This window comes from Medicago truncatula, chromosome 3 (genome assembly GCF_003473485.1).
Source record: "Medicago truncatula cultivar Jemalong A17 chromosome 3, MtrunA17r5.0-ANR, whole genome shotgun sequence".
NCBI classification, from domain to species: domain Eukaryota; kingdom Viridiplantae; phylum Streptophyta; class Magnoliopsida; order Fabales; family Fabaceae; genus Medicago; species Medicago truncatula.
In genome coordinates this window covers 11,585,387-11,636,610 of record NC_053044.1, presented here as the reverse complement: position 1 = coordinate 11,636,610, position 51,224 = coordinate 11,585,387, and the positions used below count along the sequence as shown (strand labels likewise).

General features: G+C 34.3%; 3 protein-coding genes and 2 pseudogenes across 5 annotated transcripts; 3 read left to right on the top strand and 2 right to left on the bottom strand.

Annotated features, from left to right (window-relative positions):
- The first annotated feature begins 9,198 nt into the window (after positions 1-9,198).
- LOC11411848 (F-box/kelch-repeat protein At3g23880) lies at positions 9,199-11,491 on the top strand. Of its 2 annotated transcripts, XM_039832262.1 has the most exons (3): positions 9,199-9,561; positions 9,960-10,196; positions 10,407-11,491. In XM_039832262.1, the coding sequence occupies exons 2-3, from the start codon at positions 10,090-10,092 to the stop codon at positions 11,215-11,217; spliced, it is 918 nt and encodes a 305-aa protein (XP_039688196.1). In that variant the 5' UTR covers positions 9,199-9,561; positions 9,960-10,089; the 3' UTR covers positions 11,218-11,491. The 2 variants fall into 2 exon arrangements, with proteins under 2 accessions (XP_039688196.1, XP_024635943.1); XM_024780175.2 differs by having other exon boundaries at positions 9,200-9,561; positions 9,960-11,491.
- A 6,961-nt stretch (positions 11,492-18,452) lies between these two features.
- LOC11406845 (F-box/kelch-repeat protein At3g06240) lies at positions 18,453-20,467 on the top strand. 2 transcript variants are annotated; one of them, XM_024780167.2, is made up of 3 exons: positions 18,453-18,782; positions 18,967-19,197; positions 19,303-20,467. In XM_024780167.2, the coding sequence occupies exons 2-3, from the start codon at positions 19,101-19,103 to the stop codon at positions 20,226-20,228; spliced, it is 1,023 nt and encodes a 340-aa protein (XP_024635935.1). In that variant the 5' UTR covers positions 18,453-18,782; positions 18,967-19,100; the 3' UTR covers positions 20,229-20,467. The 2 variants fall into 2 exon arrangements, with proteins under 2 accessions (XP_024635935.1, XP_003599498.1); XM_003599450.4 differs by having other exon boundaries at positions 18,967-20,467.
- A 7,989-nt stretch (positions 20,468-28,456) lies between these two features.
- LOC11406844 (F-box/kelch-repeat protein At3g23880-like) lies at positions 28,457-30,090 on the top strand (annotated as a pseudogene).
- A 3,611-nt stretch (positions 30,091-33,701) lies between these two features.
- On the bottom strand, positions 33,702-34,796 carry LOC11405716 (serine/threonine-protein kinase STY13). The gene has a single exon (XM_003599445.3). The coding sequence runs from the start codon at positions 34,794-34,796 to the stop codon at positions 33,705-33,707; it is 1,092 nt and encodes a 363-aa protein (XP_003599493.2). The 3' UTR covers positions 33,702-33,704.
- Positions 34,797-39,308: 4,512 nt separating this feature from the next.
- LOC25488791 (ran-binding protein 1 homolog b-like) lies at positions 39,309-40,218 on the bottom strand (annotated as a pseudogene).
- Positions 40,219-51,224: the final 11,006 nt, after the last annotated feature.

The following is a 51,224-nucleotide window of genomic DNA, read 5'->3' as shown; positions in this document are numbered from 1 at the left end:
TTACACTAAGTTAGTGTTTATTTAATTGTGAAGGTGTAAATGTAGTGGAACAAAGACCTTTGGGTGGAAACTTTAAGAGTTACTATTGAGAAGGTAAGGGCATCACTTCACGCGTTTCCGTACATGTATATGTGTATATAATTGTGTTGTGATAATTATCATAATGATGTTGTTTTGAAATGAATGATTATGTGTTATATATTGGTGTTGTGATAATTATCTTGGTGATTTGCTTTGGTATGAATATTATTTGTTATTATTTGTGTGTTGTTGTTTTAACATAAATACTCTTTGTTTATGGATGCATAACCTTACGTAACTAAATGGTGATTCTAAACTATATCCAACGGTGGGATACTAAACTTAGATTTAAGGAGTTATTACCTAATGATGGGGCATTTACAGAGACATTCATGTATTAGATGACTCAGACAAATGCCCAACGGTGGGGTACTGAACATCGAGTTTTAGGAGTTATTACCCAATGGTGGGGTAGTGACAATTCATATGCATTAAATGATTCAGAATAATGCCCAATGGTGGGGTACTGAACATCGAATTTTTAGGAGTTATTACCCAATGGTGGGACAATTGGCTCCGTTTAGAGGTGAAATACGAATCATGAGCACGCACATATAGATTGACCATTAGGGACTAACGCATTTTAGTCAGAGTGTAACTTTGTGCTAGGGGTGATGATTATGAAACTTGAGTAATGTGTCATGTATGTTTCATTTATTTTTATTTTCATGAAATCTACGTTGCATGCCTATTTGTACCATGTTTGTTAGTTGGAGATGACCCTTACTTTTGGACAGATGACCGTTGATCCGTGTTTCCTCCTTGGCGGTGACGTCAGGGAGGCAAAGTGATACAGTAGAAGAAGACGCTAGTGGTGCATATTTGGAGGCTTGATATATTCCGACACTGGTATTAGCCTTGTTGAGAAACTTTTCACAAGTATCCAGAACTTTGACCAGTTAGGTGTAGTCTTGGGTAGGAAAAAGGCCAAGTGTCTAGTTAGATTGTAATTCATTGCAAGTACTCAGGGGCGTAGCCCTTCATATGGGAGGGGTAGCCTTGGCTATCCGAAAAAAAATATTATTTTTGATGTGGTCGGTATGTATTTATATCCGGTTACCTCAAATAATAAACATTGAGCTACCCCAAACAAATATAGTTGCAAAAATTAGTATCTATAACTATTAATCTATAATCTATAACTATTAATAAAGGCAATACTTGGTTTTAGTGTAGCCTATTTTCTTTCGAGTAAATAGTCAATTACCCCCTTGAAATTGTAACTTTCGTCAAAAAATCCCCTGAATTTTGTAAAATGTCAAAAAAACCCCTGAAATTGTCAAGCGTCTGTCAATTACCCCCCTCCGTTAATTTCCTCCATCCAACTTGCTGATGTGGCCGTTAACTGCCACGTGGCACTGACACATGGTCAAAAAAGTCATGTCACGTCATAGGGGGTAATTGACTATATATTTTTTTTTTTTTTTGAAAAAAATCTGATTTTTTATTTTATTTTAAAAATCTGATTTTTTTTTTCTTTTCATAATTAACATTTGTGCCATCCACTGAACATGCAAATACCCCCCTGAAATTAAACATTTATGTGCAAATACCACCCTCAAATTTAAAATTTATGTAGTAAATATCCCCTCAAATTTATAACTTATATGCAAACATCTTTTCCAAATGTAAAACTTATATGCAAATTACACCTTGAATCATAAAACTTTAATGGTTAAGTAAAACTTATTCTTAATCTATAATTTACTATATCTCTAATAACAATAAAAAAGAAAAAAAATCACATCTTTAAAATAAAACAAAGGGGGAGAGGTTATTGGTGCATGAATGGATGGTTGTGTGTAGGCTCACGTAGAATTGTTTTTTGGCCAAGAGCTTGGGAATATTTCTAGCTATGCTCCTTCAGGAGTTCCCACGGAACACACCACTAGTTCTCTATCTGTTAAGGCCTAAGGGTGTTGCTCGAAATGATGACAAATTATTGTCATTACACTTTTGCTGTTGGAGAAAATTTAACTTCCCGCTGTAATTACACTTTGCCATAACTACCAAATTTACCTTCATATATTATATATATGTCTTGGTCAAATCCTTGTTAATTTTTTTTTTCCTGTAGGATCTGCAATTATTTGCTCTCAAAACACAACATTTTGATGCATATGCATCTCTGTTTTCATGTTATTTTAAAGATGTGATTTTTTTTCTTTTTTATTGTTATTAGAGATATAGTAAATTATAGATTAAGAATAAGTTTTACTTAACCATTAAAGTTTTATGATTGAAGGTGTAATTGACATATAAGTTTAACATTTGGAGATGATGTTTGCATATAAGTTATAAATTTAAGGGGATATTTGCTACATAAATTTTAAATTTGAGGGTGGTATTTGCACATAAATGTTTAATTTCAGGGGGGGTATTTGCATGTTCAGTGGGTGGCACAAATGTTAATTATGAAAAGAAAAAAAAATCAGATTTTTTTCAAAAAAAAAAAAAATATAGTCAATTACCCCCCTATGACGTGGCATGACTTTTTTGACCATGTGTCAGTGCCACGTGGCTGTTAACGGCCACATCAGCATGTTGGATGGAGGAAATTAACGGAGGGGGGTAATTGACAGACGCTTGACAATTTCAGGGGGGTTTTTGACATTTTACAAAATTCAGGGGGGTTTTTGACGAAAGTTAAAATTTCAGGGGGGTAATTGACTATTTACTCATTTTCTTTTCTATTTTAGCCTTCAAGAATTGCAAATATTTCAAAAAAACACAGATAGGAAACTGCAAAATAACTGTAGGCTTTTCTCAATTCAAATCCTCAATGAAAACATGTGTATGGGAAAGGGAGAGAGAATACGAGGAAAGGGATGGAGTGAAAGATCTCATAAATTTGAAATGAAAGACGGACAAAGAGAAGAAGAAACAAGAGGATATAAAAATGGATAGAGAAGGATGCCACACAATATCAAGGTTTAGTAGTTTGATTTCTTCTCTCCACTACCGTTGATTAACAAGGAATCGCTATTTGTTTGTTATTTTAATTTTTTTGGTACAAATCACAAAACCATAGAGGGAAAGAACTATTATTTCTTTACTTATAGGAAGCCATCTCCATTTTTATACAAACAATTGTAGAAACAATATCAAGGTACAAATCTATGAGATCTTTACTTATAGTTATAAAAAAAATATAACTATAAGTAAAGATCCAATATCATCAATTAGACCCTTCATATTATGAAACTATATGAATATCACCAAATCACAAAACTAAATAATATGAAACTAGGGGGTGTTTGTTTCCAGGTTATAAAATTTATTTCTAGGAATATGAGGATGGGAATGCACTTTCCCATGTTTGGTAGAAGGTAAAAGAAAAATATACCTGGGAACAAATTATACCCAGGAAAATTTTTAACCCATGATCTCCCTATTTTTATTCCCATGAAAAAGGAGTTGGAATGTTTTATTCCTAGGAATGACATTTGCCTTGCTACATGAAAACCCCACTACCACCATGTTTTTTCAACTGCCAATTAATTTCTATTTTTTTCTTTTACATGCTCTACATCAAGACATTGTTATAATGTATGTTATTATATGTAATTCATCTATTATTTCTTTATGTTCTTTTTGGTTTGTGCAAAAAAATATTTATGTGTCTATTAAAGTTTTCAACAATATTGTTCTATTATATCAATCAACTATATTTTATCAATCAACTATATGAAAACATAATTTTATTTCATGGTGTATTTTCAAATGCTTCAAGTTATAATGAAAATAAAATGTAGTAAAATAAATTCAAATTGATTTAGAAACAAGGTAGAGGTATTTTTGTAACTGTATCATGTTTTTTCTAGGAATATATATTCTAAACTAAACAACAATTAGCTATTTATGGGAACATTTTTTGAAAATATTCCTGAAAAATTAAAATACTAACCAAACACTTTTTTTTAAAATACCCAGGAATAAACTTCCCACTACTTTATTCCCAGGTAAGTTATTCCTGGGATTAATTTATGAATCCCTGAAACAAACGTCTCCTAAGTAAAGATATCCAATTTGGGGTAGTTCAAGGTTTTCATATTAAGGCTACTTTTTTGAACATTTTAAATAACTCTATATAAAACAGGATTCCTATTTAGAATAAGTAACTCTATGGTATGACAACACTGATGTTGTGGATAATGAATATGAACCTATTTAGAATGTTTGTATAAAAACATGAAACTATAAGTGATGGGGTATCAACACTACTATATTCCATATCCACCATAAGTTGTGGCTATTCAACTCTATTGTTATGCCAAATTGCACACTTTTATGATTGTTAATTAGACTGCATTGCTTCTTCATTATGTTATTCCATGATTGTTGAACTTGCTTTAGCAGTAATTATTTTCACGATTATCACTTAAGGAAACTCACAATGTTATGATTGTAATAGCCAAGGACGAAACTGCTCATGTCATTTCTTTTTCTTCTCATGCTTTATCTGAATTAACTCTCTTTCATGAAATTGCTCCAATTTTATGTACGTAATTTTTTGTTCTTTTTTAGTCTTCTTTATCATTACATATTGAGGTATTGCTTGGTTTTTGGTTAATTTTGATTTTCTTTCCCTTTCCCTTTCCTTTTTCTTGTCGGCTTTTTGTTTACCATATATTCCGGTTCTCATAGTGCCTTCAAATTTTCTCTTTGCATTATATTATTTATGCTACTATTTAATAATTAACATTTTATTTTTGCCTGATAGCATGAGAGTATTGAAGATCTATAAAGCAAAGATGCTAATTGTATTTGGTGCATTCCGGTGTTAGACACGTGTCGATGTCTGACATCTGTACAATATGTGTCGGAAAATTCATACATGTATATTTCGGTGTCGATGTCCAATGTTGTTGACACTAGCTGTGTCGATGTTTCTTTGTCATTTTCGTTGCCCGCGTTAGAATTTGTGGTTAACTATTGAAACTTTTATGACCTAACTTCATTTTATTGGATTTCATGAGATCATTTTTGCTTTACTATTTCTTCTTTCATTCTATACAGTAGATTACAATGTAATTCTATTTTTTCTTATTCCTTATGCTGAAGTGAATTACATTTTATTTTCATATTGTCGTCTGGTTCTGTTATTTTTTTTCCGTTCAGATTTTTAACTTTTTGTGTTGTTACATACATTCTATTTTGCAGTTTGGCTAATGTCAACCAATTTTTGAGACAATTTTAAGGGAGTTTGTAGCAGAATTATATTTCCGCCTTGAGTGTAAGTCATGTATTTGTCATCATTTTTTTTTTTTTTGGTAGATAGACGAAATGGCAAAGCCATTATAAACTCACACACACAAGTGGAGGTACCGGGGTTCGAACCCTGGTCATGGCATCCAGCCTAACAATTTCGACATTTTTGCCAGTTGAGCTAGGACTTCTGGATGTATTTGTCATCATTTAAGTTACAAATTAAGTGGTGTGATTGTTGGTCTACATAACTGTCTAATTAACATGTTGTTTCAAGGATTCGGCTGTGTGTTTCTTTTTTGGTTACTTTGGCTGTGTGTTTCCTTATGTGATGAATTTTTTCTCATTTTTTAATTAATTTATGTTGTTGCTCTTTTCATAAATGGTCCTGTTTCTATTTTCCCCTATCTTTTTGCGTTGTTTTTATAGTGATTTTCCATTTCTGATTCTTATCCTTTTATCGTAATTCAATGTACTTTAAATTTGATGTATATGGCTTATTTCTATGTTTTAATAAATGATAGGATTTCATCAAATATTTTCCCAACTCCCACATCTCTTAAAATATTACTGCTTCACTGTTTCTATAGGGGGATCGCAACAGTGGCTGTATCACAAACAAGACGGTACTAGAATGATTGTCCTATGTTTCTTCAACTCTTTCTACTGTACTATGTTTCTTCAATTGCAACTATATATATATGTGTGTGTACTGTAAGGATTAAAAATATCTTGTCACATATTATCAAATTAATAATGCAACACATTAAGGGAAAACTAATGAATTTTGTGCTTTTCGCGATTTATAGTTATGTTTATGGAAGGAATTTTGTGCTTTTCGCATCGGTTCAATGTGAGATGGAAGACAAGAGTAGAGGAAGACAAGAGACACACTAATAATTAAGGAGAATAGGGAGTCATCGAGGTAACCCTTTCACCGTGGCCTAAATGCAAATCCTCATAGCACTCGCACATAATGACATAATGATAAAGGAAGGGGGCATAAGGTTTTCAGAGAGAAAGATGATTGTTTACAAATTTTAGTTAAAATATTTTCTTATTATGTTTCTACAATTAATTTTATTCTCTTAATTTTCTTATGGTGTACCTATAAATAAAGACCCAATTTTTTGTGCTTTGTACCACTCGACTTATTTGATATTTGCTTTGTGTTACTCAAGTAAACTTTACCCAAGTTCAACCCCTAAACTCATTCCAACCTCAACCATAGAGTGGAGAATAAGAACCATAAGGAGTGAGAGAAAGTGTTCAAAAGGTAAATTTATATACATGTTCTGAAATACATTTTAATTAAGTGATTATGTAACAAACTTTATTTTAAAAGAAAACAAGCAAAGTGCTAGAGAAATTATTTTTTGAATGGCAAAGGGCTAAAGAGATTAATTGTGCATTTGGAATCACAATGTAAGGTTTTAGATAACAGGATGATATTATAATTTTCTTAAGTATCATTTATATTTCTATTTTATTGTGTGCATCTTAGATAGTATGAAGTGTGTTAAATGAGAGATATGCCAATTTGGTCACAAAAAAAAAAAGAGATATGCCAATTATGTTATGTTTACAACTATTTGAATTAATAAATAACAATTATAGTGTGTTCTATTCTCTCTTATTCTCTTATCGTCTATTTTTATCCCTTTATTCATAAAATAGCTACTATTCAAAAGTAACATTTTCTTTTTCAACCTATTGTGTAGATACATGCGTTAGCGCAGTAGAAAAAGCGGACAGACGGGCACGGGAGTGCCGTCTGGACGCTAGTAAATAATAAAGTAAAAAAATTATTACAAGATTGATAGATTTATTTGTATTGGTTTGATACTTCCAGTCTCAATAACAACAATAAAGAAACCTTTTTCAAAAACAAAAATTCTCAAGACAATAGTCATGGACAAATTAAATGTACAATGAGTTTCTTGCAAAACATTATTAATCTATTATTAAACAGACAATTATTGATGAAATTGAGTTCTTCAAATGTATTTTGCCCAACGTTTTTAAATAACAATTTTTATGTTAAGTTCTTAAGATTTTTGTTAACTTGAGTCCTTAATTTTTTTGTTAGAGATTAAATTGAAGACTAAAAACTTTTTTTTTTGTAAAATTTTAAAAAACCGAGACAAAAATTAATTTTTTTTAAAACTTAAAAAATTATAATTTGTGGAGCTAAAAATATATTTTATCCTTAAATTTAATGTGTTTGTTTTAAAAAAAAAATTCTTTTTTATAGTTGGCCTATGCATAAATTTTTTGCGAGCTTCGTCGCTGCAAGTACTTATGGGATTATAAACTCCAATGTGTCTCATGCTTCAACCATGTCAGAAATCCTAAATCACAATTGTCCCATCTATTTATCGAGTCTTGTTAAGGAACAAAGTGATGTTGGAGAAGTTGCATTGTATTTTACCGTCACATTATCTACTGATCACAACGAGGGACATGACACATGTGAACCAGATAAAATGGATTGATTATTTTTAAAATGGATTGATCACAATTTTTCATATTAACTTTGAATGATTTTATCATTTTCAATATCAATAAAAATATCTTACACTATATAAATAACTAAATAATTATTTAAGCAGTCATCTCTCATTCGATTTCACATTCGATTCTTGATAATATTCATATTATGAAGAAAAAAGTTGAGATATATAGTACGATTATAAATATAGACAAGGAGAGAAATAGTTTGTAATAAATGTGAGTCATGTTGTCAATATGTCAACTATTGATACGTTATATTACTAAAAAAAAATTAAAAAATTGTGTGGGGACAAGCCCACACATGTGTTAACATGCCTCTGTCCCTGAGGTTATAGGTGGCTGAAAGACGACTATAGCTTAGTTTATACCAAACATGACCTAGTTCAAATTTATTGACTATATAATTTAAGCTAAAATGTGATTTTCGTCGCTGTAAATATGGTTGTCTCTATAAATTTTTGTTTTTTAAAATAGCTCAAGTGTCTACTTTTTTTTTTGATTTGAAGGTGTTGATTGTGCAAAGTTGGTCATATGGCGCGCACCTTCCATTTATTTAAACATTTATAAATTATTTTAATAAAAATAAAATTAGTTTTCAAGATTTTATTTTTGGCTTAAATATGCTTTTCATCCCTGTAATTATAGGCCGTTTGATTTTTCATCCCTGAACTTACCAATCCTTCCATTTTGCCCCTGTAATTACTAATCATTTGAAAGTTCGTCCCTCTTCTCGAAAAATCACTGCCACGTCATCAAATTAGCAAAATGGCATGGGAATTGACAAAAATACCCCTGACTTATTTTTAAAAATAAAAAAATTCTAAAAATATTTTGAAAATAACTTTTTCGAAAAAAAATGAAATAATTTTTCACATAATTTTAAAAAATATATAATCAGATTTTTTCGAAATTAATATTCTGATTTTTAAAAAAATCTTTTAAAAAAATCAGATTTTTTAATAATTTTCGAAATTATATATTCTGATTTTAAAAAAATATATAATTTTCCATTTTTTTTTCATATTTCAAAAAATATATTTTTTAAAATTATATAATCGTAAATTTTTTCGAAATTATTATTATGATTTTTAAAAAATCAGATTTTTTAATAATTTTCGAAATTATATATTCAGATTTTAAAAAATTATATAATTTTATATTTTTTAAAATTTTTTTTATTTTTTAAAATTATTTTCAGATTTTTAAATTTTTAAAAATAAGCCAGGGGTATTTTTGTCAATTTCCATGCGATTTTGCTAATTTGATGACATGGCAGTGATTAACCGGGAAGAGGGACGAACTTTCAAATGATTAGTAATTATAGAGGCAAAATGGAAGGATTAGTAAGTTCAGGGATGAAAAATCAAACGGCTTATAATTACAGTCTTTATTTTTTAATGACCAAACCCTTTTCTTCATCCTTCCAGCACCATCATTCCTCCATCTTCTTCTTCAGTTTGATTTCAACCCAATTCCCCCTTTCTCCTCATCTCCCCCACCTTCTCCCACCTTTTATCTCCCCTCGACAGCTACCTCATCAACACCAGCTCCACCACCCATATCCCCTTTTCATCAATAACCAAAACTCACTTTCCAGTTTACCCTCAATCCACAACACTGTAGGGTTTTCACCAAATCAACCAAATACTCTTTCCCCGTTAAAATCAAAGGAACCCATTTGTTTCATTTTCACTTTCACGCCTTTAATTCCTCAAATCTCAATCTGAGTCGTGCTAAATTTCAAATCTTTATTATTGGGTATGTTGTTTTAAGCAATTTTACATGTTTTGCTGCTAATAGTTAAAGAAACCAAGTTGCTTGGGCTCCAGTGGTAAGGAGCCCTTCCAAGGACGTATCTGGGGAATACCAGGTTCGATTCCGAGGGGGACAACACTTGGCCAGTGCTTACGCAGGAGCCGGATTAGTCGTCCATCTTTAGTGGGTCAACCAGTGTGAAAGCAAAAAAAAAAAAATTTTTTTTTTTTTGACAAAAAAAACCATAGGTTGTTGAATATCCTATTTACTTACATTTAATTATTTTTAATTTATTTGTTTAGATGATTTTAAAATTGACATGTTGGTTTGGCTTTCACGCAAGGTTTACTGCTTTTCCATTGCAATATATAATGTTCTTTGACTCATCGCATTCCATGTAGGAAGAGTATTGAACAATGAACTTGTGAAGAGTACCAAAGAAGGATTAATACTTTATATATCACCATACGGATTAAATTAGTAATCCAAAACGAATAGAAACAAAACAACAATTGCATAGGAGGAAGACAGATGGAGAAGAAGACCGACCTGTATTTGCCTCATGAATTGATCATACAAATCATGTTGAGGTTACCGGTGAAGTCTCTCATACGTTTCAAATGCGTTTGTAAGTCATGGTTAGCTCTTATCTCTGATCATAACTTTGCAAAATCGCATTTTGAACTTTCCCCTGCAACACACACTAATAGAATTGTGTTCATGTCAACTCTAGCTCTGGAAACTCGATCCATAGATTTTGAAGCATCGCTTAACGATGATTCTGCTTCTACTTCACTTAACCTTAATTTTATGCTTCCCGAATCTTATTCTAATCTTGAAATTAAAAGTTCTTGTAGAGGATTTATAGTTTTGACTTGTTCTTCCAACATTTATCTATGGAATCCATCGACCAGACATCACAAGAAAATACCATTTCCTCCTTCCAATTTAGATGCCAAATATTCATGTTGTCTATATGGTTTTGGGTATGACCATTCAAGAGATGATTACTTGGTGGTATCAGTGTCCTATGATAAGAGTATAGACCTAATTGAAGAAAATATTTCATCACATTTGAAGTTTTTCTCTTTGAGAGCTAATACATGGAACGAAATTGAGTGTCTTGGATTGGTGAAGTATAAGCACTTCCCTTATTATATGAATGTAAATGATGATCCCACAGTAGGGACACTCTTTAATGGGAATATTCATTGGTTCTCTTTTCGCAATGATTTATCAATGGATGTTATTATTGCCTTTGATTTAGTGGAAAGGGAACTTTTGGAGATGCCTTTTCCAGATGGTTTTGATCATGAACCTATGGATTGTGATTTGTGGATATTTGGAGAATTTCTCAGTCTATGGGCTATGGGGGGTGTAACAATTGAAATATGGGTTATGAAAGAATACAAAGTGCATTCGTCTTGGACTAAGACTCTTGTCCTATCTATTGATTACATTTACATTCAGTATGATCCCCCAATATGCTCTACAAAATGTGGTCATATTATTGGAACAAATGGTACTGGATTGGTGAAGTATGATGGCAATGGTCAGCTGCTAGAAAATCGCTCATACTATAACGATCCATGTGGACGCCTAGTAGCTATGTATACAGAGTCCCTGCTTTCACTCCCCGGTGACAGTGAACAAATCTAAGAAGATGACACACAGAAGAAGAATGAAGTTGTGAAACATTTTTCTTCAACTTTTTCTTAATATTTATAATTATAGTGTATTATAAACTCTTGGGTAGCTGCACTTGCCGGGTAATATGTGTTTGATTGTGTTTGTAATATGATCCAGTATGCCACATGAGCTAATGTACTATGTTTATTGGTCAAATATCTGTAATGTTCAATGAAAATGTTGACAATTTCATTTGTGTGATTCACAGTTAATTATGCATGTTAACTTATTGAGTTTTAATATATATGCTGTGTTACTTGTTTGCAATATTCTTATGAAGTGTCATGTTGAAAAATATTGAAAAATTATTTATGTCTTCACTTAATAGCTTAAACTTTTGGCATAGTTTGTTGATGAAATGGTATCACAGCTTTTGGCATAGTTCGTTGATGAAATGGTATCACAGTCGATTCTTCAAGAGCTGTAGTTTCAGGGGGTTATGTTAAAGATATGATATAAAAACTATTCATGTACTTTCCACCTAAAATAGCTAAAGCTTTTGGAATTGATGATTCACAACAAAGTTCATCTGAGCTGAGTTTGCTTTAACATCTAAAAAAATTCACAATTCAACCAAAGGTGGTGAACTTGAGAGTGTGGGAAATTGATCAACGAAGGAAGCATCAGTCAATCTATATTTTGCGACTAACATGTATAAAACGCTGACCCGAATTAACAATTTCAGATGACGGTACTATTAACAATTACTAAGCCAGCTTCTGTCGGTTGTACAAATTTCAGGACCAAGCACAAGACGTGCCCCGGATGAGAGCAAAACGTACAAAGCACCGCACTAGCATGTAGGAACAAACCAGAACACAAACGAATAATACAACTCCACACAACAACAAAAACAAGCAACACTACACAAATGGAACCTAAAGAAAGAGAACATGAAATGAGGAACAAAGCTGAGGCTAAAGCCAAAGAGATTCTAGGCATCCAAATCCAAATTCTGTGGCGCAACATCATTCAACCAAGATAGAAAAATCAGACAGAGGCGAAACAAGCATCCAATATCCAAACAATTTGCAAAATAGACCAAAGATCACAGGTCCAAACCGCGCATGATGGATCAAAAACCAGAAAAGAGAACACAATTCCAGGAAATAGACTATAAAAACTGTGACTTGCAAAGTGAAACAAAGGTTTTCAGTTACCGTTCTTTATAAGAAAATGTATCAAGTTTATATGAACCAAATTGAGCTGAATTGAACTACTTCTTCTATGAACCAAAACCAACTATTTTTTTTTTTTTGTTTTTTTTTTGTTTTTTTTTGTGTTGAATTGATTTTGAACAGTTCAAAATCTGAATGTTTGGGTTTTAAGTACTTAAAAAATTGGCTTTAAAAGTTCATAACAGGATTTTAACAATTCAAAAATTGAAGTCCCACACAACAAGAACAAGAAAGAAATCAAGTATTCTGAAACTATATATAATCTATTTGACATATGGAAAATATTGTCAAAAGCGAAACCTGTAGTTTGAAATGTTTATTAAACTTGTTCTGAACTATTATGTAGCCGAATTCACATGTTTGATATAATAACAAATCACTTAAAATTATAAATATCATAGAAACTACATTTAATGCCTTGTTTGATGTTTATACTAGGCCAGCCTCCAATGCAAGAATGAATGCCACAGGTATTCTATTATATTTTCTGCAAAATTGAATAAGTGAAATTTAATAAACCATAAATTGAATTCATTTAGCAACTTTTGAGGGGAAAAAAATGTAAGTTTCAGGGATCGTAAATTCAAAGATATAAGGATGAAACTTTAAGAATACTTCCAGAAGGAAACTTTTGCCAATCTTTTTGAAACATATATCTGCTACATTTTGGAGTGATATTTATCTTTTAGAGAATCCTCTATGTTTAACTTTAGACATTCAAGAAACAACTCTTCAAGAGCAGTGAGTGTGTCCATCCGAACATTGACTTTAAGTGATTCAATTGAGTCATGGGATATGATTTTAAGTGATCGGAGGCTTGACTGATTACGTAGAGGATTCTCTTTAATAAAAACCGAATCTAGACTCCTACAATCACAAATGGTTAGGCTTTGTTGCACATGGTGTTAAGAATGGAAGAAGATGGAAGATTACTTGAGGAGCAAGTAACCTGACATAGCTCTAACAAACTTGCCACGCAAGCTTGCTTTCTGCTATGACAGTTAGAGTTAGTTTAGATAGGATGGAGTTAGTGTATGATTGTTAAGCTGTACCTATGTTAGTCTATAAATAAGTGCTTAACCTTTATTCACTTCATTTCACTCTCTTTTTAGCTTTCTTAATATGGTATCAGAAGTCTTCTCTTGAGAGAAGGTTGTTACGATTCAGTTACGCTTCTCTTCCGCCATGGATGCGTACATCTCAAGCTTCGTTTTCTTCTTTATTTTCTTTTGAAGATTTTATATCTTCTTCACTTTTCTTCCTTCGTTGATTCCTGAAACTTCATCTATTTTTTTCCTTGTTTTTTTACAACAATGGTGCGTAACAATGGAAATGCCAACAATAATGGAGTTCAAGATCCAACACAGGATTTGTCTTGACCCTGTTCATCCTAGTGATGGACCTCATTCTGTGACAACCAAGCCTCCATTGAACACGTCCAATTATCAAGCTTGGGCACGTGCTATGCGTAGAGATGCAATAATGTCATCCATACTTGGATCATGAATTATGTTTCTGATTCAACTGCACATAGTATTCTATACATTGATATTGTTTCTGATGTATGGAGAGAATTGAAGGAGCGTTTAAGTAAAACTGATCGCATTCGTGTTTGGAAACTCAAAACTAAGATCAACAACCTGAAGCAAGGTACAAATTCTGTTAATGATTACTATGCTGAATTGAGGTCTTTGTGGGAAGTTTTTCTAAATTTGCTAATAGTTGGTTGCCTATGTATACCACAATTCAATCCAGTTAGACACTTTACGGATATTGCTGATTTTCTCTCTCTTTTTCTAAATTTGCTAATAGTTGGTTTTATGCATGTGTTAAGACACAGTCGACTCATGTTGTCTTCTTTTTGAATGGAATGGACATTTTTTTGTGTGAACTAAAATATTCTATGCGAGCAACTGTAGAGATTAGTTTAATGAGCAGTAAAACCACAATGAACGGTAAAACCACAATATCTGGTTAGATCATAGTTCATTGCAAGTACTTCTGGATTATAAACTGTAATCTGTCTCATGCCTCAACTACGGCAGCAATCCAAAATCACAATTGTCCAACTATTTATCCAGTCTTGTTAAGGAACAAAGTGATGTTGGAGAAGTTGCATTATCTCTTACCGTCACATTATCTATTGATCACAACGAGGGACATGACACATGTGAACTAGATAAAATAGATTGATTATAAATCTTTAGTTGATGTGAGAAAAGGTCACGTCACGGGTAGATGAAAGGACCCACTTTTTTTGTTTTGTTGATTTGTCGCATTTTTACCTATGTTGGTAGATGCTGACTGTGCAAAGTTGTCTATGTGGCACACACTTGACATTTAACTCAAATGAAATGAAAGTGGACAAATATGACACTTTTGGAGGGGGAGACATCAGCTTTACTCGATGCTATTTACTTTGCTGATGGGAACAAATGGAACTGGGTTGTCTTCGAGTCTGACTTAACTACTCCAGTGTAAGGTCTATCGTCTCCGGGCCATGGTGATTCAGAATTCTGTGCTATTGTTTCTAGTATTATTTATCAATTATCTTTACATTTCAACCTCGATGTGAAGTTTGTTTGGAGACAAGCGAACATGGTTAATCATATTTTAGCTAGGACAACCTATCCTTGGGCTAGTCACTGTATTTTTTATTCTTATCTTCTTGTATTGAACATTAATTGATTAATGATAATACTCCTTCCGTTTCAAAATAAGTGTCCTTTTAAACAAAAAATTTGTTTTAAAATTAATGTCACTTTCATTTTTCAATGCAATAATAATTTTTTCTTTTCAATCGTACCTTTCAATTAATACTATATGTACATTACTTCCAAACAAACCAATTTTATTTAGGGGGCTTCTATGGTGTAGTCAAAAAAATGATTTTTTTGAAAAAGTCATTTTATTTAGCCAATAGCATGATTGTTATGTAATGTTAGCTAGTGTCTTTGTGATGGACCACTCTAAGACTAAATTTTATCTTATTACAAATCAGTCCTCGTATAAAATATTAATTACTTTTGATTTATTAACTTATTTAATTTAAAATAAATTCATTTTTGTTCTTCATCTGTTCATTTTGTTCGTCTGTTCTTCTTCATCTGCAAATTATTCATTTTTCTTCATCTTGGTCGTTTCTTCTTCATCTGCAGAAGGAGATTTTATGCTCAAATTAAATCATTTTTAATCATCCTCTTTCTTCTTCATTTGTGTAAGGGGATTTTGCTAACCTAAATTATACATTTTGCTAACCCAAGTTAGGGATTTAATCATAGAATTCTAGCAAATCACCTAATTTCATTATCAAAGCAATAACCTGTAAAGAGAAAGGGATTCAAATTTGATAGCAGTTATCATAGAGTCCAAAGAGTCCAACCGAGAAACTAAGAAGAAAACACATTAAACTGTTTCGATTAAACATACGAATTTTGAAGCATGAACTTTATATGAAAAACTACAAGCTAACCGTAAAAAAACATGACAATTATTGAGAAAGAAAATCTGAAGTACCTTCGGGCATAGTTTTAAAACCCGGCTCGGACCGGCCGGTTCAATCGGTTGAATCGGGAACCGGACACCTGACCGGTTCGAGCCAAGTATTGGATCGGGTATGCTATTAAACCGGTGTGAACCGGAAAGAACCGGTCAAACTCGGTAAAAACCGATGACTCGGTGGTTTTTGAAAACCGGCAGGGTCAGTGAACCGCGCTTCTGAAATTTGTGTAGTATGAAATGTGCATATAAAGTGATTAATTTTGATGATTTTGACAATTGGTAGGTTTTATGATTTTTTTTATTTTTATTTTTGAGATTGAGTGATTAGTTTAATATGATCCATCTCAGTTTAATACAAGTACACATTTTTCATATAGACCGAGTTATACATCTGAGTTATCCGGTTTAATCCGGTTCAGTTATGCGGTTCGACCAATGACTCACTGGTTTGATTATTGATCCAGTGACCCAGTACCCCACCGAGTCGATGACCGAGCCGAGTTTTAAAACTATGCTTCGTGTGGAATGGAGAATTGCAAAAGCAGGGAGGTAGCGTGCAATGATAAAAAAAAAATAGAGAGTGATTGTTGGCAAAAAAAAGTAATAATAATATTAAAATTTAATTTTGATTTAATTAGGGATACAATTGCAATAAGTAAAAATATTTTTTCTTGCCAAAAAAAGAGTAAAAATATTTTTGTTAAAACAACAAGTAAAAATATAGTGGCACACCGTATGAGCAAATGTACAGTACACAATATAATTGGACGTGATATGTATTAAATACATAAATGTAAAATGATTGGTCATTCTAATGACCATGGGCGGTTTCACCGTCCGGCGACTCCGGGCGGTCGCCCAGGCTCGATCGATAATTTTTGCACATTAGACTCAACCCAAAAGCCAATTAACACACTTACAAAAAGAAAAATTTGGGCAATCTGAAAATTCTCACACGCAAATAGGTCTCAGAATTTTATTTAGCACACAATTGACGGGTTCATCTCTCTTATTTTAACGGGTTAATTGTTCAAATTGACTCTGTAATATACTTTATGTCTGAAAAATGACCCTTAAAAATACAAAACATATATATTCTAGCATTGTAACTTGAATTTCTTCTTATTTTTAACCACCCTGTAATATACATGTAGTCTAAAAATGTGACCTACATGTTGAATTTTTTCATACATGATTAGCACGTTAAAATATAGCTTTACATAAAAAATTAAATTTCTTCGACCAGAGATAAATTAATTATTAATTTGTATCTCGTTTAAAGACTACAAAATTTCACTGTGAAGGTTCTTATCATGCTCTAGTCATGCCTACAAAATTAGGGAACTAAATTTGACTTGTAAGTATACGCTTACGCGGAACAAAATTTCAATTTTGCACGTTTTGGTTAAAAAATCATAATAAATTTAAACGACTTCGAAATGCTATGAAACTTTACATATCCTTTTTATATAAAATTATAGATGTCTCTACGAATAATGAGCTCAAAATTTGATTTATAGGTCGAGATTTCCATTGTTTTGTTTTTTGAGCTTTTGACACTTTAAAAATTCATAATTAATTTGTCGTTTGTCGAAAATTTCTAAATTTTTTTGCAAAGCCGTATTTTAACGTTCTTAACTCGCCTTTAACAAATCATGAAAAAATTCAATCTCTCGAATTCTTTTTTGGACTTCACGTATATTATAGGGTTATAAATAATAAAAATTTCGAATTACATGGTCAAAATACATGTTATTTAATTACAGGGCCAATTTTCAGACTTCACATATATTACATGGTCGATTTTAATTAATAATCCTATTTTAAATTGTACTTTTATTGACAAATTGATAAACCTCTTTTATTTCGATTTTTTTAATTATTAAAATAAAAAAATTGATTTATGACTATTGATATAATTTGGGATAAATTTTTCGCCCGGGCTCCGTAAATTTCCTGGCTCCGCCACTGCTAATGACTTCACCAAAAAAGTCATTCTAATAAATTTCATCATGGAATTTTTCTTTTATTAATCATGGTTAATCATACTTTAGCTAGGACGGTCTTTTATTGGGTTGCACACTGTTTTTTTATTCTTATCTTCTTGAACATTAATTAATTAATGATAAAATAACATATTTTTCTTTTAATTAATGCATTTATTAATATGTATAGAAAAAACATTAAAAGACATTCATTTTAAAATGGAGGGAGTGGGTAATTAACCGGTAAAAATAGACAAATCTTAATTTTTAAGAGAATTGCTGTTGACACATTGCATAAGACTGTGTCACACTAGTAATTTACCGAAATGCCCTTCAACAGTTAACTGCCGAATTATGGAACCGGCTGCAGTTAACTACCGAGGAAAACTGAAAACTTCGGCAATTAACTACCGAAGTTTTCAGTTTTCCTCAGTAGTTTACTGCCGAAGTTTTTCTCTGGAGTTAACTGCCGAGGAACATTTTGGTAAATTACAAGTGTGACACACCAATGCATATTTGTCCTAACAATTCTCAATTTTTAATTACAAAATCCTTTTCTTCATTCAGCACCATCATTCCTCCATCATCTTCTTCTTCAGTTCGATTTCAACTCAATTCCCCCTTTCTCCACACTACCCACTTTTTCTCTCCCCTCTACAACTACCTCATCAACACCGACTCCACCACTCCTATCTCCTTTTTCATCAATAACCAAAACTCACTTTCCAGTTTACTCTCAATCTACCACACTACTAGGGTTTTCACCAAATCAACCAATTAAAAGGACCCATTTGGTTCGTTTACACTTTCACGCCTTTAATTCCTCAAATCTCAATCTGGGTCGTGCTAAATTTCAAATCTTTATTAATGGGTATGTTGTTTAAAGCAATTTTACACGTTTTGTTGTTGATAGTTAAAGAAACCATAGGGATAGGGTTGTTGAATATCTTATTTACGTGTATTTTAATTTATTTGTTTGGTTTATTTTAAAATTGACATGTTGGGCTTGGGCATAGCAATACATAATGTTCTTTGATTCATCGCATTCCATGTAGGAAAGAGTATTCAACAATGAACTTGTGAAGAGTACCAAAGAAGGATCATCACTTTATATATCACCATCACACAAATTAAATTAGTAATCCAAGACGAAGAGAAACAAAACATCGATTGCAGAGGAGGAAGACAGATGGAGAAGAAGACCGGCCTGTATCTGCCTCATGAATTGATAATACAAATCATGTTGAGGTTACCGGTGAAGTCTCTCATACGTTTCAAATGCGTTTGTAAGTCATTGTTAGCTCTTATCTCTGATCATAACTTTGCAAAATCGCATTTTGAACTTTCCACTGCAACACACACTAATAGAATTGTGTTCATGTCAACTCTAGCTCTTGAAACTCGATCCATTGATTTTGAAGCGTCGCTTAACGATGATTCTGCTTCTACTTCACTGAACCTTAATTTTATGCCTCCAGAATCTTATTCTAGTCTTGAAATTAAAAGTTCATGTAGAGGATTTATAGTTTTGACTTGTTCTTCAAACATCTACCTATGGAATCCATCAACTGGACATCACAAACAAATACCTTTTCCTGCTTCCAATTTAGATGCCAAATATTCATGTTGTCTGTATGGTTTTGGGTATGACCATTTAAGAGATGATTACTTGGTGGTATCAGTGTCCTATAATACAAGTATAGACCCAGTAGACGATAATATTTCTTCACATTTGAAGTTTTTCTCATTGAGAGCTAATACATGGAACGAAATTGAGTGTCCTGGATTTGTAAAGTATAATCACTTCCCTTATTATATGAATGCAAATGATGATCCCAAAGTAGGGATGCTCTTTAATGGGACTATTCATTGGTTCTCTTTTCGCCATGATTTATCAATGGATGTTATTGTTGGCTTTGATTTAGTGGAAAGGAAACTTTTGGAGATGCATTTTCCAGATGGTTTTGACTATGAACCTATAGATTGTGATTTGTGGATATTTGGAGAATTTCTAAGTCTATGGGCTATGGAGGATGGAACAGTTGAAATATGGGTTATGAAAGAATACAAAGTGCATTCGTCTTGGGTTAAAACTCTTGTCCTATCTATTGATGACATTTCCATTGAGTATTATCCCCCAATATGCTCTACAAAAAGTGGTGGTATTATTGGAACAAATGGTGGTGGTGAATTGGTAAAGTATGATGGCAATGGTCAGTTGCTAGAGAATCGCTCATACTTTAACGATCCATGTGCCCTAGTGGTTATGTACACAGAGTCTCTGCTTTCACTCCCTGGTGACAGTGGGCAATTTTAAGATGACACAGAGAAGAAGAATGAGGTTGTGAAGCATTCTTCTTCAACTTCTTGATATTTATAATTATATTATATTATAAACTCTTGGGTGGCTGCATTTGTTGGGTAATATGTGTTTGATTTTGTTTGTAATATGATCCAGTATGCAACACAAGCTAATGTAATATGTTTATTGGTCAAATATTTGTAATGTTCATTGAAAATCTTGACAATTTAGATTGTGTGATTCACAGTTAATTATGCATGTGTAACTTGATTGGGTTTAATCTATGTTGTGTTCCTTGTTTGCATATGTGTTATTATAAGATAGTGGTAGTTATTTGATGGGTTTAATCTCTCTATGTGAAATATTGAACAAATCCAAACATGACCACAATAACTTGACACAAGGCCATCAATGGTAATTCTATTTGTGTTTGGATTGGATGACAAGAAGGAGGAGCCACATGCATATTTGAAATGGAGTACAGTATGATCCAATATAATCTATTTAAAGTAGATGTTGCATTCTTATGAAGTGTTATGTTCAAGATTAAAAAGATGCTCCATTGGATTGCCATTGGTGATATAGTTCATTTATACAATATTGAAAAATTATTTATGTCTTCACTTAATAGCTTAAACTTGTAGCATAGTTTGTTGATGAAATGGTATCACAGCTTTTGGCATAGTTTGTTCATGAAATGGTATCACAGGCTTTGATCAAGTGGTGTAGAGTTTGGTTCTTGTTGTGTATAGTCCATTCTTCAAGAGCTGTAGTTTCAAGGGGTTATGTTAAAGATATGATATAAAAACTATTCATGTATTTTCCACCTAAAATAGCTTAAGCTTTTTGAATTGATGATTCCTAACAAAGTTCATCTGAGCTGAGTTTGCTTGGACATCTAAAAAAATACACAATTCAACTAAAGCTGGCCTACAATTACTTCTCTTACAATTTGATATTGCAGCGACCTTACTTACAATTTGAAACTATTTCCAGAGAAAGTAGTCTTTAAAAACCATAATAGAATAGAAGCATATTTATAGTTTTGCATACCTGTCTTATTATTGAAAAGAAATATTATGGGTGAATGCTTTTAAGATTTATTCCTCAGCCAAAGGCTGGTTTTTATAGAGAGAATACAATTAATGTTCTCCTAGACTAGCCTAGAAACTTGTTACATTGGAAAAATAACAATGGAATTCTCTAGACTTGACTAGAAAATAATAACATAGGGAATAACATCATAGGAAAATAAACAATTAATGTATTTTCCCACACCCTCCTCAAGTTGGTGCATAGATATCAATCATGCCCAACTTGTCTATTAAATGCTCAAAGGTTGGTCTTACCAAGCTTTTTTGGTCAAGATATCTGCAGTTTGCTGACTTGAAGTCACAAAAGGTAGACATATGATTCCAGCGTCTAACTTCTCTTTTATGAAATGTCGACCAATTTCAATATGTTTGGTTCTATCATGTTGAACTGGGTTATGAGCTATGCTAATAGCGGCTTTACTATCTGAGTATAACTTTAATGGAAGCTCAATTTTAATCTTAAGTTCTTCTAGGAATCTCTGGATCCATAATCCTTCAAAAATACCATGAGCCATAGCTCTAAACTCTGCTTCTGCCCTACTTCTTGCTACAACTCCTTGTTTCTTGCTTCTCCATGTCACAAGATTACCCTGAACATAGGTACAATATCCAGAGGTTGATCTTCTGTCTGTGACTGAACCTGCCCAATCAGCATCGGTGAAGATAGACACATTTCTTTCACTAGTCTTCTTAAAAAGTAAGCCTTTTCCGGGATTTTCCTTCAAATATCTCAGTATCCTATAGACTGCCTCAAGATGTTCCTCGAAAGGAGAATGCATGAACTGACTTACAACACTAACTAAGAAGGCATTATCAGGTCTGGTGTGCGACAAATAAATCAATTTCCCAACCAATCTCTGATATCTTCCAGTATCAATAGGAACACTGCCTTCTCCCCAAAGTTTAGCATTAGGATCCATAGGGGTATCTGCTGGACGACATCCACTCATTCCTGTTTCTTTCAATAAGTCCAGAATGTATTTCTGCTGAGAAACCACAATACCCTTCTTTGATTGAGCAACCTCCATACCAAGAAAATATCTCATGGATCCCAAGTCCTTGATTTCAAAGTCTACTGCTAATTTCTCTTTTACTCTTACCATTTCCACTATATCATCTCCAGTAAGTACAATATCATCAACATAAACAATCAGGACATCGAATTTTCCATCGTGGGAGAACTTTGTGAACAAGGTGTGGTCAGCCTGTCCTTGAATGTACCCTTATTTCTTCATGGACTGAGTGAATTTTTCAAACCAAGCTCTAGGAGACTGCTTTCATCCATACAAAGACTTATTTAGTTTGCTTACATTTGATCCAAATTTGTTTTCAAAACCAGGAGGAATGTCCATATACACTTCTTCTTCTAGATTGCTAAAGAGAAAGGCATTCTTAACATCCAACTGATGTAGAGGCCAATCCAGGTTCGTAGCGAGAGATAAGAGAATTCTCACTGTGTTTAATTTTGCAATAGGAACAAATGTCTCTGAGTAGTCTATACCATTAGTTTGAGTAAAGCCCTTAGCCACCAAGCGAGCCTTGTACCTTTCAATTGACCCATCTGAATTATACTTCACAGTAAACACCTATTTGCAACCAACCGTCTTCTTGCCATCTGGTAGTGTTGTGACACTCCAAGTTTTGTTCTTTTCAAGAGCGTTCATCTCTTCAAGTACAACTTCCCTCCACTTTGAAATTTTTAGAGCAACGTGTACACTTTTTGGAATTTCTACACTAGACAATTTTGAGGTGAAGGCAGACAAGGATGAAGAAAAATTTGAATATGATATAAAATTTGACATAGGGTGTTTAGTGCAAGATCTAACAGGTTTTCTAATGGCGACATGATCATCTATATCAGGATACAAAATACGACTCTCAGAAACAGAGACAAACTTACCTTTCCTTTTCTTAGGAGGTTGATTATTTCCCAGTTCAGATTCATGACAGTGTTGAGATGTGGACTCATCCCTTTCTTTGTGGTGCTTCTTCACAAAAACCTTCCCTTTCCAAATCCTGCTTCCTAGTTCAAGTCTATTATCTTCAAGTGACTCATTATTTTGTGGCATTTTAACTAGATCATCACTATGATCGTTTTCAAGATTCTCATTGTTTTCCTCATGAGAAGATGTAGGCTCGGATTCACCAAGTGCCTTACTCATAGCAGGAGTAGGAGCAGATATAGAATCATGGCCATTTTTTGCTGGTGCAGAAGTAGAAGTCTTAGAACTTTGTGATACAGGCAAAGACAAATTATTTGAAAAATTCATGTCCTCAGTTTGAAACGAGTCTTCCATTATACCCCCCTTGAAGATGAGGGTCATCAAAAAAAGGTTTATTTTGAAAGAATGTAAAATCATAGTGACAAACATTTTCTTGTTTTTTGGATCAAAGCATTTGTATCCCTTCTGGGTTGGGGAGTATCCAACAAAAACACATTTTATAGCACGTGGTTCAAGTTTTCCAACATTTTTATGTTCATGAACAAAGGCTGTGCAACCAAAGATTTTTAATGTCAAATCAGTTGAAAAACACGTACTAGGAAGACATTCTTTGAAAGTATTAATTGGAGTTTGAAAATTGAGAACTTTCGAAGGCATCCTGTTAATTAACTATGCAATTGTTAAAACTGTTTCACCCCACAAATAGTTGGAACTTTACTTGAGAAAAGTAAAGCTCTAGCTACCTCCAATAAATGTCTATTTTTCTTTCGGCGACTCCATTTTGTTGAGGAGTATTGGGACATGAACTTTGATGTACAATCCCATTTTTAAGAAAAAAATCATCCAGAATAATGTTAAAATATTCTTTGCCATTATCACTTCTAAAGACTTGAATATTTGTTTGAAATTGGTTTTGCACCATTGCAATAAAATTCTTAATAGTCTGACAAACATCTGATTTCCCCTTTAACAAGTATACCCAACATACTCTTGAATGGTCATCTATAAACGTGATAAACCATTTTTTGAGAGAAAGTGTACTTGTACAGTTAGGGCCCCAAACATCACTATGAATAAGAGAAAAAGTTTTTGATGGTTTATAAGGCTATATTGGAAATCAGGAACGCTGATGTTTTGCAAATTCACATGCTTCACATTTAAACGAAGAAATGTTCTTATTATTAAATAACTTAGGAAACAAGTGTTTTAAGTAACCAAAACTAGGATGACCTAATCGTAAATGCCATAACATAACGTTGCCATCATTATTATTCAAAACAGAAAAAGACTCAAAGCAGGAACTTATTTTTTTTGAAGGTAGTTGTGATGCAGATCCACTGTCAAGGTAGTAGAGTCCTCCACTCTTCTTAGCACTGCCAATCATCTTCCCCGAGTTCAAATCCTGAAAGACACAGTGAGATTTGAAAAATTAATTTGACAATTTTTATCTTCGATTAATGTACTGACAGACATTAAATTACATGATAATTTTGGAACATGAAGGACATTTTCAAGAGTTAAGAGTGGAGACAACACAACGGACCCTTTACCTGCAACGGCTGAAAAAGAGCCATTTGCAATTTTTATTTTTTGATTACCTGCACATGGGCTATATGAAGAGAACAAAGTGGATTCACCTGTCATGTGGTCAGAGGCACCTGAATCTACTATCCAAGTATGATTGGGTATCCAAGTATGATTGAGACTAACACTAAGAAATGCAGAATTCCCTTTTGTTGCTATAGAGTAGGAAGGAGTTGAAGACTCAAGAAGTTTGAAAAGTTTGTCTAGTTGTTCCGTAGTGAGTGGAAGCTGAGTTGAAGAGGATTGCTGCCCTTGATCAGAATTACTAGCCTGAAATGCACGACTGCCTTTCTTCTTCCAGTTAGGAGGTTTTCCTTTGAGCTTCCAACAAGTTTCACGTGTATGCCATTCACGCCTGCAATGATCATAGTAAGGAATCACTTTGTCCGACCTTTTTCCCTCGTCGAGGTTCCTAGTAGCCAAAGCCGAGCCTTCAGATTCAGAGCTTCGTGGTGTCTTTCCCTTCATAATTCCTTGTCGTGACTCCTCCCTTCTTATTTCTGCAAAAGTTTCACGAAGAGTTGGCAATGGTGTCTTTCCTAAAATTCGACCTCTTACCTCATCAAGATCTTTATTCAGCCCATCAAGAAACATGAAGACACGATCATTTTCTTGCCTCTTGAGAAATAGAACACTATCCTCTGTACACCTCCAATTGTCATCATAACAGAGATCCAACTCTTGCCACAGGGTCAACAACTCATTAAAATAAGTGGTTACACTTCTGTCACCTTGTTTAACATGCCATAACTTTGATTTTAAACAAAAAATTTGGGAGGAATTTTGGATATCAGAATATGTTTCCTTAACATCTTCCCACACATCCTTTGCAGAACGCAAACACATGTAAGGCTTACCTATTCCAGTTTACACAGAGCTTACCAACCAAGCAATAATCAAGGAATTTTCAAACTTCCATTGTTTGTAAAGAGGGTCTTCTCTTGCCAGTTCAGCTACTGCTCCTATTAAAAAAGCAAGCTTCCCTTTGCTATCCAATACCAAGCGAATAGTTTGGGCCCATTCATTATAGTTATTCCCATTCAACTTAGGAATATTAACCTTGAGGGAGTACGAGGAACCCTCTTGGTTATTGCAGCCTATGTTGAAATTGATATTGCCAAAAACATTTTTGTTCCTATTTCCATTGTTGCCGCCATTATCGCCGCTGTTTGCAGAAAAATATGTTATGCCATCTCGGCGACCACAGCCGCCACCATCGCCACCACCACCACCATCTCCCCGACCACCACCACGACCAACGCCTGACACAGGTGGTTGTTCTCCATGGTTGGTGGTGGAGGATCCGGTGTAGGTCTGTGATAGGGAAGACCACCTGTTGTGATCCGCCATGAGAGGTTAAATGGGTATGTGAAACTGTTCAAGTAAGAAAGCAGGTTGATCAGAACCTAGCTAGTTGTGGAAACCTTCACAACGGGCTTTGATACCATATTGAAAAGAAATATTATGGGTGAATGCATTTATGATTTATTCCTCAGCCAAAGGCTGATTTTTATAGAGAGAATACAATTAATGTTTTCCTAGACTAGCCTAAAAACTTGTTACATTGGAAAAATAACAATGGAATTCTCTAGACTTGACTAGAAAATAATAACATAGGGAATAACATCATTGGAAAATAGACAATTAATGTATTTTCCAACACTTATAAAAACTGACCTTTTTCTAATTGGAGTAAATTTCTTATAACAACTCATATCAAAGCACAACACGTACCCCGATAAGAGCAAAATGTACAGAGCACTGCACTAGCATGTAGGAACGAACTAGAACACAATAACGTATAATACAACCAGTCCTTATACATGGACCACTTTAGGTGGCGTACATCCTTTGACTCTCGCACGCAATTGTGACATGTGGCAAAAACAACGAAACTCATCCAAAAAATCAGAAGAGAATTCTTTCTTCCTCTCTCCTCTGCCTCGCCTCTTTCTCGTCGATCCCTATCCTCCACTGGAGACGGCGACCTTCACCCTCAAATTGTAATCTCTCTCCCATCCATGCTCTCTCTCGTCCTCCACACCCATATCTACGACTCTCACCGTTCTGATCTCGCTGCCTTGAGCACGTCTCTGACTTTTAGATCTGTGACGGCGTTCGACGGCCACAATAGGGGCCCGAATTGGAAAAGTCGGTGGCCGGATTTGACAGTGTTTTTCAGCCTTTTGGTACGACATTTTTCGGCGGGCGAAGAGCAAAAATTGGGGCCCAAATTTGCGAAACAGAAAATAAAACAAAATCATATTTTGGGCTGAGACTTGTTCCAGTTTTTTGAGGAATACTTTTACTATAAATATAAACCTTGTATCAGATGAAACCTTGAGAGGTAGAGAGTCTGAAAGCAAGGGTTTAGAAACAAACAACAAACTAGGGTTTTAGAGAGTTTTCTCTAAGCGGGAGACACAAGGGTTGTGAGTGATTCACCTTGGGAAACACTATCAGGATTCACTACTAAAAAAAAAAAAATTAGTGAGGGAAATTTAGTGAGGGAAAACGTAAAATCCCTCTCTAATTCCGTCACTAAATTTTGCGACCAAGAAATTTGTGACGAATTTCATTTTTTCCGTCACTAATTTCCCTTACTAATTTTGCTTTTTCTAGTAGTGATTGAGTCTCTTGGTCACAGGAAGAGATTGAGACTTTGGGTAGAATTAGGTTTTCTTGTAACTCTTTGACATCTCTTTTGTAAAGTTACTCATCATTATAGTGGAATGGGGGGCTCCTCTCTCCCCTAGACTAGGTCAGTATTGGCCACATCAACAGTGGTGCAAAGTGTGTACAAAATGAAGTGGTCAACCTATTAATTTCCTAATACAACTCCACACAACGTTATAAGAATTGTTTCCGTGAATCAATTTGATATTTTTTCGTTAATTTTTAACCCTAAATGTATAAAGTGGAACAACATTATAAGTGGTTCACCATATATCCTATTAAACTGTTTGCTTCTTTTTCTCTCGATTTGATTCATGAAAGATTGATGGGTGCGAAAGATTTATGGAAAGGGAGGAGGATGAAGGTTGATGCATGTGGGAGAGATGAAGGAGTGGAGGTGGGAGATGAATTGACTTTCTCGAATATACATTTTTTTAATATGATGAAGGTGTATAAAGGATATGTCGAAGATGATATAGAGAAAGAAAGATGATGAATAAAAGGGAAATAAATAGTTGTTGATGGTTCGCTGTTAGATACAATGAATCTCTAAAATCTAATCTTCCTCTTTTTAAAAAATAGATTAAAGAGCTGAAATTAAAAAATTAATAAAGTCTATGGTGAATTATCTAAAATGTTGGTTCAACGTATACATTTCTGATTAAGGTTAACCTAGAGATCAAATAACTTTTTAGAATTTATGGGACCAAAATGAAACTAAAACTAGCCAGGGATCAAATGACCAATTTAAACTAGTTTTTGGCTATTTCCTGAATTGCAAAAGCATGTCTTTCATCCGTTTATGGGTGGCTAATTTTGAAGTTATTAAACACACACGATGTATTGTTCTCTTTCATTGAATTTTCTCCACAAAAGAGTTAGTCATGTATTTAATCATTTTTAATATAAAAGTAACATGTTGGGTTGGCTTTCACGCAATGTTTACTGCTTTTCCCTTTGCAATATATAAATAATGTTCGTTGACTTAAAGAATGGACCATCACATTCATGTAACAATGAACTTTTGAAGAGTACCAGAGAAGGATTAAATATCACTGAGCCCTCTCTTACTATCTCATCACCAACGTAGTAATACTTTATCTTTCACAAGTCATAAATTAAATTAGTTACAATTGCAGAGAAGGAAGACAGATGGAGACGAAGACCGGCCTGTATCTGCCTCATGAATTGATCATACAAATCTTGTTGAGGTTGCCGGTGAAGTCACTTATACGTTTCAAGTGTGTTTGTAAGTCATGGTTAACTCTTATCTCTGATCCTCACTTTGCAAAATCGCATTTTGACCTTTCCACTAGAACACACACTAATAGAATTGTGTTCATGTCAACTCCAGCTCTTGAAATTCGATCCATAGATTTTGAAGCATCGCTTAACGATGATTCTGCTTCTACTTCACTGAACTTTAATTTTATACTTCCCGAATCTTATTCTAATCTTGAAATTAAAAGTTCATGTCGAGGATTTATTGTTTTGACTTATTCTTTACACATCTACCTATGGAATCCATCCACTGGACGTCTCAGACAAATACCTTTTCCTCCTTCCAATTTAGATGCAAAATATGTATGTTGTCTATATGGTTTTGGGTATGACCATTCAAGAGATGATTACTTGGTGGTATCAGTGTCCTATGATAAAAGTGTAGACCCAATTGAAGATAATATTTCATCACGTTTGAAGTTTTTCTCATTGAGAGCGAATACATGGAAAGAAATTGAGTGTCATGGATTGGTGAAGTATACTCACTTCCCTTATTATATGAATGCAAATGATGATCCCAAGGTAGGGACGCTTTTTAATGGGACTATTCATTGGTTCTCTTTTCGCCATGATTTGTCAATGGATGTTATTGTTGGCTTTGATTTAGTGGAAAGGAAACTTTTAGAGATGCCTTTTCCATATGGTTTTGATCATGAACCTATAGATTGTGATTTGTGGATATTTGGAGAATTTCTTAGTCTATGGGCTATGGGGGATGAAACAATTGAAATATGGGTTATGAAAGAATACAAAGTGCATTCGTCTTGGACTAAGGCTCTTGTCTTATCTATTGATGGCATTTGCATTCAGTACGATCCGCCAATATGCTTTACAAAATGTGGTCATATTATTGGGACAAATGGTGGTACTGGATTGGTGAAGTATGATGGCAATGGTCAGTTGCTAGAGAACCGCTCATACTATAACGAACCATGTGGACCCCTACTGGCTATGTATAGAGTCCCTGCTTTCACTCCCCGATGAAAGTGAGCAAATTTAAGATGACGACACGGAGAAGAAGACTGAGGTTATGAACCATTCTTCAAATTCTTGATATTTATAATTATAGTGCATTATAAACTCTTGGGTGGCTGCACTAGTTGGGTAATATGTGTTCGATTGTGTTTGTAATATGATCCAGTATGCCACATGAGCTAATGTAATATGTTTATTGGTCAGATATTTGTAATGTTCATTGAAATGTTGGAACTTCGTTTGTGTGATTCACAGTTAATTTTGCATGTGCAACTTAATTGGGTTTTAAATTTTAATCTATGTTATGTTCCTTGTTTGCATTTATGTTATAAGATAGTGGTGGTTTATTTGATGAGTTTTTGCATGTTGATCAAGATCAAAATCATAATTACATGAATCTAACTTCAAGTACTTATTTAGATGTTTGATCATGACCACATATATGTTTGAACGAAATAGAAGGTTCTGTCTTTCAATTTCAGTTGACTCTAATAACTTTGGCCCTTACTATTTCTCTGTTTAAAACAAGAAATAAAACTTTTAGATCATAAGGTAAGATAAGATACATACAAGTTAAGTCACCACTGATCCTAATTGTAGGAAAATTTTAACACAGCTTTCAGCATAGTTTGTTGATGAAATGGTATCACAGCTTTTGGCATAGTTTGTTCATGAAATGGTATCACAGGCTTTGATCAAGTGGTGTAGAGTAGTTTCAGGGGGTTATGTTAAAGATATGATATAAAAACTATTCATGTATTTTCCACCTAAAAAAGCTAAAGCTTTTTGAATTGATGATTCACAACATAGTTCATCTTGTTAGTTTGTTTTAATTCAAGTTTAGTTTAGTGATAATCACAATCAGTGAATAATCACATTTTGTTTTAGCTTGTTATGAAGATTGTTACAAGTTTGTTAGAGGTTAGCAAATAAGATCTAGAGTTTGTTACATTGTTTGTGCTTCAAGCAACCTAGCTAGACATTGTATATAAGCTACCTCCTTTGTATATTTTCATAAGTATCAATAACAATTTTCATTTTTCAATTCCATTATCTCTTCTCTCTTTTCATTCTCTCTAATTCACACAATTTACCAAAACCCTAAGAGTGTGTTTGGATAGAGTATTTTAATGAGGGAATGTAATTTTTTGGAGAATTTAAATTGACTTGACCCAAATTCCATTGTTTGGGAAAATATTTAAGTCATTTTTTAAATTCAAGGCATTTAGATAAGAATTTCTCTTTTGCAAAATTTGAAGGATTTAAAATAACACCTAAAATACAAACATTTCACAATTCTCTGTCATTTCATCACACGCGTTTCACACTTTTCTCACTATTCTCTCGCGAAGCTCACCTTCACCTTCACCGTGCCTCTCTCTCCTTCCACAGTGGTGCTTCTCTCTCCTCGCCGCCGCCGCCATTTGCTTCTCTAAAAGTGGAGGAATCTGAAATTACAGGGACCAAAAGTGGGAGGAATCTGAAATTACAGGGACGTAATTGATGCATATTTTGTTGACTTGATGAAAGGATGGACCAAAAGTGGAAGAATCTGAAATTACAAGGACAAAATCTAAGTCTTTTTATTTACAGGGACTAAAACCGGAATTCGGTAATATTACAAGGACAAAAAGAGGTATTTACCCTTAATATTTTTATTATTAGTCTCTTAAATAAATTCTCTATTGTTCATATTGAAGATATACAACATATGCACACAACAACCTTAGGTGTAGCTGTCCTGCTGTTCCTAGTCATAAACCTTGTTTTGTTTCTCCTTGTCATTGTGATGATAAATGAGAAAAAACTTTCGAATTTCTGAAAGGTATTGACGGACTTGGTAACTTTGTTTTTTATTTTCTTTTTCTCTTTTGAAAATCGATATGTCCTCCTGTCAATCATCTTGCCGTAGAAATTGCTCTTGTCTAGCAATGTTCTACCATAGAAGTTCGGGAACTGTTCTCTGTTCGTTAGTTTAGGAAGTTTTCATAAATATGATGCTGATTGTGCTTATGTTTCTTACATTAAGGTTTGAAGTGATGGAAATACATGAGGAAGTGGACGCAACAATAAGTACATCACAGTTGACTTGTTTACTGTCCGATATGAAGCATACAGTTAGTAAGATTTGTTTTCATTTTCGTATTAGAAGGATGACCGACTAAATTAAAATCTTGCAGAATGATGATGTTGACGACAATGATTTAATACTATATACATGTGCAAAACTTGTCCATTCTATCTTCAGAATGTTTGTTACAAAACACCTTTAGTCGAAAACCTAGAACCTCATTTGCTAAGGGAAAAAGGGTGTGACTATAAGACGATGAATTCGGCGGCACAGAAAATTGGTGGAGGAATTATAATTGATAGTGCAGTTTCTGGATGGAATAAGAAATTGTTTATTCCATTGAAAAAGCATAGCACAAGCAATGGAAAAACCATGATTCTTGAACTTGAATTGCAAGAAACAGAAAATTTAGAAGTACTCATTCTGTTTCTACAAAAATTTTGGAAGGAAAAACACAACTTCGTGATAAAATGGCTCCTCTTTCTGATGATACAAGTCACGAATTTAGTGACTCTTATTTTTAAATAGATTTGAATAAGTCTTATTCAACAAATCATGATTTTAGAAGTCAGATATGAAATGAAGTTAATAGTGATTACAATAACCGGAGTGTTGCATCAAGTAATTCAGGGCAAGGTGAAGAAGAAGAACGAATTGGCGTGGTTAATTATTGGCTAAAAAACCATCCACACAAGGATAAAGTGAATGCAGCATTTTTCAACGGTGGAAGTGATTTTGAAGAATCACGTCGTCAGAAAGTGGTAGTGAAAAATCCCAAAGAAAGAATGGCAAAGTGGCCTGTTAACGATCAAACAACCAGCAGACTAGAGTCAGTAAGTTCAACTGCACTAGTGGATGCCAAACATTTGCTCAGCTGTGCAAAATGGAAATTTTCTTTATATGTATCTTTATCAGATTCTTTGGAATAAAATAGCGAAAATGTAAAAATACAACTAAGCCAAGGGACTACTATAATTAAGTTTTTGAATTTCACGACACCGCATAGTACACAGATGAATATATTTATGCCATATTCTTAATGCTTGCAGGAAAAAAACAACAGTTCAGGTCGGAGGAAGTTGCTAACTTGTTTTCTTTAGCAATAGCACAGGTATGTGCAAGGCAATGAGTATACGCGAGTTGCGAACAAATTGGTTAGTGAATTTCACCACAATTGAAAGGAGTCATAGTAGAAATAGGAAGAGTGGAATGACGAATCTAATTGCCTCTTTCATAAAAGGCAAAGTAGTAAACATTTCAAGCAAAATAGTAAACATAAAAGGTTCCAACATTTCAATGTGATAGAACAATTGACAAGAAGCACCACCAATAGGCTTCTGAAGAAATATCTATATTGAATATAAATAGTCTTTGTTATAATTGCAATAGAAGAAGCACCTTTCTCAAAACCCTAAATTTGGAGAATACAAGTGATCTTGCAAACTCAGTTGCAGCCATGTTTTTATATACAGTTCAGTCACATTAAATGGCAACAGAAATTGCTAGTAGTAAGTAAGTGTATATAGCTAATATTATGAAACAGAAATAGAAAAGCCAGAATAAATTCAAAAGTAACACGACAAACTTAATTTACAAGAAAATTGTAAGAGACATATCATCTCTTTACTAATTCAAAAGACGGTTCGGTAAACAGAAACCAAACAAATCAAAGGTCTTCAGATAATATTTTCATTTTTCCTTCAGAAGAAAGAAATAAAAGACGCAAATAAAAAAAGCTATTTTATAGTCCGATCGCCTAATAAAACACGCAAATAAACAAAGCTATTATATAGTCAGAGTCTAATAAAACACGCAAATAAACAAAGCTGTTAAATAGTCAGAGTCTAATCAAAGCTTTTTAACCGGATCACTCCGCCGTCATTGGTTGGGATATGCAGCACCTGAACCTGGCCTTCCGGACTGTTGTCATGACCTCAATCTCGGCACTTTCAAGCATTGCTACAATTTCAGCAAATGGTGGCCTAACATCAGGATTGGCATCCCAGCACCTTGTCATGATTTCACGGAGAACAGGCAAACAATCATCGGGCAAGATTGGGCGGACATTTCTGTTGACAACTGCAAATGCTGCCTGTACTGCTGTCATGTTCTGAAATGGAAGCATACCAGTGATAAGCTCCCAGAGAACAATCCCAAAACTATATACATCCACTTTATGTGTGTAAGGCCTATGTTGGATCATCTCCGGAGCCATCCAACGGTATGTTCCAGTCTCGGGAGTCATTCCTTCAGTGTGCACCTCAATCCGAGCCACTCCAAAGTCAGCAATTTTGATTGACTTGTCACCAAAAATCAATAGGTTGTCAGATTTCAAGTCCCTGTGAATCAACCCTAGACCATGAACATAAGCCATGCCTCTTGCAACATCCAAAGCTTGTTTGACAGCTTGTTTAAGGGGAACTGCTCGGTTTTGACGTTGGTTTAAGAACTGTCGAACTGATCCACCCTTAGCATACTCAGTAACGATGCACCAGACCATAGGTTTACGGCATGCACCTATGAAACGAACTATATTAGGATGCTTCAATGTAGCAAGCATCATAACCTCCTGCTGAAATTGTTGTTCCATCAACTGAACCTGTGCCCTATCATTCTCAGTCCTCTCCAAGATTTTGATAGCGACATCCTCCCCGTTGTAAGTACCTCGGTAGAGTTTCCCAAAAGATCCTTGCGCAAAAGCCTCGCCCATATTCAGCTTCCTCAAATCAATCGTCCACTCTTCAAAATTTTCAAGCCCTACCGTCGGAGAACTAAAGTCCATCAGAGCTTGAGCTAAAGCATCATTACTCAATGCATGAGTGACTCTTCCCCGTAGATTGGCGCTTTGGGCAACCGAGTAGTTATCGTTGGCGTGCCACTTCAATCCTTGGTGATCCAACATGCGGGTATGGGAATCATTGGACCCAACACTGCTGTTATTGGTACCCTCACCAAACATGGTATTACTCTTGTTGAGATCTATTGGAAACATTCTTTTCATCAAGGAATACCAAACTTTGTATTTCTTTGCAAACTAAACCGCAAAGACAAAGAAAAAATAAAGTATATAATTTTGTTTCGGCAATATATCTTTCAATTAAATGGAGTTTGATTGCACTACCAAAAAAAATGGAGTTTGATTTTGTAATCAATGAAAAAGACGTAATATTAGAAACTTTTTTAATGGGAATAAGTAACATTTTAATCGATTATATATATATATATATTTTTTTTTGAATGAATATTTTTATTTTTCTAGACAATATTTTTATTTTTCCTAGTCAATATTATAATCTCCATGAATATATATATTTTATAATTTATATGATTTATATTTTGTGTTTTTTTTTAGGAGAAGATTTTTTATTTTTCTGCTAATAGTTGAATTTTTTATATTTTTATTTTTTTGATTAAAAAATATATTTTGTTGTTACTGTGAATAATGAATTTCATATTTGATTGAGTTTTTCTACTTGCACCCTAGTTAATCATGGTTGCACCCCAAAATGACAAGATTACCCTTTCATAAAATTTGATTTTCAAAAAGCATATTCCTTCTTTCTTGGTTACATCCCAAAACCCCTCTTCCAAAACCATAATTCTGCAATAGATCGATTGTGTTCTGCGAAGAATTTCAAAACCATACTTTCTCACGTCCATTCATGATTTCAAAGAAAATTCGAAGCAAATCAGGTTAGCAAGTGTTGTTCTTCAATCAATTGTGTTTTTCTTCTTATGGGTTCTCAGTACTGCGATTTTGTGTTTTCCTTGTTCTGTAAACTCAGTTTAAGTAGGTTCATGTAAACTCAGTTTAAGTAGGTTCATGTAAATTCAGTTTAAGTAGGTTCATGTAAACTTAGTTTAAGTAGGTTCATGTAAATTCAGTTTAAGTAGGTTCATGTAAACTTAGTTTACGTGAACCTACTTAAACTTAATTTAAGTTAACCTTACCAATGTAAATTAAAACCGTAATCGTACAGTGCATCAGTGCAGTTGAAGGAAAAAAATTGAAACTTGCAAATAGAAGAAGAAATTCACTTACTTATATCCAATTGAGTATGGATGAAAAATATTTTGATTCACTCTTTAATTTTCATGGAGATTGATATTGAACATTAAATTGTTTGATCGTGATCGCTTGTGGGGTGAAAGAGGGTGAAACTCAGTGACAATGAATAAAATTAGGGTTTTAAGAAAATTTACATAAAAGGGCAATTTTGGTATTATAAAAAAAACTTTTAAGAAAATTTGGGTGTAACCAGAAAAACATGGGGTATAAATAAAAAAACTCTATTTGATTTGAATGTGATTTCTAGATGTGACTCAACTATTATTATGGATGTAATCGTATGTAATAAATTCAAATTAACATCCTTTTAAATGTTTTCAAGTAAATATAATACTTCTTCTTTTATTTTATGGAGGCTACGGTACGTTATTCCCTTTTATATTCCATAATCAAATTGTAATTATAATTTAAATATCTATAATTGTAATTTCTATATTTGTGAAACAATGTGATAGACATATGTATTTTTTATTTTTTGAGGAAATATGTATACTTTTTTTATGCATTTGATTTTGAGATCTCACGTGTACTTGTTCTATTTTTTTTTTTATTCTAAATGTATGTTTAAGAGAAGAGATGGCACAAATGAAAACTAGTCCATATTTCTTATAAAAATAATCAAATTTTAAAAAAAATGGTTCTACATTTTTGTTTCTTATAAAAAGAATCACTTGACCAAACAAAAAAAAAAAGAATCAGAATGATTTATTTATATAATAAACATCTACCTCTTAACCAAAAAAATAAAAAAATTTACCTTGCAAGAGTTTCTTTTATTTGCTAATCAACATTACTTGCTTACTTGTATATGTATCATGTACCCTTTGAAAAAAAAGTATACGTTTTGTCAAAAAAAGTTTATGTTGTAAAAAAAAAAAAGTATATATATCAAGTACATATAATGGCTTATTAAAAATTAGAATTGTATCAATAATTTTTTTTAGGTACAATTGTATCAATCATTTAATTTAGGGAAAATGCTTAAATATGTTTTTCGTCTCTGCAAATATAGGTCATTTGAATTTTCGTCCCTGAAGTTACTAATCCTTCCAATCTGCCCCTGCAAATATTAATCATTTGACTTTTGGTCATAATTAAATTTTTTTGCTGAGGTGGGCTGTCATTAGCGACGTGGTGCCCATGTGGCAAGTGATGATTCAGCGAGGTGGTTTGCTTAAATAGACTTTCATCCCTGCAAATATATGTCATTTGAATTTTCGTCCATGAAGTTACTAATCAGATGTAATTAGGATCAAAAGTCAAATGATTAATATTTACAGGGAATTGGAAGGATTAGTAACTTCAGGGACGAAAATTCAAATGACCTGTATTTGCAGGAACAAAATACATATTTAAGCATAGGGAAAATTACTTCAAACAAGCACATGCCTTCTTCCCATTTTCAAGTTCAAAATTCTATTTTTAGTAATAAAAATCAAAATTTTATTTAGTTTGTCAACTAACGAAAAAACCTGTATTCTTTAATGACATATATAATTGTTTATAAAAATATTCCATAATTTTAGGCCATTATTTCACGAGCAATTATGGCAATTTTCTGGTCTATTTTATTTTTAATTAAAACAAGAGGTATTATTTATTTGGTCTATTTCAGTTTTTTTAATTGATCATTTCATTGCTACCGTGAATATATATATATATATATATATATATATATATATATATATATATATATATATATATATATATTTGCTTAGCAAGGACTAAGGACAGACATCGGGACGAAACACCGACATCCCAATTAGGTTGGCACCCCGAGAAACCTCCGTCTTATGTCGTCAAACTCTAAAATTTTATCAAAAAAAGGGAAAAAAAATATAAAAGAAGAGGGGGACTAGGCCAAAACCCTCGAAAGAAAACAAACAAAAAAAATGCTGAAAAAAACTACTACAAACTAAGGAGATCTATAGTCGGACAAACCAACCCTATCACAAAAGAAAATAAGTTATTTATAGAATCCTATATAAGGCCGTATCGAAAATCTCGAATTGGCTCCATATTGTCCTATGGGGCCACAATTATTATGGAGATATGCTAGTCCTTCAATTTCCATGTTCCAAGAAATATTGACTAAACCATATTCCTCTCCAATCCTGAGGTATTTGTAGATGATCATGCTTCCGTTCTTTTCCATTCCAAAAACTACAATTTCTTTACACATCAAAGTAGACCTTCTGCCTTCTTTAGAGCAATTATTATAGAGGAATTTATTTGGAAGGAGGATGCGTACCCTTTGCACGGGTGTTATACGAGGCTTTTCCTAACACTTTCTTTTTCACTGCCTGCTGCTGTTTCTTGGATAGAACTTGCGTAAAATCTTCGTCCGCCATCCATTGATCATATTCACGAATTCGGACCCATAATCCAAGTCCCTTTGGAAATTTTTCGAAACCTGAATTTCCTGATGGTGAGTAGGAAACATACGCACAGGAGCATCATGTGTGATCCCCGTAACTGCTTCGTCACTTGCGTTGTTTCCTGTATTATTCGACATCATTTGATTGTTTGCTGTTTGTTCCAATGCCATAACGTCCATAAAATGTTGCTGCAGTATCTGCTACAAACTTTTCTTCCTGAGTTTCAATGATTTTCTCCAGGACATGGATGGAGTTACTAGGTAACTTCTCTTGATGTATTTTATCTTCCACATTCTGAGTAATTGTGTGTGCCTCCATCTGTAGTTTTGTGGAAACATCATCAGAACGTGCATCCTTCTGGCTGACATCATCTGCACGTTCCACCTCATGTTCAGCTGCAGCAACAGACACAATTTCCTGAGGCGGTACAATATGTTGCGTAGTACCTTCATCAACAGGCTGAGCCGCTGCTGCAGTGGTTTGAAAATTGTCCTCCAATTCAAGAAAAGCGTTGGTAGAGCTGATGTTAATCAAAGGAATGTCGTCATGAATTGTCTGCTGCTGCTGTGGAACAGAAGTGTTCTCCAAATTCTCCACTACTGTCGGACTAGGAACAATCTGTGGATCCTGAAAAGCTCTCAAAGATCCTATACCAGATGGGTTTTCCTTAAGAGGCACCCACTCTGACCTCTTAGCCTGCACTGGTTTCTTTCCTTGATCCACAATTTCCTTGGCTGCATTACCGACCTTGTCCTTTCGGGGAAACAACCACCGAGAAGAAGAGACATCATGACCTATAGTATGACAATGTGTGCAATAATCCGGCATGCGCTCATAAACCACCTCAACGGGAAATGAATAACCTTCCCTTTCAACAACAAGTTCATGAAAGAGCTTACGTGTAAAATCCATATCATAGAGTTCCAGCGTAGTGGCCAAAAACGCGCTTTGTTGTCGCATTATCAATAATCAATGGGGTGCCTACGGCACTAGCAATTTCACGAAGTGTTCTCTCTATCCAATACTGTTGAGGTAAAGCCATCAACCGTCTCCAAACCTGTGCGTGAGTGTTACGTTGCGTATAGATACTGAAGTCTTTAGTCCATTCGAACAACCGTAAAAGTCCAGGTTTCAAATTCACCGTACCCAACGCCCAAACCGATCGTAAATCATCCTCGGAGGCAAATGAGAATTCATAAAATCCCCTTCCTAAAGAACGCAAGGACCACGCGCCTGTAATATTCCAAAGATTTTCATTTCTAGATCCTTTTTCATGTAAGGTTTATCACCCTTGTTTAAAACCAATTGACCACGTAAATTCCGCTTGCAAGCATCCAATCCTTTCTCATAGACTGTCTGTGAGATCTTAATGCTTAGAACCTCCCCTCGAATGGATGGCAGAGGCAGATTGTCATTCGAATAATCAGAAGCTACTGCAGATGCATCCTGGTCATCCACTTGCTTCTGGGACTCGGCAACTTCTTGGAATGTTTCCATAAAGATTTTGCAAAAAGCTCATCCTTAAGTTCACCATCAGCAAAATCCCTGGCATGCCAAACACAAGATTTCTCATTCTCATCATACTCTTGAACGCTCATCGTAGGTATAATGAGATGATTAGCGCAGATATTGAGTGTCTTCGATTGCCTCATGAGAAGCCTCACTTTACCAGTAACCTTATGCTTCAAGAACTTCACCGTACCAGCACCTCTCTCCTTCCACTGATTTCCATCTTTATCGAAACGGTAAAGCTTCGATTTGAGATCTAGAATGGATTCTTCGTCTTCTTCACCGGTAGTGACGGCAACTTCTTGGAGTTGGACGATCGGAGCGACTTGTGCTCGGGTGTCTTCGTCGTCACCGACGGCGGGTGCTTCCTCCTCTTCGCGGTGCTCGGGATCAGCCATGTTCTAGAGAGAGAAAGGGTTTGAACTCTTCATATTGTTTAAATATTGCAGTCTATAATACATTGTATTTAATGTCATTGCAAGAGTTTTTTTCATTTGCAAATTATTATTTTGTTTCTTTTTCTACTGTGCTAACGTATTTATATACTTGACTGTGCTTCTTTGTATCTATTAATATTCTTTTTTATAGTTTTTCTCTTTAGTGAAGTGTGTGTGTGATACTTATTTTTCTGATGTTGTTTTAATTTATATATTCACTGTCATTTTCATCATGCCCATTTTTGAAGTAAAGCTTGTTGAAATGAAGGGAAGGGAACCTTACATTTGCATTTTGGGTTCAAATTTTGCTGTTATAGGATATGTTGCTCAGGGCCGGCCCTAGGGCATAGGCCGCGAGTGCGACGGTCTAGGGCCCATGCCGGCAGGGGCCCAAATTTTTTTTAAGGTAAGGAGGTGTATATATAGAAAAATTATCTGCAAAGGCCCAAACTTTAACATGATAAAGGAATGGGCTGACATTTGTTAATATTTTTGGCTCTTTTAGTGAGATTTGCTATATATATCCCATGTAACACAAAAATTTCTATATACACCCTCCTATAAAAAAATTTGGTTGTTCTTGGTAATACGCTCAAAAATTTATTATCGAAGAAATTGGTGATATTTTTTTGGGCCCTTTGTTCCTAATAATGTGCTTCGCTAATATTAAAAATATCGACGATATTTATTATCCAAGAAATTGGGATAATTTTCATAACAAAGCAAATTATATTTTAGTTGAAAATAGGGTGCTAAAATTTCAGTCTACTTCGCATTTGCTATTTTTTTCTACTTCTACGGTATTTTTATTTTGTTTTGGTGTATATAGAATATTTAATTTATTTTCAGATGTTGTCTAAAAAAACATTTATTTTGTAGTGAAAAGCGAAATAAAAAAACGAAAAAACACAACAATGAGCTAAAAAAATTATGATGCATTATGTAAGGGCCATTTTTTCATATTATGCCTAAGGCCCGTAAAACTCTAGGAACGGGCCTGATGTTGCTGAAAACATTTAGAGTTATACGGTTTGTAAATTTTAGATTATGTTATATAAATTCAGAACATTTGAGGTCAATAGGATATTCTTATAACCTTTCTTGGATGATGTTGTATGATTGTTTTAGGGTTTAGGGTTTAAGCACGGAAACCACTTCACAAATAAGAAAAAAAATGCTCTCAATCCCACAAAATACCTCTTATAACTTTAGGATCCAACAACCAAATTGGATCCTCTCCTATTTTCTCTCCTCTCTTCTAACTCTATCTCTCTCTCTCTCTCTCTCTCTCTCTCTCTCTCTCTCTCTCTCTTAATCTCACTCTCTCTTCATTAAAAAAGAAAACTATCATCGTGCGAGAGCATGGTTAAGAAAGATAAGGGTCGGCCCTAGGCATAGGCCGAGAGTGTGACGGCCTAAGGCCCATGCCGTTAGGGGGCCCTAAATTTTTTTTATGGGGTCGGGTGTATATAGGAATATTTAGTTTATTGGGAGTTTATACATCAAAGTTTACTGAAAAGGTCCCAAATATTTTACATGATGAAGGGTTGGGCTCACGTATGTTAATGCTTTAGGCCCTTTTGGCGAGATTTTCCATATATACCATCATATAACACAAATTTCTATATACACCCTCCCTATAAAAAAATTGGTTTTTCTTAATAATGTCCAAAAAATTTATTATAGAATAAATTGGAGATATTTTTTTAGGCCTTTTGTTCCTAATAATGTGCCTCACTAATATTAAAAATATTGGTGATATTTATTATCCAAGAAATTTGGATAATTTTCATAACAAAACAAATTTCATTTTAGTTGAAAATGAGCCTACGAAATTAATTTTATTCTTGTCTTTCTACCCTTCCCAAAAAAATAAATTATATCAATATTGTAATGTCAACTTTCTTGAATTGATTGAAAGGATTGCAAAATTGAATTTGATATTGCAAGATCATGCGAGACGCATTCAAGATCATGAAACCGATGTGAAACGCATTTAACAGGTGCTATTGTTCTCTTTTACGGTACTTTATTTTGTTTTGGTGTCTATAAAATATTTGATTTATTTTCAGATTTTGTCTAAAAAAAATTATTTAGTAGTGCAAAGTGGGAAAAAAAAACAAAATGAAGAGCTAATAAAATGACAACAATTAGCTAAAAAAAAAATTATGGCATATTATATAAAGGATTCTTTTCGAGTCCAGGTATGCTCCATTTAGAATTTAGATGTTAGACATGTGGCAAAAAAAAAATTTAAGGGCTGAGATTTAAAACTTAAAAAAAGTATTTATTATTTAATAAAAACAACAAAAATGAAATATCTCTCCTTTCTCTCACCTTCCCTTTCTTCCTGTGATCTGAATATTCTCTTTACTCTCGTCATTGCATCTCAATCTTCTTCTCCTCACTGCTCTCATCGTCGTCCATCGTTGGCCATCACCATCTCAACCAATCACAAGGTCGTAACTCTCCCCTATTCCGTTCAATCTCGTGTCGACGCCACGACCACAAACAAATTCATATCCGCTGTCACAATAATGGGTCAAGGTACTACTGTGAAACCTTTGATTGGGGGAATTTCTGCTCAAAAACAACAACCAAAAAGCTTGAACCTATAACACGTAACAGTAACAAAAAAATCGCAAGTTCAGTGGTAAAATTAACAAGCAACTCTTATGCTCACAGTGCTGACTAATAGGATGGCGGTGGCAGAAATGGATAATGCTGGGGGTGACGGTGGGCGGCGATGAAAAGAAAGGGGTGAAGAAGATGGAGATCGTAGGGGGAGGTGAAAAAGGAAGGGAGATTTTATTTATTTTGTTAAACAAACTCTTATTTTTTTTAATGTTAAATCTCAACCCTTGATTATATTTTTGCCAAATGTATTTCATCTAAATACCTAAATGGATTAAATGAAGCAAACGATAAATGGAGCATATCTGGACTCGTCTTTTTCTCATATTATGCCTAAGAGTTAAACTTTACTCCATTTAACTTTGCTCAAGTTACTCCTTTCCAATGTATAGATGTGTGACATGTGGCAAAAATAAATCTAAGGGATGAAATTAAAAGGTTAAAATAGAGATTGATCTATCTAATTCCTTTACCATCTCCGTAAACAACAACAATACCCCCTCTTTCTCCACCATCTTCCTCCTCGCATCATCTTCATGTTGCCTCTCCCTCTTTCTCGTACACCACCGCCGCCCCTGCCATGGTGATTTGTGTTGTTACCAGGAAACCTATTATGTTTTGTTGATTTAATATTTCAATTTGAGAAAAATTGAATCCCTAAAACTAAGAAGAAATCAAACAACTTGATTTAAATCAAGGCATATAATCCTTAATGAAGTACAAATGAATATGAAATCCATTATGCTGTGTTACTTCCCCTCCCTCATAGAGCTCTCAATCCATGGTTAATGCTAAAGGTGGAACAATTTGAAGGATGTAGCAGCGGGTAACGCCGGTGAGAGGGAGAGATCCGCCTCTGGATTGACAGTGACGGACGGTTCCGGTGGAACACCGATGAGAGGGAGAGGTAGCAATTTCGATTATGGTGAATGGAAGAAAGAAGGAAGAAGGAAGAAGAAGCGTATTGTTTTTCCAGTAAACAAATGATTTTTTTCAACTTGTAATCTCAACCCTTGATTTTCTTTTTGCCACATGTCAAAATCTATACAATGGAAAGGAGTAAATGAGTCCGAGTAAATGGAGCAAAGTTGAACTCTATGCCTAAGGCCCGTAAAACTCTAGGAATGGCCCTGAGAAAAGAATCCATCTTTGCTCCATTTACCCCATTTACCATCATAGATGTGTGACATGTGGCAAAATAGAAAACAAAGGGCTGGAATTAAAATGGTTGGAAAAAACACTTGTTTTGCCAAAATTAAGGCTACGCGCTTTTGTTCTTGTTCTGTCAGATACCAACTCCACCCACGACCCTTCCTCCTCCTCTCACCATCATCACTTTCGTGCTTCTCTCTCCCTCTCGTTGGTGTCGGCGCTGTAACACCCCGTTATCCCAACAACTAATTTTTAAATAAAAATAACCAAGTATAAATCAGAGTTCATCGCAAACGGGAATGTCACACTAATTTTCAAAATTTCTCAAATAGAAAAGAATGCTATTTATTAAAATCAACCTTGATAGATAAATCAATACTTCACAGCGGAATGTTTTCAATCATTTAATAATAATTACCACCAATAAATTCTGGCGCAAAGGCCTCAACATAAAAAGTCATCAATAATTTGTTTCGTCGATAATAAAAGCTCCAACAACATGTTCCAGAATTGATACATAAAGGAATGATAAACATAGCAACAATTTCCCATCCCGTTACGTATCAGAGCCCTAAGACACTTGAGCCACCACTCCTACTAATCTTCATTACCTGCAAGTTACCCAAACGAAGGGCAACATTTCCAAGCAGAAGGGGTGAGATTCACAAACAATAATAATAGGTATATATATATATATATATATATATGATCATATACTGCATTTAACAACTTAATTAAATAATATAATTAACAACATATGTTCAACATTAATATTCATACTTCTTCAACTTTAATAAAACTTACTAAATCAACCAACGACGACAACAACAACTCAATCGATAACTACGTCAACGACACAATCAACTACAACGACAATAACTCCAGCAGCGACCACTACAACGACATAACAAACAACAATAACAATAATTCCATCAACGATCACTACAACGGCATAATCAACAACAACGACAACAACAACGACAACATCTAAAGGCTTTTGGTACCATTTTCAACGGGTTGAATGACTAAGCATTCCGGGGCATAAGCCCCCAACAATTTGAATGATGATCATTCTAGGGCATGAGCCCTCAACAGATTGAATGACAAGGCATTCCAGGGCATAAGCCCTCAACGGTTGAATGATTAACATTCCAGGGCATGAGCCCTCAACAGATTGAATGACAAAGCATTACAGGGCATAAGCCCTCACCAATTTGAACGACAAGGCGTTCCAGGGCATGAGCCCTCACCGCTTTATGTTTATGTAATGAACTCGACTTTGTGTATATCAGCATACAACTCAACTACGAAAACGACAACAACTGTGCATAATAACTATGACTTACTCCCCAACTTGGTCAACATCAACAACCTATGACTCCTTTACTTAGAACGACAACTTGCAACTTTTACAACTCGAACCTACACCTTGTGTATTCTAATGGAATGCAGTTAAACATAAATCAACAATCAGCAACAATCATACTCAATCAACAGCAACACAAACAGTATACAGACAGCGTGATATAACAATATCTTGCAATTCAACACTATCTAACATTCCCACATAATCCAAGTAATGCGTATGCAATTATATCATATTAAAAATAACCTCAATTCATCACAATCAGCTTCACAGATCATCCTTAATATCCTATATAACTTTCATTGATATCCCAAAGTTCAACTCACAACATGGATTAAATACTCTTAAACACCTTAATTGAACTCATAGTACTTCTAGTTTTGAGCTTTGGAATTATCCCATAAGTTTTGGATTAACTTAGAAACGGTTATGCTGAATTTTCATAAGATTTCACTAAGACCTCCTTGGAGCATTTTCATCATATCTTAAAAACCAAAATTATTTTCATGTCAGACCAAAGCCATTGGAAAGCTAACAAAATTATCTACAACTTTCATGTTCACACCAAAGGCCAATTCAAAACAGAAACGTGTGAAAAAGACGTAAGAACATGAAACAGGGTATGCATCAGACATATTGAAATTACAGATTTTTTGCGATTTTCTACCATGGGAGCCTCCTTGGCTCCGTTACTTAACCCTAAACTCTCCAAAATCATCCATAATCATCACCATATGATTACCCTATCATTAAAACGTTAACCCATCACTAACCTACCTGATTAACCACTCTTTTCACCATTCAATTCTATGGTTTCTACACTTTTTCATTCAAAAATCAATAATCAAAACCTAATCTTAAATTTCCCAATTTCTACCAGAAACATATTAAATCAAAATCAGAATTATAATCTATACTATTGAAAGTAAACCTCACCCTTACCTTCGATAATCGAAATCGCAACCCTTCTAGGTCCTCTTCCCTTTTCTTGACTTTTCTCCCTTTTCTCTGTTGTACGTAAAAACTGCTTCTGACTTCTATTTTCTAATTCTTTAATAAATATAACCTCCCAATATTCCTTAACTCCTCTTAATTCTATTAATTCTAATTTAACCCCAAACTCCAAAATAATTCCTAATTCTCACTTATTCTATTAAATAATAAAAATAGCCATTTAATAAACTACACCACACCACAAAATCAACATAAATCATTTAAAAATCACATAAAAGGCTTTAAATCAACTAAAAATAATTAAATAAAATTGGGGCGTTACAGGCCCGACACTTTCCGTTCCGTTCATACGGCGGTGGATGGAACTGTAGCTAAGCCGCAATTTAAATTTCTGATTTCTGTAAACTGGCTGATGCAACTGTCTATAACATGGTCATTTGCACCTCTGCGTGGTAATGGTTGCATTGTGAAAGTTTTGCCACTTGTTGAAAGTCAAACACAATTAACATCACAATTCACAATAACGAATAAAGGTGATGGCTGGCTATACAAGTAAATAGCAGCAGCGATGGAACATATATGGACTACTCAACGTTGCACCAAAAATTAAATTTTGATTCACCGAATGAGTATGTCAAGACTAAAACAATTTGATTTGTATTCAACTATTAATTTCAGTTACTTGTATGATGGAATCTACCATGGAAAATAATCATGTATAGGCACTGCCGCCGCTGTATGAACGGAAAGGGAAGCACCGGCGCCAGCACCAGCGAGAGGGAGAGAGAAGCACGAAAGTGATGATGGTATCTGACAGAAGAAGAACAAAAGCGTGTAGCCTTGATTCTGATAAATCAAGTGCTTTTTTCAACCCTTTTAATCGTAGCTGTTGATTTTCTATTTTTTCCACATGTCACACATCTATGATGGTAAATGGAGCAAAGATGAACTCTTTAGAAAGAGATAGAGTTAGGAGAGGGAATGAGAGAAAGGATGACAGAATCCTCCAAACACGTCTTTTTTTTTTTGGCTTAATACATCATTTGATCCCTTAACTTATTTTTGGTTTTCATTTTGGTCCCCTAACTATAAAGTGTCTCAATTTGGTCCCATAAATTTTATGCCGTTTTTTATTTTGGTCCTCTCTGTTAATATTTTGCAAAATCTGTTAACTTCTTTCCACATGTCAGTTAAGATTAGTGATCAACGGTTGGATTTAAAAAAGCACACATGGCATACAGTGGACTCACAACATAGGATAACTTCTATGGTCATCTTCTTCCCTCTTCATCTTCACCTTCACCAATTCAACTTCCAACCAATTCACCTTCACCTTCTTCTGCTTTTCAACCCAAACTCGATTGTTTCTTCCAAACCCCACAACAACCCATTCAAGCATAACAACAAGACCAAACAAACGCATTAAGCTATCACCAACACAGCAAAACAAATCCTCTTTCTTCTTCAAAACAAGTTCCAAAAAACAACAACCTCAAACACATGAACCATTGTTCGAACGACTCCGACCCAGAACACTCGACAAGGTTGTCAGACAAGATCATCTCTTATTATCAAACTCAATTCTTCGTTAATCAATTCAACACAAACGTTTACCTTCAATCCTCTAGTGGGGTCCATCGGGTACAAGTAAAACCACCATTGCAAAAGCCATTATTAATTCATCAAGCTAGGAAAGTTAGAGTTAAAACAAATCAAACTACTGTTTTGCTTGTTGATGAAGTTCATAGGTTTAATAAATCTCAATAAGATTCATTTTTACCTGTTATTGAAGATGGTAGTATTGTTTTTTATGGTAATACTGTTTTGTTTGTTGATGAAGTTCATTGTTTTTGGTTCTTGTAATGTGCGTGTTGCTTGGAATGTAATGGAGATTGCTGATGTGAGTTATTAGTTTTTGTTTTGGGTATGAAGTTGGAAGATGAATATAGAATTTATCATAGTCCATGATATGCCATGTGTGCTTTTTAAATTCAACCGTTGATCATTAATCTTAACTGACATGTGGAAATGAGTTAACAAATTTTGCAAAATAGTAAACGGCGTAAAATTTATAGGACCAAATTGAAACACTTTATAGTTAATGGACCAAAGTGAAAACCAAAAATAAATTATGGATTAAATGATTGTATTAAGCTTTTTTTTTTTTTTTTTTTTTTTTACAGAACCACTGCCCTGCCACTCGGGTTTGGACACAAATTCCCTGGCTATCAAAATTTGCAATCCTTATTGGATTATACTAATTAACTAGCCGGGAGTGGTTATGGTGCATAAGGAAATCCTTATGCACCGTGCATAAATCTCAACATAATTGCTTCCTACATCCTCAAAGTGAGTCAAAACCATTTTTGTTTAAAATAAAAGAAATCTGATGGTTATGATGTGTTTATGCACGGTGCATAAGGAAATAACTTATACATCATAACTTTTGCCCCTCAGAGGTAGTCAAAACAATATACCCAACTACATAGTTCGAGTTATAAAAAGGTCACGGATAATCGAAGAAACTGCAAGTAGACAGAAAAAAAAAGAGCAATAAATCTCAGTTTATCACCTCGCCAGCTGCTATTAATCCCTTGCTGCAGTAGAAGCAGCAATAGACTGAAACCACCAGATGATGACAACATCCGAACAAATAAGTGACAAATACACTGAAAGTGAGTTAATAATTGACTTGACATTCGCAGCAGAAGATAAACAAGGGGGAAGAAGAATTATCACAATAGTTGCAATGAGCTAAAGTAAAGCATGTACGAAAAAAATCATTCAGAAAAAAAAACAATTCAATGCACGGAATCTCATCGTAACACAAATGATTGCTAAGAGTCATAGCTAAAGCCTGACAATTTTCACTCGATAAAATTTGTTAATTGAACTATGTCTGAAGACATCATTCATTGCAATTGACAACAATAGTAAGATTATACAAAAAAACAACAAACATAGTACCAACGGATTCCTTGAATCTAATCTAAATCAACTGCAACATGTAATGTAGTTTAGACTGCAATAATTTTTATTAATTAGATTTAGACTGCAATAATTTTTATTAATTAGGTTTAGACTGATCAATCAAATTTTTATGTTATTACTATTATTTATTTATTGTTGTTGTGGTTGTTGTATGAATATTTTGTGTTATCACCGTTAATACTTTGAAAACATTTGTGTTATCACCAGAAGTCTTGTTTTCTTTAAGCGTGTGGCGGGTAAGAACGGAGGATTGGAAGATGCTGATGCTAAGTGGTTTCCGATGGCAGTTACAGTTCCCAATCAGCCAACTGTAACAGTTGATCTGTCATCAAGTGTCTTTACTCAGAGAATAATTAGACATGCTGATAAAGGTAGGGAAAGAGAAACGCTTGATTTCAATGGGAGGCTTTTTTCTGTCAGGGCCCCAGTGTTGTTGACTCACAAACATCCTCTGCAGAACCAATCTGCGGTATTGGTCCCTGTTCATCCATCAATTAATCTTGGATTGCCAAATGATCAATTGCTGCTGACTGGTATGACCGATGAGACAAGAGTCGCACCTCATTTATTCCTAACAGATGAACCAACCCAAAGTGGAAAGGGACATGTGGGGGACATACAAGTGGAAAAAAATCAGGGAACTGCTCCAAAAAAACGTGTAAGGTTGAATGATGAAGTTGTGCAGAATGTGATAAGCGTTACAGAAAGCAGCGAAGGAAGTGGTCTGGTCTCTTCTGAAGTTAGAATTATGGCTCATGCTGGAGATGACATCACCATGCATGATAATCCTACTTTTGAATTTGATGTTAATGTAAAGGCAGGACCTGAAATCCAGGCCTGCCTACCAAAATGATTTGTATTGCATGGAATTGTCGGGGCCTGGGGAGCCCGAGTACAATTCCAAACCTTAAATACCTCAACCGGACTTACAATCCGGATGTAATAATACTATTTGAGACTATGAGTAATGCGAATAAAATCGAGGAATTGAAGTATGTTTTGTGTTTTGATTTTTGTTTCTGTTGTGATAGAGAAGGAAGAGGTGGGGGTTTAGCTATTTTCTGGAAAAAGAACTTTAATTGTAAAATCACAAATTACTCACAGAATCATGTAGATGTGGAAGTTACAGATAATATCAGAGGAAATTGGAGGTTAACAGGATTTTATGGTTTTCCTGAGGGAGGTAGGAGAAGGGCGTCCTGGAATTTTTTGAAGCAGTTATCACTGATATCGCAACTGCCATGGTGTGTGATAGGAGATTTTAATGACATTCTGCATGCATCTGAGAAGAAGGGCAGAGCAGAAAGACCTAATTGGTTGATTAACGGGTTCAAAGAAGCGGTTTCGGAAGCTGGCTTGATTGATATTCGTATGGAAGGATACAATTTCACTTGGTTTAAAAGTTTGGGGACAGAGAGAGCAGTAGAAGAAAAGCTTGACAGGGCTTTGGCAAACAATAACTGGTTTGATATGTTCCCAACTGGTAGACTCGAATGTCTTACGACAACTTCGTGAGATCATTATCCTTTACTTTTGGAGTGTGTTCCGAGTTTGTCAGCAGGTTGTAGAAACCGGGGTTTTCGGTTTGAAAATGCGTGGCTAATTGAACCAGAATTTAAACCGTTCGTCGAACAAAGGTGGGATGCTTATGGTAGTAACCAAATTACGCAAAAGCTTGATCAGTGTGCAGAGGATCTTCAGCTTTGGAGTAAAGAAAACTGCCAACCCATCAGAAAAGAAATTGAAAAGTACAGGAGGAAACTTGTTAAAGCTAGAACCCAGGTTTGTTCATCCAATGTTAACTATTTCAACAATATTAGGAAACGGCTCGACATGCTTCTAGTGAAAGATGATCTGTTCTGGAAACAACGTGCTAAATCTCACTGGTATCGCGACG

Bases quoted from the DNA above. Each gene is read 5' to 3' on its own strand.
- LOC11411848 (XM_024780175.2), top strand. From the start codon at position 10,090: ATGGAGAAGAAGACCGACCTGTATTTGCCTCATGAATTGATCATACAA.
- LOC11406845 (XM_003599450.4), top strand. From the start codon at position 19,101: ATGGAGAAGAAGACCGGCCTGTATCTGCCTCATGAATTGATAATACAA.
- LOC11405716 (XM_003599445.3), bottom strand. From the start codon at position 34,796: ATGTTTGGTGAGGGTACCAATAACAGCAGTGTTGGGTCCAATGATTCC.